This window comes from Arachis ipaensis, chromosome B1 (assembly GCF_059453495.1).
Source record: "Arachis ipaensis isolate K30076 ecotype BB chromosome B1, ASM5945349v1, whole genome shotgun sequence".
NCBI classification, from domain to species: Eukaryota; Viridiplantae; Streptophyta; class Magnoliopsida; order Fabales; family Fabaceae; genus Arachis; species Arachis ipaensis.
Window position 1 is genome coordinate 123,433,216 of NC_142436.1, and position 72,089 is coordinate 123,505,304.

The window sequence follows — 72,089 nt, forward strand, 5'->3', positions numbered from 1 at the left end:
AAAGGTAAATCATAAAAGCAAATGTCTAATCGCCCTAATCAAAGCAAGCTAAGCTAAGTCAGAAGATAAAGGTGATTTATTTCCATTTGCATGCAATTTATTTTCTTCACTCCTTCTTCAAAGTTCTGCAACGTCAATTTGGGATATATAGAGAAAGTGATTTCTGATAATCACTGTTGTAAATTAAAAGCTCAAATATTTTTTTGGGAATAAAGCACTATCTCAAGGGTTTGGATTTGGGTTTACCATTGAATAACTTTTTTGTTGCTCTGAGGTCTTCAGTCAAGCAAAAAGAACCAGCTTTAAAATCCCTAATTTAGGGGTTAAATGAAGAAAGTGATATGACAAGCTAAGAGAGCTCAGAGTTCAAAGAGTTGACTTAAGGAAAAATCTAAACCGTGAATTGGCACAAAGTACAAAAAGAAAATTGCTTCTCTGTTTTGAATAAGGAAAGAGAACCCAAATAGAGAGCTGTGTGTGAAATCTCACTACTAAGTTTTGAAGTCTTGGAAGCATTGCACCTACACTAAAGGGAGCACTCTGCCAAGATGAAGAATGAAGTTTTGAGTTCTGCTGTTGGGTTTTGGTCATAGTGTTTAAGCTGTTATACATCAATCTCCTTCATGTTTTACAATTTTGTATTTCAGTTTCGATGTATATCTTTCTGTAATATCTTTGAGAGGTAAAAGGCTGAAAGAGAGACATTGAGAAAAAGCCTAAGAGTGAAAAAGGCTGAGTGAAACACTTGAGAAAAAAGCTAAGAGTGATTTCAGATTTACTTTGGTTGTAATTTTCTGTCTTGTGTCTTGTACTAGTGAGGTTTCCCTTGCTAAGTTGGGTAAGCACTTAGTGTAAAGAGTTAGGTATTTGCATAACCAAGTCAAGTTTCGGAAGAAATTTATGTGTCTAAATAGGATTGTGAATCCTAGAAAATTGGTGTATGTAATAGTTTGACTATAGTGAAAATTTCACCACTGTTGTGGTGGAGACTGGATATAGGTTGCATAGCACAAAGCAATTGAACCAGAATACATGATTGTGTCAACTTCTTCCCTCTCTCGCTATTCTGTTTTCTTATTTTATGAGACAAAATAAAATTGTCTCTTAAATTTTTCGCTGCACAGTTCAAACAGAAATCAAGTTTAAATTGGGTAACAAAGGATCAGTTTATTAAAGCAAAAGAAGGCCATAGATTCAAACCCCCTTTCTCTAAGCCTTCTGTAAACTTCAGGGGTCAAATACTACAATCATTAAGGACCAATATTTTATCAATCAATTTCAGGCGGAGGCAATGGGGTATCTTTTGTCTTTATCCTCTTCCTACCACAAATAACATAAACACCTAATTATTTTTTAAAGGAAGAAATGAATAGCGATCCCTAGCCAATCTGAGACACCCGAAAAATAGAAATTTAGGTTTGTTAATTAAAATAATATTTTTAAAACATAAAAAAATCTTTCTATGCTTCGGATCAAATAAAGAAAGACCCGATTTGTGGGTAGCTTTGACCAGAAAGAATCAGTAAGCAACAAAATGACAAAAAAACTGAGAAAATTTTGTTGAGATTGAGAAGAGAATTAAAGAAGATGTTAAAATCTCTGGATCAAATATGCCTTGAAACAAAGATAAAGGAAAGATCTATGCAGAACCGTGGTTTTCCTTCTTCAGCCTCTTCGCATTGTTAATAACTATTTGGATTGTAGTTTTCTTGAAGTGGAAATCATAAGGCATTTTATCGATTAATACTAATTTTCAGTCGAATTATTTGACACATATTATTACTTAACAATCGATTAGTGTCAAATTAAATTGATTGGATTAACGACAAACACAATTTTCTCATCATTTAGGCATCGAATTGATCAAAACAACGAAAAAAAATTCTAAACTTAAAAGTTTAGAAATCAAATTAGTAATGAAAATTCTATTTTTGTTGTTGTTTTTACTCGTTAACGATACAGTTATGAAAATATAAATGATGATTAATTAATAATAGAATATTAATTTATAAAATAAAGAGTATATTTTAAAATTAAATAATATATAAAGGATCAACTAATAAATAAAATTAAATAAAAACTATTTGACAATTAATAAAAAATTTTAAAAATATATTTTATTATTAGGACTAGGGTGTCAAAAATTTTCAGGAGGTGGGGATTCCTGCGGGGATCGTCCCGGATGGGGCTCCAATGGTGAGAAATTTTTCTGTGGGGATGGGAATGGAGAGCGAAATTTTTCCGAGATAGGCGCGGGGACCCGAGCGGGGATTCCCGCCCCATTTCCGATAATTCCCCAAATTTTTAAACTTACTTAATAACCCTTATTTTATTTCTAATATAGGGGTTCTTTTAGTAATTTCACTCATTGAAAAATTATAACGCTATTGTTCAAGATTTTATTTTATGGACTATGATTTGCTATGTTATATTTCTAGACTTATAATCTTGAATAAGATATGTTTGTGTGTTTGTAATAATATTTTGTAGTTTGTTTTTTAGTTTTTTTATATTTTTTATTATAATTTTCATACGAATATTAAACATAGAGAGATGGGAAATGAGACCCACGAAAAATGTGGAAAACGCGAAGAACGATGATGGGGACAATTATTTCCCCATAGCAAGAAACAGAACGAGAACGGGAATTAATTCTGGGAGCGGAGACGGAGAATAGGGAGGCATTGTCCGCTCCATTGACATCTCTAATTAGGACTATTTTAATAGTTTAGATGTTTTGCAACCATCAAACCTTTTACCGAGTTAGGTTGATATCCTAATTGTTTTTCTAGACTTTCTCTACAGCAAAACGGTAAACGTATACTGCTGAAGAGTGCTACAACAACGAAGTTCATCATGTGAAGAAAAAATATAGCTTCATCACCATAGTAAGACCCATAATAATAATCTTAAAATCAATTTTATCATATAGTCACCAAAAAAAAAAAAAATCAATTTTATCATATGAGTAATTATCACGTTTGTTAATTATCTATATAGTTCTAGGATTTAATTTTTCTTGCAAAGTTGGGGTATTACGGCTTGAATGAATCCCTAAGTCCTTAACTCAACCTTTTCCAGTTATTGTATGTAAATAATGCAAGACTCCGTGCGATAAAAAATGTGAAATTTATTTCATGTAAATCTCATATTTCAGAAATAAATATTCTCACTCGTATTTTAATAACGTTATTTATTATTTTTTTTATATAAAATTTTGTAAATATACGAGACAAAAAGTCATGTGTGATACATGTGGAATGACATTATAAAAAATAATTGAATAATATATTTCTTTAATAAAAGATTTGCTAATTTGATATACAAATCAATGAATATATAATTTTTTTAAATTATAATTTCTAAAATAATCCTTATGGATTATAACAATAGTATTTGAATAATTTTTAGAGTAATCATGATATATATAGGTCTTGTTTATTTTGTCTCTCTACTGTATTCCTCATTTTGCTATTCAAAAACTACAAATCATTGATGGAATATTCCTTATTTTAGTAGTTCAGCATTATCTTAAATCAACTTGAATCAGTCCATACCATCTTTTTGTTCTGATAAATTGGAAGATTTACAATAAAAGCATCTTAAAACATCCAAAGAAAAACACTAGATTTGTCATTCTATTTTTTTTTTCTTAAACCAAAAATTAAATATTATGGCACATCTTCTATCCAAGGGAATTTTCCTTCAAACACCATTAACACTCCTTTCATATTTTTTAGATACATGATCAAGTTCAATGCTACTACTGTTATCATTGCTACCATCACCAACCCCTTTGTACTTATACCACTTGGCACATACTATAAAGTAACACAAATTAATCACTCCAACACCACCAATTATGAAATAAAAGTAATCTAATCTCCCTTTGTTCAAATCCTGAGGTAACCAATTCCCAGTTGCAGATTTCTCTGTCACTTTATGAATAACTGAAATCAGCAAACTACTCAAATAACTTGATCCAGCAAGGCCACAGAAGAATAGTGATCCTGCAAGGCTTCTCATGTTTTCTGGAAACTGTTTGTAGTAAAATTCAACTTGTCCAACCAATGTGAATGCTTCAGATAACCCTGCTAGTGCTAATTGAGGGATTAGCCATGAACCTGACATTGAAGAAATTGCACCATTTCTTGGCATAATTCCTAGTGGTTTTGTTAGAGCCATTGTTCTTCTTTGCTCTTCAACAATACCAGATACTATCATGCATAGTATTGAGATGAACATTCCAATTCCCATTCTTTGGAGAAGTGTGAATCCACCTTCTTTCTTTGTTACCTGTTACAATAAAGATAAATAGTTATCACTGCTAGGAATAGAAAAGGTTCTAGAATCTTTCTGGCTTGGTTATAATTTTTAACATTTCTTACCCTTTGAAGAAGAGGCACAACTTTCCTGTCATAGATTGGAATCCATATTGTCAAGCTAAGCATGGTGAAGATGGTGTAGGAGGCGGCCGGGATCTGGAAATTGGAGTGGAATACTCGCCGGTCGGATTGAAGGGCTTGGAACACCAGCATCGTGTTCTGTTGGACGAGTGCGACGTAGTAGACGATGCCTGAAAGCCAAATTGGGATCACTCTTAGCAAGCATTTGAGTTCTTCCACCTGCTGTATGCTGCAAAGGTTCCAAGGATCAGATGCAGATCCATCCTGGTTTATATGATCTTGTGGGGTTACAATTGCAGCTTTGTCAAGGAACCTGTTAAAAATCTCAACATTTTCAGAACAAATCACTTTCCATGATATTGAAGTCACATGTTCAAAATTTGTGTATCTTTTAGAAGAATCTCTTACTCTTAGTTACCTGAATTGACATGTGTGAGGAAGCTTGGAATTGATAGAGTGTGGAGGCATATAATCAAAAAGTGAAAGCAATGGATCCTGATCAGGTAAATTCAATCCCCTTTTCTTGAAAGAAACAACCACCACTTGAACAATACTAGTTACAGGGCTACCAGTTGCTTTAACCTTCACATATGACTTGCTTCCCAAGTAATAAACGACACACGAAAACAGCATCAATCCGGCAGGGATTCCGAGTCCCACAGCCCAGCTCACATTGGACTGAATATACACAATCAATGACAGAGACACCATCTGTGCAAATGTGAATGTGAAAAAGTACCAATTGAAGAAGCTATTGATTCCTTTCTTTCCTGACTCTGTGTTTGGGTTGAATTGATCTGCTCCAAATGCTAAGTTACATGGCCTTATCCCTGCGGCTCCAACGATAAGGAGCGCAAATCCAGCCAGTAGGAACGTCATTTGGCCGGCGTTTGGTCCTTCGCATATGGTGCTAGAGTTTCCACATTGTGGTGGATGCATGGTCTTGATTGCCGCTGTTAGTTGTATGGTAAGCAAGCCCTGTTTGGAGATACAAACATGAAGTAAATGCATGTTTCAAAGTGAAATTTGTATAATCTTTATTTTTGATATGGTCTTTTAACATATATCTTGTGGTGATTTCAATTCAATTAATGTAAATATGTAGTTATGTGATTTTGAACAGGATGCGCACACATAGGCCAGGCCCGGCTGTGCATTGGCCTAGCCTTGGTGCACATATGCTAGGCCAAGGTGCACGCGGGCCAGGCCTTCATGCTCGCCGACTAGGCCTTAATAACTAAATTCACATTTAACCAAGTTGGGTTAGTCTAGTAGTTAGCTCACTAGTCCTCTTAAGCAAGTGTCGAGAGTTCGAATCCCACCTTGTGCATACAGCAACTCATTGGCCAACGGCAAACCCTTAAATGGAGTTCGGTACCGCGGCGTATCAGTGCTTGGCCTGCCAGGTTGGGGGATACCGTGGAAAACTAAAAAAAAAAAAAAAAAACTAAATTCACATTTAGTTGTACTTGTACTGCAATCCACCACCATGTGATTTTAGTGATTAACTTGCTATTAGGGTTTTGAATTCCATTTTGTGTAAAATGATATCTTTGGTTTATTTGGATCTTTTTGAGTTAACTACTATCCATCAATGATTAAATTGAATTAGGGAATAAAGTGATTTCCAAAGTAAGATACTTAAAGTATGTATTACATACACTTAAATGAATACAATATTAGATTAAATTAATACCAGAAAGGAGGCAACAGTGCAGAATCCAAGAGTCTTGAAGCGACCAAAATATGTGTCACATAGAAAAGCTCCAAGCAAGGTTGATAAACTTGCACTACCATTGAAGATGTTGATGATGTTTGTAGCTGTGATACTATCCAAGTTGAACACTGTTGTAAGATACACTAGCAGGTTTGCTAAGGTTCCAATTGTTCCCAGCTTCTCAAAGGTTTCATTTCCTGCATGAATTTGATTTAATAATAATGTAACAAAGAAGCTAACCTAAGTTTATTTGACTTGCTTACCAATGATGAAGGGCATTACTTTCCATCCCCTGTATTTAATCTTGTTATTTGACTCATCTTGGTTTGTAATAACAACACTTTTCTCATTGTTTTCTAGGCTTTTCCTCTCATTCTTTTCTTCCATGGTTTCTTTTTTGCTAACAAGGTCCATGAATATGGGAATTGCTGCTTAAGAAAACCAAAGAAGAATGAGGATAGAAAGATTAGAACTTCTCAAGTGATGGAGAGAGATCTAAACTACATGCTATTATAAGTAATTCCTTCCTTTCTTTCTTTCTGTTCTTTTGGACACTAGCAGTGTTTAATTTATTCTCTCGGTAGCTTGTTATGAATTTATAGGTGTGAAGCGCAGTTTTATTTTATTTTATTTTATTTTTTGTTTTGCGTTATATTTTCGATTGAAAAAATGATATCATATACTTTTTTTTTTAATTTAATAGGTTAAAGATTAAATTTAAACTTTATTTAACAATTTATCATTAATCAATATATTACTATATACACAAAGTAGAATATGGGAGACTCTAATTGAAGATTTCGTCCTATCTAATAATAAAAAGAATATGAGTCGATTTAGTATATTATGTAAAATAAATAATTCTATTTTTTCCCTTTAAATTTTGGTGTCAATTTAGCAGCGAAGAAAAAAGAGGGGCATGGAGGATAAAATTTGAGAGGGCCTCACCATGTTCTCATCTTCTCATTGTGGGTCTCACCCTTTAACTACAATAATTTAGATAAATTTACACTTTTTCCTAAAAATGAAATTTTCTTTCTATTAACTAAAAAAAAAAGTCAAAGGGTAATGTTTTACTAACATAAGTTCTCAATACATCCATTGCCAGATTCAGAAATTTAAGTTGAAATCTAAAAATTTGTATGATTAACTATTGTATTATATATTTAGTGTTGTTGGTTTCTTTTATTATTTCTAATAAAATTTTGTTGAGAAAATAATAAATACGTCTTTGACCTTTTGATTCACAGACATTTAAATTTTTAAAAATTTGAAAATATATTTAAGTTTTTGATCTTTTTAAAATTTAAACATATCGATTTCTCATATTCACTTGGGTCAGTCAGACCCAATAAAAAAAAATCAAATGTGACTTCTATTGTACTAATCTAGTTGATAGAGATATACACGTGAGAAAGTTTTTAAAATAGGACAAATTAACCTCAAAGATCGATGTGTCCAAATTTTAAAGAGATTAGGAACTTAAATGTATTTTTAAATCCTCAAAGACTTAAATGTCTGCGGACCAAAAAGTTAGGGATCAATTTATCATTTTCTCAATTTTGTTTAACAAATATTATATCAAATAGAAATTTATAATAAAAATATAATTTTATATTTTAATATTATTGATAACAAAAAGTATTTTTTTTCCTCTAATATTTTCTGTGTAATGCATTTAAAATAAATTAGTAAATACAATATGTAAAATATATTCATATTAAAAAATATTTTACTTAATATGTTTTAATTTATAAAAAAATAAATAAAGTTTAAAATAAATTAACTTTATATATATATTCTTAATATATTCAATTAGAAATTATTATAAAAATTAAAATATTTTTATATGATAATAGATGTAAGAATTTAAAAAACTAAAAAATAAAAGAAATAATAAAAAATTATTGAACAAAATGACTTGACCTATAAAAATATATTGTTATGAGTGGAAAAAAGCTAATGATTTAAAAAGTAAAAAATGAGATTTAAACTTAAGTTTTGCAGTATAAAAGGTTTACTAGAAAATTATTAGAATAGTAAGACTATCATTAATTTTTCTTATACCATCTAATTTATAATGAAAGCTTGAAATTTATTAGAGGGGCTATGGCCACCACTTGCCCTCTTGTCCGCCTATGAATATATCCAAATTAAGATTTGGCAATATCTAAAATAGAGTATATTTTTAATATATATATATATAAGAAAAGATAAAAAAATACATTCTTAAAAGATATATTTTCTCATTTTTTTATAATGAATTCAATCTTTATCGTTAGATGAGATTTGATAAAAAAAATAATAATAAATAAACTTGAATATAAAAACACAATAAATAAAAAAGAATAATCATACGAAGCCGAAAATAACACACATGTATGATGACCCTAGTGCATATTGGACTTGAATCAAACAAAACGAGTGGTTGAAACAATGTAATCTCACACGCTTCTTTTAACCAAAATTATTAGATATTGCTTGTTTAATTTGACAATGATTGAATGAATGCTTATACCACCTTAAACTTTCGTGGAATGAATGACTCAAATCATATACACACTTCACTCACAAGTGCAAACAATAATTGTTCCATCCTTTTCAATATATAGAGAGCCAATAAAATATCTATACAATGTGTACAATGGAATATAGGAATATTCGATTCAGTAGGATATCAGATATTTATTATTTCTGGTATTTAGATAGTTATTCTAGATAGTATAGATGTATTATGTTTGAGAAATTAGTAGTATTTTATCTTAAATATTTATTTTTTAAATTATATTAAACTAAATAAATAATTCATTATACACATTGTACAAATATTCTATTAACTCTCTAGTAAAATTCTTTTAATACATATATGTTCATTTGTCAAAACCACTTCTGACCAAATCTTGAGATCATTGGTAAGAAGATATTTTTTCATGTGAGTTGTTGGCTTGTTGCTTCATGACTACAACATTAACAAACAAAAACGCTATCAGAATGAGTAGTGAGACTCGTGGAAAAAGTTATTACCCTTTTCCCCCTTCATTGAACAAAAAAATAGAAAAAAAGAAAACTTATGTCTTATATTTGAGTTCATACATTCACTTAGGCTCTTTTGTTTGATGTCTATGTCTTGTCAAGATATAGATTTTATTGTTTAGTTTGTAAGACACAAAAATAAGAAGAACACGCTTATACACAAACATACACAAGATACATATATTTCATGTCTCAAGAAAATAGTGAGACACGAATTTTGGATGATGAATACGAATTTGTATATTTTTTTTTTAAATTATTTTATCCTTATTCATTTTCTGAAATTTCAAATATCTCCCTTTTTTATTACAAACCCTAACCAGGGATTTTTCTTCTGTAATTGTTCTCCACCATCGAAGCTGTACCACCGTCGCACATCATCTCCGTTTCTCACTGACTCTCCTCTGTGATTAATGTAGGCTGTGCTCCGGTAGCGGTGAGCTTGTGTTGTTACTCTGCTGCCTTTGCCTCTTCATCCCGCAGCTACATTAGCCTCCTCCTAGATGTGATTTGCGTCGTTGCCGCTAGTATTTTTCTCTTGTGATATTTTTGTTTTAATTTTGATTATTCATAATATGTGTTATTGTTGATTGAGTGCTATTCTAGTGTTTGGGTATGTGGACTATCGAATTATAAGGCAATGAATTCCTGCGTGTACCTACGGCCTAAACAAAAAAAAGAGTGGACTCGTTTGTTTAAGAAAATTGCTTAGGTCTTAAAAAAAAAGAGTTGTAGAAGGAGATTTTGGTGCTGCGATAAATGAAATTCTACTAAAATTTTACTATCAATCTGCTCTTGTTATTAGACCTGATTGTTGATAAAACTAGTGATAAAAATATTGTTCAAATTGCTGATTAATATGTTAATGAAATTGCTTATCAAATTATTAATAGGTTAGCTTTTTAATTATTATCTTTGAGGAATGAGAGGACAATTTATTTGTATTGTGTTTATAAAATTGCTTATTAAATTACTTACTAAATTGTTGATCGAATTGTTTGTATTATGTGTTTGTAGAAATTGAATAAGTTGGATGATAATTCTTTGTAGAGATTGATATATTAATTTACAAATTTGGATCTTGTTTCATTGTGATAGTAGTTAGAATCAATTTTGTTTTAGAAAATTATCAATCACCTATCTTAAAGTATTATTTCCTTTATTTTACTTAATAAAATTACATATTAAAACTCTTAGGAAAAACTACCAAAAGTACCTATAAAGTTTACGAACGCTGACAAAAGTACCCATAAACTAAGGAAATTAACGATGCACCCGTGAAAGATGGGTTCCGTATGACAAAAGTATCCAAATCTTAATTTTTTGTTAATTTTTTAATAAAATTCCTAAACTATCCTACACTCAACCTCAACTCACTTTTTCAACATTTCATAACTCAATTTGCACCAACTCTTGCCATGGAGTCCAAAACTACTCCTACAACAAACCAGACCAAGATCAATGGTAGTGGTGGTGGTGGTAGAAGATCGGACCTCAACCGATTCACTCATAAGTTTATAATCCATACCCAAACCAAATTAATCAAACACCAAAAAATACTCAAAACATAAAAATTTTCAAATCCATTCATCCAATTTCAATTCACTTTAGCAAAACTAGAAATAGAAAAAGCCATCAACCATAAAAAATCAACAAATCCATTCATCAAATTTGAAATTTATTTCAACAAAAATCAGAATTAAAAGTAGCCATCAACTGGATCTTCTGTAAATCAATCTCAACCTTCATAAAAAATAGAAGCAGATTTAAAAAAAATAGAACAGTATCATTTTAGTAGTAACTAAATCAATTTCTGAAAAGAAGAAAAATAAAATAAAAATGTTTTAAAAAAAAGAAATACATTTTTCTTCGCCGGCCGACTGTAACATCGTCAATGGCAGAACCTCCATCCACAGTGCCGCCTCCCTTTTTTCTCTGATTTCTCTTTACTGAACCCGCTTTCTGTATGCAAGAGTACCACGACCCCTCTCTCTTCTCAGGTGTGCGACGACGGTATTCTCCTCGGCTGGGTCAGACACACCACGACGACGTTCTCCTCGGCTACAACAGGTGCGCCACAGCATTCTCCTCAGGTTGGGTCACAGGTGTGCGATGAAGGTGTTGTAGTCACCTTAATAGTGAGAGGGAGAAGCACTGAGAGGGGGAAGAGATTGGCGGTAATGGAGTAGGTGGGTGGCGGACGGCAATGAGGAGGTAGGAGAAGAGTTTCTGTGACTCTATGAGGGTTTTCGAGGGATAAGTGATGAGAGAGGAAGAAGAGAAGAGAGGGAGTGACGGTAGAATGGGGTTAGGGTGGGGTAATTTAGAAATTTTATTAAAAAAATCAACAAAAAATTAGGATTTGGATACTTTTGTCATACGGAACCCATCTTTCATGGGTACAGCGTTAATTTCCTTAGTTTATGGGTACTTTTGTCAGCGTTCGTAAACTTCATGGGTACTTTTGGTAGTTTTTCCAAACTCTTAATTATTTTTCAGCTGATATTTTTATTGATATATATTTAATTAGATTTCAATCATACCTTTTCTATTTTGTTCATTGCATCTAAGCCAGTTGGTTGGTTACTTAATTTTGAAATCTATTAGTATGCTTTGACTTTGATTATGTGAGTATATGCTTATGTAATGTGAATTTTTCCTATTTCTAGTTTAATTGAGTGTTTTTCCTATTCTCTCAAGTTATTAGAGTTCTTCATTTATGTATTTAGTTGTTATTGTTTCTTAGGAAGTGATAATGGATCGTTCTGAACAAATTAAGCTATGTGTTGGATATTACTGGATTATGAGAATGCAGTTTGACACGTTAATGCTGCTTTTTTTAGTTACTTTATATATGTATATTAGGAATAGAAGGCGGGGTCATACTTCGATTGGTCGAAGAGTGAATACATTGCTATTAAGGCGAGATGCATTAGATAATATCATTGGGGAGGGTGGAGATAGAATTGCATATGGGAGTTAAGAATGAGCTTAAATGCATTTGCAACTTTATGTGAATTGCTATAAGTTTAAGGTGGATTAGACGAAGACGGTCATGTTGGCATAGGCGAGCAAGTAGCTACTTTCTTAATCATATTAGCTCACCATACCAAAAATCGCAGCATACAAGTTAGGTTCTATAGGTCTGGTGAAACTATTAGTAGGTATTTTCACAAGGTATTGTGTTCGGTTTTGCGTGTCCAAAGTATCTTATCTGCAAAGGCAGACCTTGTATCGGAAGATTGTGTAGATCCAAGATGGAAATGGTTCAAGGTAGGTCGTGTATGTAGCTCCAATTTTTATTGGTCAAGTTAACTCTGCGGGAAATCTAGAATATCAACCAATGTCTTAGGAGTTTGCAATCGGAATATGAATTTCGTCTATGTCCTTAGCGGTTGGGAAGGATCGGCATCTGATTCAAGGATACTTAGGAATGCTATTACTCGACATAATGGCTTGAAAATACCTGTTGGTATGTCTAAATCAATCTTTTGAAAAGAATAATAACTATTTATTATGAGAATTACAATGTAATTCTTATATTTCTCCATCCTTCTATTTTATGGTGTTATTACTTAGTGGATGCTGGCTATACTAATGGGAGAAGATTTTTATCTCCTTATAGAAATGTCTGCTATCATATGAATGAGTGGGTTCAAGGTCATCGGGCACCACAAAATCGTCTAGAGTTATTTAATAAGAAGCACTCTTCGGCTAGAAACGTGATTGAGCAGTGTTTTGGGTTGCTTAAGAAAAGATGGGCAATTCTATGAAGTCCCTCATTCTATCCTATTAAGGTTCAAAGCCACATTATTATTGCTTGTTGTTTGTTACAAAATTTTATTCGTATGAACATGGATGTTGATCCTGAAGAAGATGCAACTCTTTTACCAGAACATATACTCGTAGGAGATGACACTATAGTTGATGAAGCTAACACAATTGATGTTGTGGAAAGTAGCCATGAGTGGACTCAATGGCGTGAGGACCTAGCAACTGAGATGTGAGAAATATGGAGAGGAGAACGTGGCGTGTAGAGTTTTTATCTTTGCTAGTTTTGTTATGTATGCAATTTTCCTAGATTATAAATTATTGTATTTGAATTCATTTGAGTTTTTTTCTTTGTGCAATATGTATTTGCCGATTTGGATTCATAACTTGTATTCTAATTAAACATATAATTAGACAAGTGTTTATTTTAATTATTTTAATCTGTTGTAAATCTGCTGTCATTAGCATAGCAATTTTGCTGTAATTGTTTACTTTATTTTATTGTGCATAAATATTATCTAGCAGCAAATGGCCTCCATACTCCGCCAATGGACTAAACAAGAAACTGAACAATTTGTGGTGTTCATGGAGGAATTGATTGTTGAAGGCAAGAGGGCAGATGCCGGTCAATTTAAACCAGGACCATTTCAAAACCTGGCGGACAAGATGAATGAAAAGTTTTCTGGATGTGGTCTCACTGTAAAGTACATCAGGAATAAACACAAGCGCCTCAAAGAAAAATATATGTTTGTGGCTGAGATGTTGAGTTGTAGTGGTTTTGGGTGGAATTTTGAAAAGATGTGTGTTGAAGTGGATAGTAAACAAGTACTAGAAGAATGGGGAAAGGTGTGAATTTTTGCACATTTCATCGTTCCTCTTACAAGTACTTTAATTTTCATGTAATTGTACGTATATGCATTTATAATGTACACTTTTTTTATGTTGTATAGGGTCGCAATATTACGCTTTATACTCCAGGCAAGCCATTTTCGTTGTTTGAACGTCTTGGGAACATTTTTGGCAAGGATAAAGCTACTGGTCTTGATGTATGCAGTAGAAAAGATGCTGAAGAAGATGTCACACTGGGCTCTACATTTCTGCGGCCACATCTGGTGGCTTGGGTTTAGGCGGAGATGATGTTGACATGGAAGATTTAGCAGCTGCCAAGGGCGAACTACCCAATACCTTTTCGACCTCATTTGCTTCATCAAGTGAGAAAAATCAAGAACGTCACACTGCAACTAAAAAAAAGCAATGATGCTGCAGTCCTATCACACTTAGCTGAAACTTTTAAAGCTGCAGTTGAGGATCAAGGAAAGCATGTGCAGGTACTAGCCAATGCAATGTCTGGTATTAATGAGCAAGTGGATCTTGGCCGAACGCTGAAGAGTCTTGGTTTCAACACAATGGAGATCGTGCAAATTGCAAAAAAAATTGTGCTGAATCCATAATTGAAGACAACCTTTTGGAGTTTAGACGAGGAAAAGGAAGCATTCGCACGAGATATAAAGGAAGCATTCCAATAAAAGTTGTCCATTATATCTCGTGCGAATGCTTCCTTTTCCTCGTCTAAACTCCAAAAGGTTGCCTTCAATTCTGGATTCTGCACAAATTTTTTTGCAATTTGCACGATCTCCATTGTGTTGAAACCAAGACTCTTCAGCGTTCGGCCAAGATTCACTTGCTCATTAACACCAGACATTGCATTGGCTAGTACCTGCACATGCTTTCCTTGATCCTCAACCACAGCTTTAAAAGTTTCAGCTAAGTTTGATAGGACTGCAGCATCATTACTTTTTTTAGTTGTAGTGTGACGTTCTTGATTTTTCTCACTTGATGAAGCAAATGAGGTCAAAAAGTTATTGGATAGTTCGCCCTCGACAGCTGCTAAATCTTCCATGTCAACATCATCTCCGCCTAAACCCAAGCCACCAGATGTGGCCGCAGAAATGTAAAGCCCGGTGTGACATCTTCTTCAACATCTTTTCCACTGCATGCATCAAGACCAGTAGCTCTATCCTTGCCAAAAATGTTCCTAAGACGTTCAAACAATGGAAATGGCTTGTCTAGAGTGTAAAGCGTAACATTGCGACCCTATACAACATAAAAAAAAGTGTACATTATAAATGCATATACATACAATTACATGAAAATTAAAAAATACTTGTAAGAGGAACGATTAAATGTGCAAACACTCACACCTTTCCCCATGCTTCTAATACTTGTTTACTATCCACTTCAACACACATCTTTTCAAAATTCCAACCAAAACCACTTCAACTCAACATCTTAGCCACAAACATATATTTTTCGTTGAGGCACTTGTGTTTATTCCTGATGTGCTTTACAGTGAGACCACATCCAGGAAACTTTTCATTCATCTTGTCCGCCAGCTTTTGAAATGCTCCTGGTTTAAATTGACCGGCATCTACCCTCTTGCTTTCAACAACCAATTCCTCCATGAACACCACAAATTGTTCAGTTTCTTGTTCAGTCCATTGGCGGGGTATGGAGGCCATTTGCTGCTAGATAATATTTATGCACAATAACAAATAAAGTAAACCATTACAGCAAAACTGCTATGCCAATGACAGCAGATTTACAACAGATTAAAACAATTAAAATAAACACTTGTCTAATTATATGTTTAATTAGAATACAAGTTATGAATCCAAATCGGCAAATACATATTGCACAAAGAAAAAAACTCAAATGAATTCAAATACAATAATTTATAATCTAGGAAAATTGCATACATAACAAAACTAGCAAAGATAAAAACTCTACACGCCACGTTCTCCTCTCCATATTTCTCACATCTCAGTTGCTAGGTCCTCACGCCATTGAGTCCACTCATGGCTACTTTCCACAACATCAATTGTGTTAGCTTCATCAACTATAGTGTCATCTCCTACGAGTATATGTTCTGGTAAAAGAGTTGCATCTTCTTCAGGATCAACATCCATGTTCATACGAATAAAATTTTGTAACAAACAACAAGCAATAATAATGTGGCTTTGAACCTTAATAGGATAGAATGAGGGACTTCATAGAATTGCCCATCTTTTCTTAAGCAACCCAAAACACTGCTCAATCACGTTTCTAGCCGAAAAATGCTTCTTATTAAATAACTCTAGACGATTTTGTGGTGCCCAATGACCTTGAATCCACTTATTTATATGATAGCGGACATTTCTATAAGGAGATAAAAATTCTCTCCCATTAGTATAGCCAGCATCCACTAAGTAATAACACCCTAAAACTGAAGGATGGAGAAATATAAGAAATACATTGTAATTCTCATAATAAATAGTTATTATTCTTTTCAAAAGATTGATTTAGACATACCAACAGGTATTTTCAAGCCATTATGTCGAGTAATAGCATCCCTAAGTATCCTTGAATCAGATGCCGATCCTTCCCAACCGCTAAGGACATAGACGAAATCCATGTTCCGATTATAAACTCCTAAGACATTGGTGGATATTCTAGATTTCCTCGTCCGATATCTAGATTTGTCACTCTTCGGGACTGTGACATCTAAGTAAGTTCCATCTAATGCTCCTAGACAACCCTATCAAAGGTAAAAAAAATAGTTATTACACGCAGACTTAACTTGACCAATAAAAATTGGAGCTCCATACACGACTTACCTTAAACCATTTCCATCTTGGATCTACACAATCTTGCGGTACAGGGTCTGCCTTTGTAAATAAGATACTTTAGACACGCAAAATCAAACACAATACCTTGTAAAAATACCTACTAATAGTTTCACCAGACCTATAGAACAAAACTTGTACGTTGCAATTTTTGGTATGGTGAGCTAATATGATTAAGAAAGTAGCTACTTTCTCGCCTATGCCAACATGACCGTCTTCGTCTAATCCACCTTGAACTTGTAGCAATTCACATAAAGTTGAAAATTCATTTAAACTCATTCTTAACTCCCATATGCAATTTCTATCTCCACCCTCCCCAATGATATTATCTAATGCATCTCGCCTTAATGGCAATGTATTCACTCTTCGACCAATCGAAGTATGACCCCGCCTTCTATTCCTAATATACATATATAAAGTAACTAAAAAAAGCAGCATTAACGTGTCAAACTGTATTCTCATAATCCAGTAATATCCAACACATAACTTAATTTGTTCAGAACGATCCATTATCACTTCCTAAAAAACAATAACAAGTAAATACATAAATGAAGAACTCTAACAACTTGAGAGAATAGGAAAAAACACTCAATTAAACTAAAAATAGTAAAAATTCACATTACATAAGCATATGCTCACATAATCAAAGTCAAAGCATACTAATAGATTTTAAAATTAAGTAATCAACCAACTGGCTTAAATGCAATGAACAAAATAGAAAAGGTATAATTGAAATCTAATTAAATACATATCAATAAAAATATCAGCTGAAAAATAATTAAGAGTTTTAATATGTAATTTTATTAAGTAAAATAAAGGAAATAATACTTTAAGATAAGTGATTGATAACTTTCTAAAATAAAATTGATTCTGACTACTATCACAATTAAACAAGATCCAAATTTGTAAATTAACATATCAATCTCTACAAACAATTATCATCTAACTTATTCAATTTCTACAAACACATAATACAAACAATTTGATCAACAATTTAGTAAGTAGTTTAATAAGCAATTTTATAAACACAATACAAATAAATTGTCCTCTAGTATTCCTCAAAGATAATAATTAAAAAGCTGACCTATTAATAATTTGATAAGCAATTTCATTAACATATTAATCAGCAATTTGAACAATATTTTTATCATTAGTTTTATCAACAATCAGGTCCAATAACAAAAGCAGATTGATAGCAAAATTTCATTTATCATAGCAGCAAAAGCTCCTTCTACAACTCTTTTTTTTTTATGAACTAAGCAATTTTCTTAAACAGACGGGTCCACTCTTTTCTTTGTTTAGGCCGTAGGTACACGCAAGAATTTATTGCCTTACAATTCAATAGTCCACATACCCAAACACTAGAACAGCACTCAATCAACAATAACACATATTATCAATAATCAAAATTAAAACAAAAATATCACAAGAGAAAAATACCAGCGGCAACGACACAAATCACAGCTAGGAGGAGGCTAATGCGGCTGCAAGATGAAGAGGCAAAGGCAGCAGAGCAGCAACACAAGCTCACCGCTACTGGAGCACAGCCCGCAATAATCATAGAGGAAAGTCAGTGGGAAACGGAGACGATGTGCGACGATGGTACAGCTTTGATGGTGGAGAACAATAGCAGAAGAAAAATCCCTGGTTAGGGTTTGTAATAAAAAAAAGGGAGATATTTGGAATTTCAAAAAATGAATAAGGATAAAATAGTCTAAAAAAAAGAATACAGATCCGTGTCCTTCATCCAAAATCCGTGTCTCACCATTTTCCTGAGACATGAAATACATATATCTTGTGTATATTTGTGTATAAGCGTATCCTTCTTATTTTTGTGTCTCACAAACCAAACAATAGACACGTCCCACTGTGTCTATGTCTTGGCAAGACATGAACATCAAACAAACGGAATCTAACTAAACTAAAGCCTTGTAAAGAAGCGAGAATTTCTCTATACTTTTTAGAATAAAATATTATTTTACTTCCTAAAATTTTTGTTAAGTCTTAATTTTATTTTTAATATTTAAAACTTTTTATTTTGCCTCAAATGTCGTATTGTCCTATTTTTGGTTTTTTTGTCAAAATTAATTTTTTTTCCACAAATATTTTTTTTGTCATTATCATCTTCTTTTAGACAATAATTGTATTCTTTTAGACAATAATTGTAGTTATGGTGACTTTAATAATTATAATAATTTGAGAGTGAAATTAATAAATAAATAATTAAAAAAATTGTAATAAAAAACAATATTCTTAAAAAAAATATTTTAACTTTAATAAAATAATAAGACAAAATAAAACTTTGGAAACAAAAGAATAATATTTTAAATATTAAAAAAGAACTTAAAATTTAATCCAAATCTTATTCTGACAACTCAAAGTCAAAACTTGAATGGGCCCTATTTATTTTCACTTGTATTCGCTTTTAAAATAATAAAGATCAACTTTGAGATTATTACAGCAGTTAGGAGAACAAAACTTGATCAATCAATGCCGATGAAATAATTAAGAGTAGGAAAAGTATAGGTAACCAATAATATTTTTAAATAATATGTAAATAATGTAAATTAATAGGGTTAAAAGAGTAAATTTAATTAGTAGCATTAAATTAGAGTGTAGTGTATTTTTATTTGATTGGTGGTTATTTATGTTGTTCAAAATAATCATTGTTTACCTAGCATTTCTCGAGTAGAATAATTCTCCACATTTAAACAATTTTACATTTAAGTTGATTTGAGTTATGCTTTTTTTTTTTTTCGTTTTCTTCCCTTTTTTTTGGGCTTCTTTTTCTCATCCTTTTTTTCCTTCACTCTGAATACTATGTCTTCTCCTTTTTTCATTATTTTTTAATTTTGTGATCGTCGTCACCAATAACACCTCTTTCTCTTCCTCCTCCTCTTATTGGAATTTCGTCTCCTCCTTCTTTTTCATCCTTCTCCTCCATCATCATCATCATCATCCTTATCGTCATGGTCTTTTCTAATACGTGTCGTCGTTATCGTTATTATCGAATTCGAATTTATATAATAGATAATTTTCGGTTTATTTGGTATTATACAATAATTTCGTTTTGAGCTAATTTTCGGTTCATTCGAGACGCAAGTGTTTCTGAATTCGAATTTATATAATTGACAATTTTCGGTTGATTTGGTATTATACAATGGTTTCGTTTTGATAATATTTTCGGTTCATTCGAGACACAGATATTTCTGAATTCGAATTTATATAATGGACCATTTTGGGTTCATTTGGTATTATACAATGATTTCGTTTTGATAATATTTTCGATTCATTCGATCACCATATAGAATCATAATCAATAAAGATGTTAGCAAAATGGTATTGTTGATGACAATAATAATGATGGAGGAGAAAGAAGAAAAGAAAAGAGGAGATCAAAAAAATTCAAATAAAAAAGAAACAAGAAGAGGAGGAAGAGAAGGAGGAGGAGGAGATAGATGTGGTGGTACGTGGGTGATGACCATGACAATAATAAAAAAAAAGAGAGAAGAAGAAGAAAAAGAAAAAGAAAAAAAAAAGACAAATACAAAACTCTACCGCGTAAATGTAAAATTGTTTGAATGTGTAACGGAACTCAACAATCAAATAATACTTATCATAAAGAAAAAGACAAATAAACACGGGTAGTAGAGATGTAGAATATTCATATGTGTAGGAGCATCTGCGGTATCAGTGTGGCAATAAATAAGTATACGTAATTCAACAACAATTTTGATACTAACTTCAATTGTGTGAAGAGACTCAACGTTCAAAGTTGGAGGCTTTGATGTGTCAGTGCACTAACTAGCATTGCTCTAATCAATGATTGATCCATCTCCATGTCTTCTACTGCTACTTGCCTCATGTTATTGATTAGTTATGCTCTCCAAAGTGCAAACGCAACCTTATGTGACCAAAATAACGAAGATAGCGAAATTTTCTCATACTCTCTTAATCAAATGTTCAATTTTGAGGTTAAAACATTTTTATATGATTTGTTGGAAGGCAAAATTTCTCAAAAATGGAGATTATTAGTGATTTACAGAAAATGTAGAGACAAACAAATTTTTTTGAAAAAAGATTATAATTTTTAATTAATTTTCGAAAAGCAAAATGATGAATTACAATATTTTTTATTTTCGAAAAGAGAATTCGCATCTTTTTTTTTTTAAAAATAGAATTTGTCAAAAATCGAATTTATTTCGGAGAGTAAATTGTATTTTTTTTTAAGAATACAATTCGCAAAAGATGAATTATGGGCATCATATCTCAATAAATAACGATATTACATTATTTTTCTGAAAATTATCAAATCTAAAATCACATACAAATTAAAAAGTGCATTTTTATTCTCATTTTAAACCAAGAAATTATTTGTTTCATACATTGAAGTGCTCATAAATTTATAAAAAGAAAAAAAAAAACTAAATTTAATAGTAGATAATTTAATCATAAAACTAAAGAAATAAAAATAAAAATTTGGATTTCTCACTCAATTTTCTTTCTTTCTTGTATTTTTTTTTCTCTGTTTTGTTTTGTTTTGCGGTGTCTCTATAGATAAGTCTGCTCATAAATGACAAAATATGTGCAAAAATGTGTGTGAATATCACATCTATTTGTTTCTTTGTTCACACTGGTCTCAAGTGTGAATCTCATCTAATCTATCTAGTAGTGCATAAAATTAGTCAGTTGGAGAGTGAGTTGGTTTTTGTATAGATATCATCAATTTTTTATATTAGATTTTTGCAAGGAAGTTATTGATTCCAAAACTCTGGAGACACATACTTACGGGTCAGAGTTGAACAGAATTTTTCAGAAACTTAATAATCTTTTCTCTTTAATTTAGAATAATCTCTGCAGTCTGCACTAATGCTCATGCTGATGATATTTAACATATTGCATGTTTTTTTTTTTTATGCACAGAAAAATCTTGATGTTTTATTATTTTAGAGGAAAGAAAGAAAAGGTAGGAAAGAAAGATAGTGAGAATTATATCACTACAGAAGATATGAAACCAGAAAATAAAACCGAGGCATGTGCATAAAAATTCTGTTGGCACAAAAAATTGTCAGTTTTTACCTTGATTTAAACATACAAATTTATGTAATATGAAAATTAGTAAGTGAACAGTTTAAAATTGTGTGTGAGAAAGTAATGTAACCAACTACAATCACTGGTGAAGGCTAGTTCATCAAACTTGATATCTAAATCTAAATTATGATCTGCAATATACCACACCAAATTAGCACAATACAGTGTTCAAGACAAAAAAGATTGTTACAGTCACACCTAAACTAAACAACAATAAAATAAAATGTATCAAATTAGCATGATCATGTTCCCTCTTTCATCTTGGATCAATTGTTATGTCAAATACCTTCTCTTGAGGTGGCTCTCCATTCTGCTGGTTTGGTATTGAATTCTTTGGCTTCACCTTTTTTGTATCATTGCTAGGTTTTTTACCCAAGAAATGGCTAGCAAAGAAATTGAAGTAAACAAAATTCAAAACACCAAGTGCAGCAATTAGATAATAGTAGTAATCAAGCTTATTGTCATTCAAATCATGTCCACCAAGCCATGAATTTCTCCCACCATGTGATGTAGCTTTATGGATAATGTTCACAATCAATGATCCTAAGTAGTTTGCAACTGACAAGCTCAGAAAGAAAACAGCACCAGCCACAGTCCTCATGCTCTCGGGCATCTCCGTGGTGAAGAATTCCATTATGGACACGGCAGCGAAGGCTTCATTGAGACCCGACAGTGCAAACTGTGGCAGCAGCACTGCGAAGCTCATCGGCGAAGCAAACGATTTTGCTCTCAAAGCTGAGTCGCGGCGCTTCTGCTCAACAATCGCGGCCACAAGCATGCACAAAATTGACAAAAGAATCCCAATTCTGATTCTTAGGCTCATGCTTAACCGAGTAGCCTTTTTGTTAATTTTCTTTGTCACTCGAATGTAGATGCATTCATAGATGAAGATCCAAATTGAAAGTGCTACCATTGAGACCAAGTTCATCCAACCTGGTGGAACTTTGAAATGTTTCCCAATTGATCTGTTTGTTTGAATAACTTGAAGAACACCAAATGTGTTCTGCTGATCCATTACAATGAAGCAACAGATTCCTGTCACCCAAACTGGTAGAATTCCCAATAAGCATTTTAATTCTTCAACTTGCTGCAAGCTACAAAGCCTCCAAACATTTTTCGGTTTGAATTGTTCATTCAACTCACTAGGATCAGAAATTATAGCCGCCTTCTCAAGAAATTTGAACCTATCTGTACGAACAAGCCTAACATTGTTGTGGTCCAATTCTGATGGACCAGGATCATAGTAACGTGTTCTATCAGAGGTCTTAAGCTTGCACTTTCGACACACTGCAGTGATCACCTTTGCCATATCAGAGAAGACACTCCCCTGAGGCTTCTTTCGAATGTAAGTGTGCTGACCGATTAAGAAGATTGCTATTGAGAAAGCAAGGCAGAGTGTTGGAATGGTGAATCCTAAGGCCCAGCTAACATTGGTTTGAACGTAGACAACGCCAGTTAGCGCGATCAGAAGTGCAATGGTGAAGGTGAAGTACCACCAATTGAAAAAGCTTTCCAATTGTGCCCTGCCTTTCTCTGTTTGGGTATTGAATTGGTCAACGCCAAATGCAATGTTGCACGGCCTAATTCCACCTGCGCCAACAGATAACATGGCGAGGGCGAAAAAGAGTATACCAAGCTGCCACGGTTGTGGCCACTGGCAATGTGGCCTATCAGTGCAGTTTGCAGGCCTCAATTGATGTATACCTGCTGTTAGGGTCATTGTCAATATACCCTGTAATTCATGTTCTACCCCATGTTAATAACTCAACCAATAAAACATTTAACAATTTCACAATAGAATAAATGATCATTTCTCATCATTAAGAATTTAAGCACAGACGATATAAACTAACATTAATATTCGATAAAACTATATCAAAGTCAAAATTATAAGCAATGGATATTTTTTATGGTCAGAAATGATAATTTATTCCATCAAAATATATCTCTTGGGTTTTAACTTATTTCAACTTAAAGTTCATTTCCTTGACATAAACCCTAATTTGTTAATGTTACACTACCAAAAGGGGGAAATATATTTAATAATGAAATGAAACGTTATCCTGGTAATTGTGACATTGATGTGATGATTGATTTGCTTACCAGAAGTGATGCAATGGAGCCAAATAAGAGGGTGCGAAACCTTCCCAAATAAGTATCAGAAATGAAAGCACCGATTATGGATGCAACATTGGATGATCCATTCCAAATTTGAACCACATTCACCACAAATATCGCACTCAAATTGTACCTCGTTAGCAGGTATATCGTCAGATTCGATATCAAACTCATTGATGCCAATTTTTCGAACGACTCGTTACCTACAAAAACCCAAATTAAGCAACAAAATTATAAAAAAATTAGGGTTTTTGCTAATTAATATTATAGAAAAATCGTTCTTTCTCTTTTGTTTTTTTTACCAATAATGTAGTAGACTGATCTCCATCCTCCTGCTTCTTGTGCCTGTGGTGCAGATGCAAGCTCATCTTGTTTTGGTTCCTCTTCACATGGAGAATTGGTTGTTGCATTCTCCATGTCCTTCCTTGAGTTATGGTTCTAACTCAGTTCATCTCTTTCACAGACACAGTCTATTATGTTATTCTTTGTCTATTTATATGTAGTCTCATAATGCCACGTCAAAATTTTGTGAGCACTTTTAGCTTCCAGTCCTCAAACAAATCCACGAATTTGCCTGCAAAAACGTCAAAGGTGGTTAGGGTTTTTTTGGTGACTAAAGGTGGCTAGGGTTTGAAAAATCAAGATTGTTCATTCACTTGATTTTATTTAGAAACTAATTAAAATATAAAAATACTATGTGCACACTATGAACAGAGACCCATCCAAACCTTAGGTATGTTTTCGGCCCTGACGAATGGCGACGAGGAGGATGAAGGCGGCGACGAAGATGAGCGCCTAGGAAGAGGAAGGTAGGCGTTGTTAATGACCGCCGAGGAAGAGGAAGGCAGCTTCAAGGATGAGAGCCGAGGAGGAAGGTGGCGCAGATGAACGGCGGCGGATGATGACTAACCACGGACAGCGTGCACCTCTGGGTTTATGATGTGCGGTGAATGTGACTGCTCTGCTTAGATCACGGATTTGTATGGTATTAGTTAATAATTAAATGGTTTAAGGTTTATTTTAGAATTTTAAAATCAAAAGTTTGAATTTTAATTAATTTAATTTTTGAATGTGTATTTAAATTGTAATATATTAATAATAATTAAATATATTAAATCTGAAACATAAATTTAAAATTTAAATTTTATTTAGTTTGTATTTTGGATGTGTATTTAATTTTAAAAAAATATTAAATCTATTCATAATTTTTAGATGTATTTGTTTTACTTTTTTTTTTAATTATTGTAATAAAGGCTGAATATTGTATAATTTTTAAAGAATACCTAGTTGAATTGTTAAAATAATAATAAGTATTTTAATTTATATAAATTTTAAATGAATTTAATCTTGATACATAAAATATTTTACATTACTATTTAATATGTCTATTTGTTGATGATAATTCATGCAATCAATTTTTTAAAAAAAATATTATTTAGATGTTTTTTTATATATTAGCTACCAAATATAAAATAAGAATTAATATAAAAAATATATATTACAAAAAAAAAAAATATATATATATATATATATATATATATATATATATCACTAATTTTGCGATATGCATAATATTTTTTATCAAATATTTTAATTGAGATTACTAGAAGTAAATCAATGAAACACTAGGACGAAGATAGATTAGAAATGTCACGTGGCCTTTTATGTTAATTTTGTTTTTAACATGTGATGAATTATAAGCTTGATATTTTGCGCCGGAAAGCACAGTTTGGGATGGGTCAATACTCAATACTCAATACAATAAGAGTGAAGATAGGAGCATCCTTAGCTACTATATCACTGTCAAAAACAAACTTTCTCATGGATCCAAGCAGTGAAAACAGGAACATCCCTAGACCCTAGTACATTACAAATAGCAATTTATCGACAGTTCAACACCGAGTAAACTACTATTTTACTTCAAAAAAAACTTACTTTCTATAAAACAGTCTTAAAAAGTTATTTTAAATTTCTAAAAATGATTTTAATTTGACAGACTAAACTAAATATAAGAAGATATATTCGAAAAAGAATTTTATAAATATCTAGATATCAAAATTTGGTAATATGTTATAATAAATAATCTTTTACACAAATAAAAAAAATAAAAATATTGAAGATATTGAAATAAATATTTTTCATTTTTTATATATTTTTTAAATAACTCTTCAAATGTTTTTAAGAAAAAATGGATCAAATCTAATGGTATATTTGATTGAATTAAGATTAATTTTAAAATATTAAATGTGATTTTTTTTTCCTCCAAAAGATATTTTTATCAAAAATAAAATCTTTTAAAATTAAAATAATTATTTAAAACGCAAAAGAAATAGCAATTATCAAAATATTTCCTTTAATTTAATAATTCAAAACAACCGGGGTAGAAAAATGGAAAATAGAACAATCCCGCCATATGATGAATGAATGAATGGCTCATGGCCTCATGCAATAATGCATAGTTATCAAAACCGAACCGGTAATCAACCCGGTCAAACGACTAGGTCACCGGATTATTGGTTCATCTTGTGGGTTACTAATTCATCCGGTTGGTCCAGTCATAATTAAATAAAGAGAAAAGGACAAATAGGTCCCTGACCTTTTGTCCTGCGGACATTTTAGTTCATGACCATTGAAAAATACTTTTAAGTCCCTGACCTTCACAAAACTTGGACGAATCAGTCCCTCCGTCCAAATGCCTCTGTCAGGGACTGATCCGTCCAAATATTTCCGTCAGGGACTGATCCGTCCAAGTTTTGTGAAGGTCAGAGACTTAACTTTTTCAATGGTCAGGAACGAAAATGTCCGCGGAACAAAAAGTCAGGGACCTATTTATCCTTTTCTCTTAAATAAAATTATAAAAAAATTAAATATTAAATTAATTGAAAGAAAAAGAAAAATGTAGAAGACCAACACATGGTGTTGGTGTAGCAGTAAAGCCATCCTACAGTCTAGGAGGAACATTTTTGTAGAGAACACCAATTGGAAGAGCAAGCCTGACCCACTAACAAATTCAACTTACTGACCATTTTCAACAACAAAAACTTTAGCTCAGCAACAAATTCAACTCGCTGGTAATTTTCAAGAACAAAAAGTATAGCTCAAAAGATGATTTACAGCAACAAATTAAACTCAACAGCAACAATAAATTTAGCTCAATACAGCAACAAATTCACATCAATAAAAGATGGTTCAACAAAATTGATAGGGACGAGAAAAGGAAAAATTGAAAAGGATAGAAGAGGGGAGTGCAGAGACTCACCAGCTACCACGATTGACGGCGACTTAGCGACGAAACCAGCGAGGAGCCTGTAATGAGGAAAATATAGGCCAAGGCCCAATTAGGATAGTTTCATTAGTATTTGATTTATTATAAATAGATATAGTAGAAATGTAATAGAGGAACCATGAATTGAGTAATGAATATATTTCCTTTTCTGAAATTCCTTCCATGGAATTATCTCTCTCCCTCATGATTCTTCCTAATTTCTCTCTTCCTATTCTAATTTCTTTCCTCCTTACAATGGTGCTTTCATTGGCCACCATTCTCCATTTTTATGGTGGTTTGCCGGACTCAATTAGAAATCAATCCGGTACTGTTAGTGAATATTATGAGGATTTTCTGACTTATGCTAACAGTGTTGCTGTGAAGGATTCTGAAATTTTAATTCCTTATTTTATCAATGGTTTGAAAATTTATATTCATAGAGAAATTTTTGGAAAAAATTACAATTCTCTTTAGATGTTTGGCTGAAGCTTGCAAGGATCCGTGAAATCAAGTTTGAAGAGGAAGGGCATCCAAATCCAGAATTTCAAGCTCACATTCAAACAAAAATGCATCAACAGAGCCCTACTGTTTCATATTCAGCAACAAAATCAAGGCATCCAAGGAAACCAGATCAAGAAATTGCAAAACATTCAAAAACAGATTGTGATACATCAGAAATTCCAGCACCAGAATCACCAAGAAAATTTTCAGAAAATTCAAAATTAGATTTCTCGAACACCCCCAGAACAGAAAATAATTTTCATACTAAATCCATTGCTCACAGATCCAGATTTATTACCTCCAAAGCGTTCTCAATTTACAAAACCAGCAACACACCCACAAAACAAGACATAGACATTCTATATCTGCAATTGGAGGAAGCCGATGACGTCCATGGAGGCAGAATCAGTCCACGCGACGGTGGCGCGCGACGCACAACCAACAGCGGCGCCGAGGGCGGCGCCGTCGCGAAGAGGAAGGTGCAGGACGCAGATCAGAGCAGAGGTAACGGCGCCGGAGATCTTCGAACAAGTGGCGGAGGTTTACGTCGCGTCTGCCCGATCGTGGCCAAGCCACCACCACTCATAGCGGCAGTCTTACCTTGGGACGGCAAGGATGAGATGCGAACAGAGAAGGTGGCGCTCACGTACGTCATGGCGGAGGAGGTCTTAATACGGCGGAGCAGCATAAGGTCACTGCCGATGAAGGAGACCACACATGATTTAGAGAAGAGAGGCAACAGAGTCGTGCATAGATGCCACTGATGTGGACAGAGCCACTAGAAAGAACAGTAGCACTGTAGCAGGTAAGAGAGAGAGAGAGAGGAGAAATGGGGGGTGGCTGGCTGAAGATTCTGGAAAGTGATGGAAGACTGATGACCCCTAATCTTGAGTTGGGCCTTTACTGGTTGGGCTTTCAATACCAAGTCCAGTCAGAAATCATTCATAAAAACAAGCATATGTATTATGTCTTAAGGTTTAGTTATAAACAATAGGATCCTGGAGGAATTTTTTTTAAGTTGGATAGGAGATAATAAAATAGATAAAACATATTATTAATTGTTACTTTTATTATTTGTAACGGGCATTTATATCTTAGGATTTGGATTTTTTTTAAATAAATAAAATAAATATATTAATTACTGAAATATGCATTTACGAAGTTTTTATCAAAAAAAAACATCACATCACTTATCTCGTTACTGTAAACGAAATAAGGTTGAAGGAGACGTGATCGTATCATATTTATACATATGTCATGTAACGAAATAGGATATGATATTAGGTACAAGTTAAATTGGATGTTATTGATTTAGTTATTAATTAAAGTTATTAACTAAGGTTAGGATTTGTTTAAATATATTAATATGATGTTATGTTTAAATTCTAGTATGCTATGTTATTGTTAAGCATATGTCCATTAATGTAGTTATTAATTTAGGGTATTAACAATTTATAATAAACCTAATGATATAGCAAAATATTTATAGTTGTATTTACTAAATATCTAAGTAAATTGTTTGTTCTCGTGTTTTGTTATTACTTAGATTAAGTAATCTATATAGATGTACTTGTTGCTTAGTAAGTAAATGTTTTCACTTAATCTGCCATATATAGGAGTTGTGAAATGAATTTCGTTATTTACTATTTTTTTAAATAATTTTATTTAAATTAATTAAAATAGATGTTTATTAGTGTAGTCATTAATTATCTTAGGAGACATTTTTATTTGCATTATATTACACAGACGTTAAAGCTAATTATTTTTCTAAACATTTTTATTATTCAAGTAAACTTTTTTATGCAAATAAATTCATAATTTAAGTGTTTGTACTCGTTTGCTTGAATAGTTTACTTATAAGCTAAATTAATTCCTAATTCGGTATTCTTATTGTTTACTAGAGATCTCGCCTACTTCTTTTGAGGAGAGTGAGTCACATACATCCAGCACCAGTCGCTATTGTCCCGTACCTGAGGGAGGCCGGGTTCGGTAATGCGTTGCTGCTTAGGGATTTTGTGTTCGACAACTCCTTGATCACGACATTCGTCGAGCGTTGGCGCCTAGAGACTCACACCTTCCACATGCCGTGGGGTGAGTGCACGATCACCCTACAGGATGTCGCATACCACCTCGGACTTCGTGCTAATGGAGAGCCTGTGGGTGGTTGCTTTCGTGACTTTTACATGTGATACGGTACCGGAGCCTGGGAGTTAGTTGAGAGGCTACTCGGAGCTAGGCCTCCTCCAGTCCAGCAGCAAGGAGCACAGAGGAAGAAGTCCTTCTCCCTGAAGCTGACATGGCTTTGGGATCGTGTCCAACAGATGCCGCTCGATACTGATGACCCAGCTACCCTCCGACAGTATGCGAGGTGCTACATATTGTTGATAATCGGAGGTTACCTGATGAGTAATAAGTCCAATAATCAGGTTCATCTCTGGTGGCTCCCACTACTGGACGACTTTGCGAGGTGCCGCATTCAGTCATGGGGATCTGCGGTGTTAGCATGGACATACCACTCACTATTCTTATCGACCCACCGCTCGACCACAGACATTACTGGGTGGAATCCGCTGCTGGTTTCTTGGATATATCAGAGGTTCCTGATGAGCAGATATTTTATACGCTTTTTGACATCATTTTCATATAATTTTTAGTACGTTTTATTTAGTTTTTATTAAGTTTTTATAGGTTTTAGTGTTAAATTTACATTTTTGGATTCTACTAGGAGTTTTTGTATTTTTCTACAATTTCAGGTATTTTCTAGCTGAAATTGAGGAGCTGGAGCAAAAGTCTGATTCAGAGGCAGAGAAAGCACTGCAGATGCTGTCCGGATATGACCTCCTTGCATTTGGAAGAGATTTTTTGGAGTTACAAAAGTTCAAATGGAGCGCTTTCAACGGCTATGGAAAGCTGACTTCTAGATCTTTCCAGAAATATATAATAGTCTATACTTTGCTTCGGATTTGAAGGCCCAAAACTAGCGTCCAACGCCAGCTATCTGCCCCCTTCCAAGCGTCCAGCGCCCACAGAGCAGAGTCTAGCGTCCAAACGCCCAGAGAGAACCCCCTAACCAGCGTTCAACGCCCTAGGATCCTCATAGCACGTGGATCTCATCAAATCTAAGCCCAAACACTCACCAAGTGCGCCCCAGAAGTGAATTTTAGCACTAGATAGACTGTTTTACCTTTACTAGTCATCTGTTTAGCATTTAAGACTTATTTTACATTTCTCTAAGAGAGACACCTATCATTCACCATTATTTCGAGTTTTACCTTGTATTCCTTTCAGTATGAGTTTCTAAACCTCCTAGGTTGAGGGGAGGAGCCTTGCTGAGTCCTATGAATTAATAAAAGTATTACTGTTTCTTCTTCGATCCGTGTTTGATTTATTTCTAAGATGTATACTCGCTCTTCAACATGGTGAATAGGATGATCAGTGACAATCAGCTCTGTTCATCATACTAAGACGAACGTGCCTGACAAACACCTGCGTCTACTTGTGTTCGTGTGAATACGTGACTGGAAAGCGCGAACCAACAGCTATGTTTATACATATCTCAGACGGCTAATCCACAACTTCGTTGGGGACTTCTCGAGACATCAGTTCAGCCAATTTTCGGGGAGATTCGAGTCTCCGTGGTATAGGATAGAATCCAAAGAAGCAGCTTTCTCTGATCTGGAAGATTCGACCTTGTCTGTGGCGTTTCGAGTAGGATCGCCAAGAGAATGAACTGCTAGAGCTTCACCCTTCGTCAGATTGGATGACCATGGCCAATGGCGTTCAATCTGTAGCAGAAGAGATCAATGACCACGGCCCATGGTGTTGATCACATACAGCTTGCCATAGAAGAAGTCACTCACAAGCAGAGAAGACAGCAATACCAGAGTTAATTCAGAAAGACAAAACAACTCCAATCCTCAACTATATTCCTATCACTGATACCCTTTAATTCATAAAGTATTAGAACCCTATTATGTTAGACCTTTTTTGCTCCATATCCAACAACCTTCTGATTCGCCTGACTAAGACCTGCAAGATAACCATACCTTTCTTCAAACCACAATCCTCGTGGAATCAACCCTGACTCGCTCAGGTATTACTTGGACGACCTATTTTCAAAAATTCTTCTTCTATTTCTCTCTCTTCTTTTTCGAATTTCAATAATTAATTTTTAATTCCTTTTAATTAATTAACTTTAATTTTCGAAATTAATTAATAAATAAAATAAAAATAAAAATATTTTAATTCTTATTTATCTCTTCTGCTTCTAATTATTCTCTTCTTTACTTCTATTCGAATTAGTCTCTTCTTTCTTCTTCTCCTTCTTCTATCTTTATTCTTCTTTCCTTTCTTGATCACATCTCAGAGGGAGTTCTCTCTTCTTTGACATAGAGCTTCCATTTTTCTCCTTTCTTGTTTTTTTTTTTTTTTTTTCTGTTTATGTATGCAGGAACACTGAAGTTACTATGGATCCAAAAGAGAATATTCAAATTAGGAGACCTCAAGGTTCTTATTTATTTAATATTCCTATTGACCCATATGACTTTAAGGTCAGCCTATATCAGATCCTGCTATTAAGGCAAAAATTCCAGTTTCATGGACTTCCATAGGAAGATCCAAACAAGTTTCTCTCTGACTTCCTGCAGTTCTGTGGCACTGTAGAGGCCAGTTGAGTGAACCCTAAAGTCCCCAGACTAAAACTCTTCCTATTTAATCTGAATGCTCAAGAAAATGAATGGTGGCACATGGAACTTAAAGAAGTTGTGAACACTTAGGATAAGGTTGTTAACAATTTCCTGAACAAGTTCTCTCCCTCACATAGACTAGCGAAGCTAATAACAGATATTCAGACCTTCGGGCAGAAGGAAAGTGGGTCTCTTCATGATGATTGGGAGAGGTACAAATTGATGTTCAAAAATTGCCCTCCGCATATGTTCTCAGGATGGGGGCAAGATAATGATCTTCTATGAAGCAATCTCTGAGATAGCCAGAAAGATAGTAGATCACTTTGCAAACGGCCCTCTGTTCTTTATAGAGACATATGAAGAGGTAGATAAGCTCATTGAGATAGCTGCTAATAACCAGCACTTATACTCCTGTGAGGAGACTCCAGTTAGGATATGAGTTCTAAATATGGAGACTGCAGTTGCACCCCCTGCTGAGGTTTATAATGCTCCTAGTGATATGAGTGGTAACTACCCTCAAGGAGACATTCTCACCCATGACCGGTGGACACCTGAGCAGGTTAATATTCTTCTTACTGAGTTGTTTGAGGAGGTGCATCCCCAAAAGGCCCTCACAAAAAGCATGATGCTCTCTGGAAAGGAGACCTTGAAAGAAGGTGAGACAGTAGTCTTCACTAAAGAGGCCGAACCTTAGGAGTTTGCTACTGAGGGACTGAAGGCAATCACATACCAGAAGAATCCTGAGACTGTCATTGAGCACGCCCCTACAAACGAGAAGGAACCTCAAGTTGATTCTTCTCTGGGCATGCAAGAGGGGCCTATGATGATCACAGAGCTCGCCCTTGTAGAGGTGAAAGAACTTCAAGAGCCACATTTTCTAGGCATGCAGAAAGAACCGGCAGATGAGCAGTTGGCCCATCTCCCAACAGCCCTTAAGGAGCTACAAGTCAATATCTCTGTTGCAGAGGTATTGGGAAAAAGGACCCCCTATATAGCTTGTCTAAAAGACATTCTTTTTGAAAAGAATGACCTAAGGAGAAATAAATAGAGATACCTACTGAGAAGTACAGTATCATAATTCAGCATGAGCTGCCAAGGAAGATGACAGATCTAGGGAGCTTTTAGATCCTGTAGACTACTGGAAAGATCATTTTTGACAAAGCCCTATATGATCTTGGCTTAAGTTTAAATCTGACACCTTCCACTGAGGCTAAGGCTAAATCTGGAGAAATTGGGAAGGCATTGAATGCCAGTAAAAAAAATTTCACTGGGCGTTCAACGCCCACAATGGCAGCAAGCCTGGCGCTGAACGCCAGTGAGGAACCCCTCACTGGGCGTTCAACGCCCATCCTGGTAGCAGTGCTGGCGTTGAACACCAGCCAGGGAGCACTGGCTGGGCGTTCAACGCCCAAACACCCAGGAACTCTGGAGTCTGGTGCTGAACACCAGTGAGAAATCTCTCACTGGGCGTTCAACGCCCAACCAGCCAGGGAAGCTGGCATTGAACGCCAGCAAGGATATCCCTGCTGGGCGTTCAACACCCAAAATGATAGAGGAACTGGCATTTAATGCCAGTAAGGGTGCACAGCAAGGGCGTTCAACTCCCAAAGAGCTAACAGAGCTGGCGTTGAACACCAGTAAAAGCACACACTCTGAGTGTTTAAATCCCACTCAAGAACCCTCTATCCCTGAACTCAAGGAAGCCCATGCTCATGTAAAAACCATAGAGGTTCCTTTGCATGCACTTTTGCAGTGCATAAGTTTTGATGAACACTCATCCTCAGATGAGGATGAAGACACTAGGAAAGAGCAAGTTGCTCGGTACCAAGGGAGCTCTTATGAAGCTGAATGCCAAATTGTTTGGTACAAAGCCTGTGGAGGAAGAACCTCCATTGCTTTCCAAAGAACTCAATACTTTGCACCATAGGCACCATGACCTTTGAGAAGGCTCTGTGTGACCTAGGGTCAAGTATAAACCTCACGCCACTCTCTGTAATGGAGAAGCTGGGAATCTAAGAGGCACAAGAAACAAGGATTACCTTGCATAAGGAATTGATGGTGTTCAAGGTTCTTGACCCTCCATTACCCCTTAACAAGGGAGGCACTTGCATAAAGGATTCAGCATCCAAGCCTCCTCACTTGGATGAAACCAATTCAATCTCTCCTAAGACCAAACGTAAGTTTGGTGTAGGATGTACACCATCCATAAAGGAGGAAGGCCCCAAAAGGAAGATACCTAGGGGATGGAAAAACAAAAATATTCCTACAGAAGGATTTTTACCATGGAAGATGGTGGTATTCATTTATCTCATCATGGTATTCACCATGGAAGAGAGAAGTGACAAAAAGGGACACCAGCATATTGCTGCAAGCCCAACCCTGCCTCAGGTAGTGAACAAGATCCTATCTCTTGAGCGTATTACGCTATTCTGTGAGAGCACAGGAAGGAAGCTCCCAGTAAGGAGTAAGGATTTATCCTTTTATGACTATCTTCCTCCTTGAAAGGAGTTATCCGTCAAGCTAATGACATTAAAGAAGCGCTTGTTGGTAGGGGTGGCAATATGTACCCTACCCGCAGGTACCCAACCCGACCCCATCCGGTCGGGTAGGGTTGCCAACCCAATCTGCTGTAGGTAGGGTTGGGTGCGGGTAGGGTTCTCATGCGGGTCGGGTAGGGTGCGAGTTGAGCCTCAACCCTACCCGACCAACCCGCACTCTATATATATGTATATGTTATATACTTATATAAAAATATGTTTTAAGTGGATGTTGAATTAAATACCTCTCACTAAATGTAAAATATTCTTAGTCACTAAAAGAAAATTATTAATTGATAATTCAATATTCTTTTTTACATAAAAATTAGTTATATTTTAAATTATCATAAAGTTATATAATCAAATTGTATCTCTTTTACAACCCGCGGGTTAAGAGCAGGTAGGGTTAGGGTTGGAAAATTCTCAACCCGCGGGTAGGGTAGGGTTGAGTTTATATAAAAATCTCAACCCGCGGGTAGGGTTAGGGTTGGATCCAAACCCTACCCTACCTTACCCATTGTCACCCCTACTTGTTAGGAGGCAACCCAACCTTAATTAATTATTTCTATTTCTTAATTTTATTTTTTTCTTTAAAGTTTTGTTTTTAGGTTCATAATCATGTGCAGCAGTCAGAACAGAGACAGAATTCTTCAGTAGTGAAAACAGAACACTCTGAATGGAGTGTTAAAGTTGAATGCCAGCCAGGGTATCCCTGCTAGGCGTTCAACGCCCCTCATGGGCAGCATTGCTGGCGTTGAACGCCAGCCAGGAAGCAGCCCTTGGGCATTCAAACGCCAATACAGAGAAGCAGGGAATTTGGAATTCCCTAGCCTCTTAGGACCTGTGGGTTCCACAGCATCTTCACCTACCCCCACTTACTTACACACTTCCCTATAAACCCTAGCCTAATCACATCCATTCACTTTCCCAAATCCATCATAACTCCCACCAATCCCGGCCCACTTCAAAATTGAATTTTGCATCCCAAACCCACCCTATGGCCAAAGCTACCCATTCTCCACTCCTATAAATACCCCTCTTCATACCCTTCATACACATGCCTCTCATACACTCATAAAACCCACAAGGTCGAGCCCTCTCTCTCCCACTATATCCTTCTATTTTCTTCTTCTTCTACTCCATTCTTCTCTTTTCTTTATTTTTGCTCGAGGACAAGCAATGTTTTAAGTTTGGTGTGGGAAAAGCATAGCTTTTTTTCTTTCCATTAGCATTCATGGCACCCAAAGTTGGAGAATCCTCTAGAAAGAGGAAAGAAAAGACAGTAGCCACTCCCTCTGAATCTTGGGAGATGGAGAGATTCATCACCAAAATCCATCAAGACCACTTCTATGAAGTAGTGGCAGAGAAGAAAGTGATCCCTGAGGTCCCTTTCATGCTCAAGAAGAATGAGTATCCAGAAATTCGAAAAGAGATCCGGAGAAGAGGTTGGGAAGTCCTAACCAATCCCATTCAAGATGTTAGAATTTTAATGGTGCCAAGAGTTCTATGCTAATGCATGGGTTATTAAAAACCATGACACTAGTGTGAACCCAAATCCAAGGAATTGGATCACCATGGTCCGAGAGAGAATCTTAGATTTCAGCCCGGAATGTGTGAGATTAGTATTCAACTTGCCTCTAATGCAAGGAAATCCTCATCCTTACACTAGGAGAGTCAACTTTGATCAGAGATTGGATCAAGTGCTCTCAGATATCTGTATGGAAGGAGCACAGTAGAAAAGGGATTCCCAAGGCAAGCCCATTCAACTAAGAAGGCTTGACCTAAAGCCCATAGCTAGAGAACGGTTGGAATTCATCCAACGTTCCATCATCCCCACTAGCAACCAGTCAGAAGTGACTGTTGACAGAGCCATCATGATCCATTGCATCATGATTGAAAGTGAGGTAGAAGTACATGAGGTGATTCTTCAAGAATTGTACAAGGTAGCTGAGAAGCCTCACACCAATGCAAGGTTGGCATTCCCATACCTCATCTGTCATCTATGCAATTCAACTGAAATTATCATAGAAGGAGATATCTCCATTGGGGAGGATAAGTCCATCACTAAGAAAAGGATGGAGCAAACCAGAGAGTATGCACAAGAGCCTGTGCAGCCACCTCAGTATGAGATTCCTGAGATGCCTCAAGGGATGTATTTTCCTCCCTAAAGCTATTGGGATTAATGGCAAACTTTTCCTGGAGAATTGAGCACTAACATGGAGCAATTGAAGGTGGAGCATCATGAGCACTCCATCACTCTCAATAAAATAAGAGAAGATCAAAGAGCCATAAGAGAAGACCAAAGGGCTATGAGGGAAAAACAACAAAGGCAAAGGAGTGATATTGAAAAGATCAAGCATCACATTGGGTCCTCAAGGAAGAGCATTAGCTGCCACCATTAAAGGTGGACTCGTTCTCTTTTATTTCTTTTCCTTTTCTGTTTTCTGTTATGTTTTGTTTGCTTTCCTGTTCTAGTTGCATGATCATTTGCATTGATGTCTTAAAGTTGTAAAATGTTCCATATATCTCTCACCTTGCTTAAAAGAAAAATTTTTAATTGAAAAGAATTGAGAGATGCATAAATTTTAAGTTTAAAATAAGAATAGTTTAATTATGTTGATGTGGTGGCATTACTTTTATTTTCTGGATGTATGAATAAACAGTGCATATTTGAAGTTGAAATTTTAGAATGTTGGCTCTTGAAAGAATAAGGAAAAAGGAAAAGTATTATTGGTAATTTGAAAAATCAATAAATTGATTTTTGAAGCAAGAAAAAACAGCAAAAAGTAAAAGAAAAAGCTTGCATGTGAAAAAAAAAAAAGAGAAAAAGTGGCAAAAAAAATGAGAAAAGAAAAAGAGAAAAAGAAAGCAGAAAAAGCCAATAGCTCTTTAAACCAAAAGGCAAAAGCAAAAAGCTAATAACCCTTTAAACCAAAAGGGAAGAGTAAAAGGATCCAAGCCTTTGAGCATTAATGGATAGGAGGGTCTAAAGGAATAAAATCCTGGCCTAAGCGGCTCAACCAAGCTGTCCCTAACCATGTGCTTGTGGCATGAAGGTGTCAAGTGAAAAGCTTGAGACTGAGCGGTTAAAGTCGTGGTCCAAAGCAAAAAGAGTGTGCTTAAGAACTTTGGACACCTCTATTTGGGAACTCAAGTAAAGCTGAGTCACAATTTGAAAAGGTTCACCCAGTTAAAGTGTCTGTGGCATTATTATATCCGGTGGTAATACTGGAAAACAATGTGCTTATGAGCACGACCAAGACTCTAAAAGCTGTGTTCAAGAATAAAAAAGAACTGAACTAGGAGAGTCAATAATATCTGGATTCTAAGTTCCTAAAGATGCCAACCATTCTAAGTTTCAATGGATAGTGAAATGCCAAAATTATTCAGAAGCAAAAAGCTATTAAGCCCCGCTCATCTAATTGTAACTAAGCTTCATTGAAAACTTTGAAATTTATTGTATCTTAATTTTCTTTTTATCCTACTGTGTTTTTAGTTGTTTGGGGACAAGCAACAGTTTAAGTTTGGTGTTGTGATGAGCGAATATTTTATAAGCTTTTTGCCATCATTTTCATATAGTTTTTAGTATATTTTATTTAGTTTTTATTAAGTTTTTATAGGTTTTAGTGTTAAATTCACATTTCTGGATTCTACTGAGTTTTTGTATTTTTGTGCAATTTCAGGTATTTTCTGGCTGAAATTGAGGAGTTGGAGCAAAAGTCTGATTCAGAGACAGAGAAAGCACTGCAGATGCTGTCCAAATCTAACCTCCTTGCATTCGGAAGAGCTTTTCTGGAGCTATAGAAGTCTAAATGGAGTGTTCTTAATGGCTATGGAAAGCTGACTTCCAGAGCTTTCCAGAAATATATAATAATTTATACTTTTCTTCGAATTAGAACGTCCAAAACTGGCGTCCAACGCCAGCTACCTGCCCCCTTCCAGGCATCCAACATCCAAACGCCCAGAGAGGACCCCCTAGCCAGCGTTCAACACCCTAGGAACCTCATAGCACGTGGATCTCATCAAAGCTCAGCCCAAACACTCACCAAGTGGGCCCCATAAGTGAATTTTAGCACTAGATAGACTGTTTTACCCTTACTAGTCATCTGTTTAGTATTTAAGAATTATTTTACATCTCTCTAAGAGAGACGCCTATCATTCACCATTATTTAGAGTTTTACCTTGTATTCCTTTCAGTATGAGTTTCTAAACCTCCTAGGTTGAGGGGAAGAGCCCTGCTGAGTCCTATGAATTAATAAAAGTATTACTGTTTCTTCTTCGATCCGTGTTTGATTTATTTCTAAGATGTATACTCGCTGTTCAACATGGTGAATAGGATGATCAGTGACAATCAGCTCTATTTATTATACTAAGACAAACGTGCCTTACAAACACCCGCGTCTACTTGGGTTCGTGTGAATACGTGACTGGAAAGCGCGAACCAACAGCTATGTTTATACATATCTCAGACGGCTAATCCACGACTTCGTTGGGGACTTCTCGAGACATTAGTTCAGCTGATTTTCAAGGAGATTAGGGTCTCCGTAGTATAGGCTAGAATCCAAAGAAGCAGCTTTCTCTGATCCGGAAGATTCGACCTTGTCTGTGGCGTTTTGAGTAGGATCGCCAAGAGAATGAACTACTAGAGCTTCATCCTTTGTCAGATTGGATGACCACGGTCAATGGCGTTTAATCTGTAGCAGAGGAGATCAATGACCACGGCCCATGGCGTTGATCACATACAGACTACCATAGAAGAAGTCACTCACAAGCAGAGAAGACAACAATACCAAAGTTAATTCAGAAAGACAAAACAACTCCAATCCACAACTATATTCCTATCACTGATAGCCTTTAATTCATAAAGTATTAACACCCTATTATATTAGACTTTTTTCACTCCATATCCAACAACCTTCTGATCCGCCTGACTAAGACCTGCAAGATAATCATAGTTTGCTTCAAACCACAATCCTCGTGGGATCGACCCTGACTCGCTCAGGTATTACTTGGATGACCCAGTGCACTTGCTGGTACAACTGTACGAAAGTGTGGGGATTCGTGCACCAGTTCCCTATGTGGCGTTCCCTGAGCGACAGATTCACATGTTCCCTATGGTTGCAAGGTAACTGTTTAAATTGGTTTTACTAGTCTTTATTTTTCGCTTAATATTATTAATACAGATTGACTGCATGGTGGTTAATGTTGCAATTGTTCACAGGTTGATCGGGATGACATAGTAGAGTAGGGACCAGCATAAGCAGAGGGTCTGCAGATAGCGTTGGGAGTTGGATCAGTTACTTTAATTGATCGGACTCCACCACTCGATATTCAGCACTTCTGTGAATGCTGTGATTGTTAACACCCTGTATTACTGCATCTCTACTTTTGAATTTGTGGCCAACCCTAAACTCCACCCCACTATTCAAGTTGTAATCTTCCTCACCCGTGTTAAAAAATGGGTTTTTCTCGTGCATCGCGTCCAGATCCTACGTACCATAGTGACTGGGTACAGATGATAAGGCCGGAATTGGATGCAAGAGAGGCAGAAGATACCTTTGTGATGCCTCAACCGGGGTCTCCGGTACAAACTCTTCCTCATCATCATCCTCGGAGGGACCGCTCTCGCTGCTATCCGCAATATACTCCTCGTCGAAGTTCTCACCGTCGACCTCCATGTCTTTCACTGGACTGGCAACATGAATCGGTGGTGGTGCGAGAGGTGGGTCATCCTAAACGAGGTCCAACGACCTAGATCCACCACCACCAACATCGCCAACCTCTGCAAAAAGCTCCATCACTTGCTCCGCCATAATTTTCTCATGGATGTCAAACATCAGGCGCACATGCTCGTCGCCATAGAGGCAAAATGGATGGAACCGAAAAATTCTATTTTCCATCGGTGCTAGCAACTTATACCCCACCCTTCCGATCTCTTTTTTTTCACTTCCACCGATGCTACCCAATATCAGTCTCTTCAATTCCACCAATGAGCTTACTGACCGGGTACACAACATAATGGGATTTTCACACTCAAATATTATCCCATTATCACTATTTCTCATACGACAATTGGGATACACACTTACAACTAAGAAACCATTACTACTAGACATTTTGGCTTATTTTTGGAAGGAATAGATAGCAAAGAAGTAGTGAAATATTTGTGAAGAATACAAATAGTTGCACATCCTTTTATAGTAGCTGAAAATTTGTCTTAACGTATCTCGTTTACACTATAAACGTTATAATTACCCACTTATCTCGTTTACAATGTAAACGAAATAAAAGTTAACATGTATATCGTTTACATTGTAAACGAAATATACGATGCATTTATTCTTAGTCTTATCTCGTTTACAGTGTAAACAAGATACGTGAAACGAGATAAGTGATGTGAAGCTTTTCGGTAAAAATGCTCGTAGATGCATATTTCGGTAATTAATATATTTATTTAAAAAAATTTCCTTCAGATTTATATTAGAATTTGTTTTTCCACAATCTTGATGGCAAGGATGTCGTTAAGGAAAATAATGTAATGAGAAAAATATAGGCCAAGGTCCAATTAGGATAATTTCATTAGTATTTGATTTATTATTAGAGGAACCATGAATTGAGTAATAGATATATTTCCTTTTCTGAAATTCCTTCCATTAAATCATCTCTCTCCCTCATGATTCTTCCTAATTTCTCTATAATTGATTAATTCTTTCCTATTCTAATTTCTTTCCTCCTTACAAAGCCCAGGGACCAGCTGATGCTAACGTATATTTTTGCTGTCGGCGACGACGAGCTGAGGGAAGGCTGAGAAGCAAAAAGCTGACAAACTGACAAAAAGACGACGACGATGACCACTCGAGGGACTAGATGCTGGTTCAGTCTACCTCTGCCTTTGGCAAAGCGAGCGTAGGGAAGGCTGCGACGAGCTTGAGTCTGCCGAGTATGAGACAGTGACGACATAAGCCGCGACGAGCTTGAGTTCGCCGGGTCCGAGACGATGACGACGAGCTTGGGTCCGCTGAATTCGAGACGGTGAAAACACAGGCAGTAGCGACGATAGGTTAGACTGTGCATCTGTACGAGGCCAAGAGAGAAGTAAGGCACCATTTGGTTATTGTCCATGTGCATAAGAGACATGGACACAGTGGTACATGTTTATTGTTTGTTTGTTGAGACACAATTTTTTTAAGATACAGTTACACACGATTACCCACAAAATACGTGTATTTTGTGTCTTCCCAAAACATTGAGACACAGATTTTTGACTTGAGACACATATTGAATTATAGTTTTGGACAATTTTATCCTTATTTTTTTTTAAAATTCCATAATTATCCTATACTATTAACACCCTCTCTCTTCTTTTCTGATCCCTTTTTTTTTTCTCTTCCTTCTTTTTGTTCTTCCTTCTTCTTCTACTCTTCATCTTCTTCTACCCTTCATCTTCTTTTCTTCACGCCCCAGATGGTAGATTTAATTATCATCATCATCTTTTTCTCTTCTCTCTTCTGTTTTTCCTTTTTCTTCTACCCATCATCTTCTTCTTCACACCCCAGAGGGCAGATATGATCTTCGTGTCGATGCCTCCCTCGCTTCATCTCCAGATCTGTATGCGCTCTCCTATCTGCCTCTTCTATGTGCTTCCACCGTCGTGTTTTTCAGACCGCGCCACCTCCAGATCTACCTCTTCTCCAATCGTGGCGACAATGAATTTGGATGATGGAAAAAAGTCACACAAAATGAGAGTTTTAAACGATGATGGATGAAGCATTGGTCGAATATTAGTTTATTAAATATTTTCTTATTTAAGAAAAAAACACATGTTCAAAACAAAATCTGAATTTGTTTTTTTAAAGGGAAGCATGACTTGAGTATTTGGGATGTGCCACCATTTTTTTTTAAAAATTTGTATTTCATGATAATGGTAATAGAACACAAGAAAATTAAAACTCCCTGCCTCCTTCTTTTCATTTTTGATTTTCTATCCAATTTTTTTAATTATTCAATTGATTATGAATTAGAGACGTTAGTAATTTGGATGGTAGAAAAATCAATGGTGGTGGTGGAAAACAATGATGGCAGTCGTGGAAGTGATGTAGCGGTGGATAAGTATAGGGATAAAAATGACATTTGATTTTAAATAAGTGTGTCTTGTACACTATGACCAAATATACTAAAAAAATTTGTATATTTTATATTGATGTATCTCTATGTATTTGTGTCTCTGTCTTTATGTCTAAAAGACACTAACCAAACACTGCCTAAGAGACGAGAGGGGAGAGTCTGTGTCTCTCAAAGAACTTGGAGTTGAAGGTAAGGGACAGAGGGAGAACTCGAGAGAGTGACGAGAGAAGAGAACGGCTCAAAGACGTTGAGGTGAGTGGTTGGGCATTGGGTTAAGACAATAAAAAAGAAAGGAGATGTTCTACAAATGAAAACACCATTTTTCCAAAAAAAAAAAAAAAGCAAATCGGTCCAAGTCATATAAATCGACCGGGCCGACAGTTTTGATGAAATCCGACCGGGTCATTTCTGATTCCACCGAATCTGATACATGACCGGTTCAACGAGTAACTCGACCCGACTAAATCACTGGGTGATCAGATTTCCGGTTGGACCAACCGGGTCGAGCCGGTTTGATAACACAGCAATAATGTAATGGCAACGCTGTTTATATTATTAATTACCTCCGTATAGTTCTTCCAAATGTCTCTGTGGTGAATCAGACATGCACCACGCTCCACGCGCCACGCGCCACGCGCCACTTTCACACAAACTCAACCCTCTTCTTATTCTGAAACGCGGCCATCAAGGCATCTTCCCATTGGTTCTTACAGGCGCATGTATTCACGGATCTAGGCTAGAGAGTGGCCTAAAAGATTGTTTCTATTCAAAAGTTTTTTCGCTCTGATCAACGGCTACTCCACACTGCACCACTTTTGGTTCCAGCTTTCAAAAAAGTTGTCCTTTTTCACCTTCTTCATAAAATATAAAATATAAAATATAAAATATATAAATATAAATTTGAGTAAAATCAAAACACAGAGCCACAAAGCACTCTCTTTTTGCTCCTTCCTTCAAATTATTATTATTATTATTTTTTGTTTTCTTTTCAAATAAACTTCAAGGTTTGAATTATGGTAATTTGGTAACCCTTTTTTGGGTCTACATTTTCATCACAAGCATTCCCAACCTCCACTTTACCCACTTGAATGATATCACTTCAAAGTGGCTGGTTCCATTTCAACTCACAAGGAGTGTACAGATCTTCAAAGTTCAAACTTGATTGAGCTCACTCTGGGAAATGCAAATGAAAATGGGTTATGGAGTGTGGGGTTTCTTCGTTTTGACCACATTTTTATTCTGTTCTTCCTCTCTTGCTCTCACCCAAGATGGTAAGAACCATATGAATCCCCCTTTTCTCTTTGTTCTCTCTTTTTCTTGCTATATGCTACGTTGCTGGGTTTAAAGTTTGGAACTTCAAGGCATTTTCATTATTTTGATTGCTGTGTTAGGTTTGGCCTTGTTGGAAATGAAAAGCACATTGAATGACACAAAAAATGTTCTCAGCAACTGGCAAGAGTTTGATGAATCTCCTTGTTCATGGACTGGTATCTCATGTTACCCTGATGCTGAACAAAGAGTTCGCTTCATGTATGCAAAAAAGCATCATACACCCTTCATTTTATTCTTACTCTTTTTTTTTTTACTTTCAAGAACCTCTTACTTTCTGAGCTGAGTATGACTCCTTTGTGTGCTTGTGCTCTTCAGAAATCTTCCATACATGCAACTTGGAGGAATCATATCTCCCAGCATTGGCAAACTCACTAGACTACAGAGATTGTAAGTGGAGCATTTAGGGTTATTGGGTTCATCTTTAAGCTACAAGTACTGAACACAATTTGTTACAATGAATCAGGGCACTTCATGAGAACAGCTTGCATGGGATTATTCCTTATGAAATCAGTAATTGTACTGAGCTAAGAGCGCTGTAAGTGAAATAAATAGTACATTTCCTTGTTCAGTTTGCCATGTTGATTGTTTGAATGATGAATACTACTTGTGTTGATACTCTCCTCTTATATATTATGCTGAGTGATTGATGGGTTTAATCTGATTCTGTTGAAAAGGTACTTAAGGGGTAACTATTTCCAAGGTGGAATACCAGCAGCTATTGGAAATCTATCTTTTCTAAATATACTGTAAAGTCCATCTCTGATGTTTTCAATTCTTTGAATAGGTTTCTAGTCTTCACTAGCTTACGTTTTTCAATTGGTATTGTACAGTGATTTATCAAGCAACTCATTGAAAGGTGCTATACCTTCCTCTATTGGCCGTCTCTCGCATTTGCAAGTTCTGTAAGTTAATTTAACTTTGCAGCATAGTGATATTCATAAATCATGACCTCAAATTTCAGTAAAAGCTGAACCTCTTTATCTTAGGAATTTGTCTACCAACTTCTTTTCTGGAGAAATCCCTGACATTGGAGTTCTAAGCACCTTTGGGAAGAACTCGTATGTACTCCTTGCGGTCTTGCCTCACACTGGTTTTTTATTGTTTGTTTATTAATTCTGGTTAATTTGGTAACATATTTGTCTGGTGCTGTGTAAAAGATTCATTTGGTTTCAAATTCATTTCCATGTGTGTAGGTTTATTGGCAATCTAGATCTTTGTGGGCGACAAGTAGAAAAACCATGCCGAACATCACTTGGTTTCCCTGTGGTGCTACCCCATGCTGAAAGCGAAGAAGCTGCAGGCAAGTCGGCTTCTTGGATTTATAACTCAATTGCACACTGAGAAATCTGGATTTTTTTTATATATAAATAAATTAAATATTTTATTTACCAATATGTATAATTTAGGGCATATTTACATTTTTATATCGTTCTACATATTTCGTTTACAACATAAACGAAATAAGTATACACATATCTCCTTTACGAGATAAGTCAGAACCTTTTTGTATGTATATTGGGTGCAAACAAGATACATGCTTAACTTCTTTTCTTGTCATATCTTGTTTATACCAGATACGTATACATTTATCTCATTTTTTTCTCATGGTAACCGTATAAATATCTTGTTTATAGATAGATATACACATCTTGATATTTCTTTTTTCGTAAATTTTTCATATCTCGTTTGCAAACAAAATCTAGTCAATTAAAATTTTACTTTTCTTGTTTACAGTGTAAATAAGATACGTTCATAATTATTGGTAAATATGATTTAAGAATGTAAAAAATTCCCAAATTAGGTATGTTTGGTAAATAAAATATTTTATTTATTTATTTATAAAAAAATCCGAGAAATCTTGGCTAAACTCTGTATCACAATTAATAACAATAAATATTTAAATTTACATGCAGTCCCTCCCAAAAAATCTTCACATTACATTAAGTGGTTGGTAATTGGGGCAATGTCAACAATGGGAATTGCACTTGTGATAATCCTATCATTACTGTGGGTCCGGTTGCTATCGAAGAAGGAAAGAGCTGCTAGGAGATACACAGAAATGAAGAAACAAGTTGATTCAGAATCAAGTAGGAAGAATGATATTTACACTTTTGACAATATCGACTTTTTCTTGTTTTGCAAACGATGACCTGATCTTGTAACAGGAGCAAAACTTATTACATTCCATGGTGATCTTCCATACGCATCATCCGAGATCATAGAGAAGCTCGAGTCTCTTGATGCAGAGGATGTAGTAGGATCAGGAGGATTCGGGACTGTTTACCGGATGGTGATGAATGATTGTGGCACATTTGCTGTCAAGCGGATTGACAGAACTCGTGAAGGGTGTGATCAAGTGTTTGAGAGGGAACTTGAGATCTTGGGGAGCATCAAGCATATAAATCTGGTAAACCTACGCGGTTACTGCAGGCTCCCTTCTTCAAGGCTCCTTATATACGATTATTTGGCCATGGGAAGCTTAGATGATCTCTTGCATGGTATGCTTCATTTCCTTTGAAATCTTTATTCTTCTCTATAACATGACTTGTAATGAATAACTTATTTTTTATTAGAAAATACTCAACAACCACTGAATTGGAACGATCGCTTAAATATAGCCCTTGGTTCTGCCCGGGGTTTGGCGTACTTGCACCATGAGTGCTGTCCCAAAGTTGTACACCGCGACATCAAATCTAGCAACATTCTCCTTGATGAAAATTTGGAGCCTCGTATTTCTGATTTTGGTCTCGCAAGGCTTTTGGTCGATGAGGAGGCTCATGTCACCACAGTGGTTGCTGGCACATTTGGCTATTTGGCACCAGGTATGTGTACGTCTATTATATAGTCTCAAGTAGTAAAATATTTCAGATTTCAACACTAGAAAATCAGATTTTACAATTTAATGTTGTCCTTGCAAAGTAAAATTCCTTAGATATTAATGTGGAGATAAATAAGAATGTCAGGACAGAATACAAGTGTTATTCATTTGATAATGTTAACATTAACAAAATTAAATTACTAACTTTTAGCTCTTGAAATTTCAATTTTCTCATCAATGCATCAATTATTGAAGCTCTTTCCTGTTTGCATCATATCTAAACTTAATTTTATGGCGCCAAAGCTAATGAAACTCCATTAATTGATTGATGGTTTTGTATTTATATGCGAACCAGAGTACCTACAAAGTGGTAGAGCCACTGAAAAGTCAGATGTGTATAGCTTTGGAGTTCTATTGCTAGAACTTATAACTGGAAAGAGGCCTACTGATCCTTCCTTCGCAAAGCGAGGTTTAAATGTTGTTGGTTGGGTAAGCTCTATAACTCATTCAATGTTGATCACTTTAAGGTCTGCAAAATTTTCAGCCACGATGATGTTTTATGTTTTGGTAATTGTTCGGCGCAGATGAACACATTGCTGAGAGAAAACAGATTGGATGATGTGGTAGACAAAAGATGCACCAATGTGGATGCAGGGACTCTTGAGGGGATTCTTGATATAGCAGCAAGATGCACGGATGGAAATGCGGAAGAACGTCCATCGATGAATGAGGTGTTACAGTTGCTTGAGCAAGAAGTTATGTCTCCTTGTCCTAGCGAATTCTACGAGTCTCAGTCAGATCGCTGAGACGCTGACAAACAAAAATCGAAGTAGTCCTTAATTGTTGGTAGTGCTAGTGCTACTGCTACTGCATAAGTATTCTAGTTTTGTCAGTGCTTCATGCCACTCTTTGTGGCTTTTTGTAGATTTTGTTGTATGTTGCAGTGACAAATGAGAATTGGTGCAACTAAGTGGCTTTGTGAATACATTTGCCTCGTTCTCTTCTTGTAGCATTGAAGAGAGACAATTTGGACATTGCAGTGGGTTTGGTGTTTGGAATTAGCTCCGTTCTTGCTATTATTTTTAAGTATTGAAATTTCATTCATCCCTGATATACAGAAACATGCACCACTCTTTGGTTTGGTTCATGCAACAGTGCAACTATGTGAGTCTGTTGGCATGCAACGAGCAATAAAAATTTCACTTAAACGCGTAATACACTTTTTATTTATTTTAATTAGTGTAATATATTTACATATTGCCTAGTCTTGTATAAAAACCAATTATATAGTCCAATGGTACGTCTCCCGTCTCTTTACCACGTGGTACTCAAAAGAGATTTATGTGTATGATATGATATATTGACAATTATTTGATTTATATAAATAATTCTGTCTAATAGGATAAAAGTTTTGTTGTGTCTCCAATCTCTCTATAATTAGTATATTTTTTGGGCCAAAATTTTTGAGACATGATATCTTTTTTATTTTCGAATTATCTTATAAAAAAATATAAACACCGAATCAAGTCCAAAAAAACACCGAATACAGTTCATTCAAATTATTTTTGGCCCAATCCAATTGATTAACTCGTGATATATCACTTATTTTATACCTCTTGAACTTATACCATGTATATGTTATTCTTTTGAGATATGTATATGATGACAGAATATTTATAGTGATGACTAATTATGTTCCTGTTATTTAAACAGATTCATAATTTTTTTTTGGGGTAAAACAGATTCATAAATTTCAGGCTTAGCTACCTGGTAAAATTTTTTTGGGCTAACCTTATGTTTTACAATTAGGTTTGATTGGTTGTGTGTTGAGTCCAGAATTTAGCTAGACTTGATAGAGTTTATTTAGTGTTTTGTATGTGAAGAAATGATGGTGTGCAAAAGGCCCAAGTAGTAGAGTAGTCCAGTCCCGTCCACAAAGTGAAAGAGAAGGGAAAGCAGTCAAGCACTACTTCCCACTGCTACTGGTGGTGGACAATCCTCGATGGATAAGTTTTTGTTCTCTGTTGACGGGGCGGTGACGATAGATTTTTAGAATATAATTATAAACGAGTAATCATGTTAAATATATTTTTTAAATTCAGTCCTTCATATGAAATATATTTTAGAATATAAATATATGCAGCCAGTGGAGCTTGAAATAAAATTTTGAAGGGATAAAAAATTTAATATTAAAATTTAATAATAATATTTATATTAAAATAAAATTATAAATATAATTATTTTTATAATAAATAAATAATTTTACAAATAAAAATATAAAATAGTTTATAATAGTACTCTTTAAATTTTTAGTGACTTAAAATTTTTAATAATTGAATCAAAATTAAATTTTTTAATAATTTTTTTTTATTATTTTTACTGCTGAAAATAATCACTCTTGAGTAGTAGCTGTAAAAACCAGAAAAGTTAATATCAGTAAATTTGGGTGCTTTAAGTCATAATAAAGTATTTAAATAAATTAAATTATTTTTTATGTACTGCTAATTTTTTTTATAAAAAATTTGGAAGGCCATGGCCCCGTTGTCTCAACTAAGCTCCGTCTATATATAGTATATAGTGATTAATTTTTATTATAATTATAATATTTTTATAAATGAACTACTAAACAATTCCTATAACTAGCTAGAATTTATACCAATAAGTTATAATTCAAATAACATAATCTTTTTATACTTACGTAAGAGGTCGCGGCTTAAGCCAATGAGTAATAGCTCAAATAACATAGTCTCTCCATATTCAATTAAAAGGTTGCGGATTCGAATCTTATATTTTTGGTAAAAAAAATTTGATTAAAAAAAAAAAATCAAACAATCAACAACTCTTTTCAAAATGTCGACAATGCCCCCACCTCTACTCTTATATTTTCTATTTTTGTTTTTCTGTCTCTCCGTTTCTGACCTTTGGCGGTGTTGAAAGGCTAATGTGTTGTGTTACAACGGCTCAACGGTGGTTTCTATTGTTTCAACTATTCCACTGTTTTGAGAGAGAGTTGAGAAATGTCCTCTGCAATTGGAATTGGAATTGGACTCAGGTCTTCACTCTCAAATCATGGTTCATTGTCATTGATTAACCGAAAGGGATTGAGTCTGAATTATTTGGCAAGAAGGAGGAGGCAACCGCATGGGATTGTGGCATCAAGCGACGTGGCTTCGCCTTCCCCCTCCCTATGGGATGACTGGAAACCCCTCAAATCTGCCTCAACTCCTTCCCTCAGCGACATTCTCTGGCCTTCTGCAGGTCAACACAATCAATCTCTCTCTTTCTCTTTCTCTTTCTCTTTCTCTGTTTGTATTCACTTGTTTGGATCACTCAAATGAACAGGGGCATTTGCGGCAATGGCACTGCTGGGAAAGATGGACCAGCTATTGGCACCAAAGGGCCTCTCAATGACTATTGCGCCTTTAGGTGCAGTTTCTGCTGTCCTCTTCACCACACCCTCTGCACCTGCTGCCAGGGTATTATTCCATTCCATTCTCCATATTCTCTTCTTTACCGCGTTGATAAGACTAATGTGGTTCGTTATGCAGAAGTACAACATGTTCATGGCTCAAATAGGTTGTGCAACCATTGGTGTTCTCGCATTCACCATATTCGGACCCGGATGGCTCGCTAGGAGTGCTGCTCTCTCTTCCTGCATTGCCTACATGATCTTCACCGGCACCGTTCACCCACCAGGTATTTTCACTACAAATACAATTCTATTAATATCCGTTGTTAAGCTGCATCGTAAAATCATTTATTCTAAAAGTTTAAGCTGATATGAGTAGAAGGTTTGTGAATAGTTATATCTCCGACACTTATAGTAAGCATTATTTGTCATGAATTAGTTACATCTTTGATAAGCTGAAACAGTTATGCTATTTATTCGACTAATTAACATATGCAGCCGCAAGCTTGCCATTGCTTTTCATCGACGCCGTTAAATTGCATCACTTGAATTTCTGGTATGCTTTGTTTCCTGGTGCTGCTGGATGCATTCTTCTAAGTTTGATTGTAAGTAATCTATTATTATACTCTCAGACTCTTTGATTGTGATTCATTGACTAATTGGAAGACCTGAATTGTTCCTTTTGTTTTGTTTTCTTCAGCAAGAGGTAGTTGTATACTTGAAGCAAAATGTCAAATTCTGAGATCCATTCATTGATCTCTGAAGGCCAGAGTAATCCTTCTTCCAATATAGTAATTTACTTTCTTACTGAAGGACCTGGAGGAAGAACATTATTCATTGATCAGAATTTGTGAAATGTGAAAGTATGTCCACAAAAAATTACGATTGTACATTTTCCTTCACCAAACAGGGCTCCTAGTTGCAAACTTGCAACAATGTATTGCCATTGGGGTTTCTGTGATCATAATATTGAATCCAAAAATTATTTCAAAACATTTTATATCAACATTTGTTGCATTTCATCCTTTGGTTGACACAGGTTGAAACCATATTATAAACGAGGGATTAGAGATCCCAAGTCTTGGCAGAAAAGTAGCCAGTTATATAAAAAACCATAAGCCGCATGTTAAAATGAGAAATTGATATTTGTATTATTTTTCTTCCACTTCTTAGGAATCACTTTTAATATAAAAAATAAAAGTAATTAAAAAAACCCAATCTTGTTACTACTATATCAGCAATATGTTTGAGAACAGGCATCGTATGAAAAACACACTTATGAAATAATTTATGATGTGATTTTGGAATTTGAAGAAAGATGTATAATAATACATTTTCCATTTTTCATTCTTAAAACAAAGCAATAGAAAAGTTCAAAAAGATTAACATTTTCACTTTTTCTATATTTTTCCATATGTATATCTCAATGCCTAAATAAAAAAATAAATGAGAAAAATAAATAATTACAAATATGACCAAAATTTTAGGAAAAATAAAAATCATTGCTATAAAAATTATAAAAAATAAATAAAAAATAATTAAAAATATATTTATACTTTTATAAAAAAAGGTTTAGTCCTCATATATTATAAACATTAATCCTTCTTAATAATTTTAGTATTAACGATCTTTTTTAATAATTAAATCTTTTTAACAGTTTTTTTGCGAAAATCAAAGATAAATATAAAACTTTTCTGTCATGAGAAATGAAAATGAGGATGGAAAGAAGTTTCAAAATGTGAAATAGAAAAATGAAAAATTGTCTCTCTGCTCTTTATTTTCATTCCTACTAGGGCATGTGTAACGACCCAACTTTCAGTGCGTCATGATCGTACCAAAACTCCAAAAGTAAGGCGTTACTAACTCGTTTTCTTTATTAACTATTTAATATTGAGTCTTTAGTTCGATATTGCGTTTGAATTTTTAAGAAAATGCCTGAAAATTTTATTTTTATTAATTAAAATAATATATCAGAGATCACCAAGTAATAGTAATCACATAATTACTACTAATAATAAATGCTATACAAATAAATTCAAAATAAATCTCGAATACAATACCTACCCCTCTAGATAAAATAAAATCCTAATCAATAAAGGCGATGGAACTCTATGAAAACAACTTAACTTATAAACAATTCTAACTATTCGTCCGTAGCTTCATACTGAGTCTTCAAAACTGTGTCAATGAAAGTGTGGAAGATTTTGGGGTGAGAACAAACCACAAGTTCTCAGTAGGGAATAGTAATGACGTAAAAGTAATGAAATAAAATGCAAATAATTAACCTTAATAAAACTATTTTTATCAAATCCCTAAAAATACTTTTAGATAATTAATTACTTTTCTTTAAATTTCTAAACTCAAAACAGATTTTAATTACAAAATTAGTCATATTAACCATCTCTCAACCACATCATTTCTCAACCACAATATTTCACCTCAATACATCCGTGAACTAATAGCACAAGTAAGATATCCAAACCAACATACAAACAAGTCAAACAGCACAATCACAAAGAAATAATACAAGCAAACACAACCAAATGCAAATGTACAAACAACATGATGCATGTCTATCTCTAACGCAGGTAATGAGTTCATTTGTTGGTTCCGACCGGCACCCGATGCAATCCGACTCGCAAGTCAGATAAGGCATTCTAGCGGCATAATCTTTGCAAGTTTTCACTTCTTGCAGGCGCTGATTCTCCAACTAAAGTATGCCGAACATGACCTCTGCAAGTACTTGCAGGCGCTGATTCTCCAGCTGAAGCATGTGACCCATGTTCCTGGAAGCCATTCCATATAAACGGGCATCCCTGCACAATCATTCACATATAAAGTCCACGGCTTACCATTTTCACATCGAAACCACAACTAGTTACTTTCCGTCACCTCTTCATCATTTCATAAACACACGTGCCGTGTTCTCTTTTCTCTTTCTTTCTCTTAATTAACAAATCGAACTCATATCATAACTTAAAACAAAATCTCTTCTCAAAAGATTGAATTTAAAAAATTATACTTTTCTTAATAAATCGAAATAAAATAATATTCATAAATCAGATTTGCTTTTAAACAACGCCTTAAACAAAGTCTTGGAGTTTTATAAAAATTTCGACAGCATTTCCTCTAAAATTCGGACTATGCCACCCTTCCAGGGTCCCAACTAAACAATCTCTCAACCATTTCAAATATCAAATCCTTTTCAATAATCAAACTATTTTCAAATATCAAAGAATTCTGAATAATCAAATCGTTTTCTTTGAAATAAAGCCACGTTCTATTTCAATGAAATTTGGCTCCCTTTCAAATCTTTTGCCCTTGAATCAAACCAATAATTACTAATGAATCAAACCAATATTTTCTCAAACACTTTTCAAAATATAAATGTATAACTCAAATTTTGAATACAAAATCTTTTTCTCAATAGGAGTAAGTGTGTAAACTAGGTCTTTTCCAACATAGAATTATTTCTCAAAATAAGTTTATAAATCGGATTTTCAAAACAAGATCACTTTTTCATATATTTTTATAAAAACTCAGACAGAACCTCCTCTTAAAATTCGTCTTCACCACCCTTATGGGCTCCTTCACTTTTATAATTTCTCAAATCAACAACCCAACCAAGACATTGACATAACCAGAGTTTCCAACATCAATCACAGCCTCAATTCAAACTCAATTCATATTTCCAATTCAACAAGCAATACCAAATCTATCACCATTCACAACTACCACTCAACAAATATTCATTATAACCAGCTAATAATCAGAATTTTTAGCATTCCTAAACAATTAAGAAATAAAACACATATTCATCAAATTCAGTCACAAATACAACTCAAACTCAGCCATTTGAAACGATAATAAATTATTTATAAATACCCACTAGGCTTCCCTGACATTCATAAATTAAAACAGTTAATTTCAAAATAAAATCTCCTACCTCGATTGTCGAAACCCGAAAGCTATGAAACGCATAAAAAATCCCTTTTTCCTTCTGGCCCGCCGCAGTGGCAGCTTCAATCGTGACTCGCAATAACCGAAACACGACCCTACGTTGCCCAAAACCTCAGAATCTCTAGCCAAACATAACAGAATACTAATTTTCAATGGTTTCAGAACAAAATGCTTACCGTAATCAAGGAGGAACGACCACACCAAACGAAAGCTGCTTAAGAAAAGGTTATGGTGACCACTGTAACGTTCTTGGTAGCCAGAGGCTTGGCGACCGCGTCCCCGGCGGCGGCGGCGGAACACGCAAACAGCGGCGACGCATGCAGCGGCAGTAACAAGCTCTTATCTCTTTCTCTTCTTGTTCGGCTCTCTCTTTATAGGTCTGTCTCCCAGCGGTGGCTCAATAGTGGATTGACGGTGACGGGCTTCCTCGCGGCGGCAGAACACGACGGCTCTTCTCCGATGCAGGCTCTCTCCTTGCAACAACGCCTGCAACATGATTCCTTCCTCCATCGCAGTCCTCTCTCTAGCCTCAGTTATGATCTGTGATGGAGACGGCTTTGCGGACAGCAGCGGCGGCGGCGAGCTGCACGCTCTCCCTCTCCCGTCAGCGCTCTGTCTTCTCCGTTCCTCTTCCTCTCTTCTACTTTTGTGTTGAGTGTGTGAACTATTGGTGAGAGTGTAAGGAAAAGGAGGTTCGGGTGTGATGGGTGAAAAAATGCCGCTTAAGAAATTTTAATAAAAGCAGCGTTGTCAGTACAGTCTTAACCGACAAAATTTCCACTACCAATTTAATTTGTGTCACAATTAAGATTAAATAACTGGGAGTAGAATTCCCAGGTAATTTCCCAAAGAGTTGACACAGCAGTGTAATTTATTGATCAGGAGTTTTCTGAGTATTTTTAAGGTTGAGAACAGAAAAATTAAATAAGCAGAAATTAAAGCAATGTATAATGACAAGAGGTGTTATGTATTTGAAATCAAAGGTCTTGGCTAGGAGAAGATTGATTAGAGTTTCTATCCTTATTGATTATCTCAGGTATAATAGTAAAAGGTTGTTGCTTCCACTTAGTTACCCTCTAACTAATAAAGGAAAGTCAAGTGGGTAACACTAACTCTGATTCACAAGTCCTAATCACTTCCCAGGGAAGGATTAGAGTTAGTAAAGATTGAGTCAGCCAGAAATCCCTAATTACAAATTAATACTTGAGTGTTCCAACTCAAGGGTGTCCAATTAATAAACTCCCAAGCCAAGTTGAGAGCTTTAAATCATAACATGAATGCCATTTTCAACAACATGGAATAAGAATAGATAGGAGACATGGTACCTAAAATAAATTAGTAAAATTAAAATTGGCAATGATAATTAATTAAAAGAAACTAAGAAAGTGATGGAATTAAATATCAAAATAATTCATTGCATTAATAGAATTAAAAAAAATGACAAGATCCAAACATGAAGTAAAGTAATCGAATAGATAAGAGTAATGAGGGAATGAGAAAAGAAAACTAGAAAGAAATTGACTTCAATGGAAGGTAGTAGCAGCTCTCTCTATATCCAATTCCAAGCAAAAACTATGAAATCTAAGAACCCTAGGAGAAGTAGTGTTTTCTCTCTAAAATTCAAAACTAAAAACTAAAACTAAGTGAAAGTGAATGTCCCTTGAGTCTCAGCTTGCCCCCTGCCTCTAGTCTGTATTTTTTGGGTTGAAAACTGGGTCCAAAACAGCCCAAAATTGCCCCCTGCGAGTTCTGATCAGTGAAGCACGTGACGCTCTGTCACGCGTATGCGTCGGCCACGCATACGCGTCGCTGTGCGACTTTGCTGGTCACGCGTACGCATCAGTCACGCGTACGCGTCGCTGTACAATGCTCCAAGTCGTGCGCACACATCAGCCATGCGTGCGCGTCGATCCTCGCTGCTCAGCTCCTTGGTTTCTTATGTTCCTTCCACTTTGACATGCCTCCTGTTCATCCTTTAAGCCATTCATGCCCTGTAAACCTGAAAACACTTCGCAAACACATCACGGTATCGAATGGTAATAACGGAGAATTAAAAATTGACAATTTAAAGGTCCAGGAAGAGCAAGTTTTCAACGATATCATAAAAATTAGGAAAGAAATGAAAAACATGCAATTTTCATGAATAAGTGTGAAATTAGTTGACACAAACCCAGTCAATTCAGTACAAAATATATCATAAAATAGTGGTGCATCAGGATGGCGGTGAGGTGGTGCTGATGTCATAAGGGAGTGAGGGTGAGTGTTAGGTTAGGGTTAGTGTCAATTAGGGTTTTGATTTGGGAATTAGGATTGTGTATGAAATTGGAAATTTTGGGTAGTTTAGTAATTTTAATAAGGAAAAACTACTAAAAGTACCTATGAAGTTTATGAACGCTAACAAAAGTACCCATAAACTAAGAAAATTAATGATGTACCCATGAAAGATGGGTTCTGTATGACAAAAGTATCCAAACCCTAATTTTTTGTTAATTTTTTAATAAAATTTCTAAACTACCCCCACCATCAACCTCAACTCACTTTTTCAATCTTCCATAACTCAACATGCACTTTTAAAACCCTTGCCATGGAGTCCAAAACTACTCCTACAACAGACGAAATGAACCTTTATGGTGTGAGTTTTGGATAGTAATGCAACAGAGGATTGCACGCCGAGATTAACAAAAGAATCAATCAATACTGATGAAGAATCAGAGAAAGAATCATAAAGGAATAATTTTTAATCGTTTCAGTTGTTTTCTCCTTTTTTTTTAATCTGGGGACTTTCTTTGTGTGAAGACATGTGGTGAAAAAAAAGGGAAAGAACTCACCATACTAAATTTATTTGCTAGGAACCGGTCGAAGTCCTCTACCACCACCACCACCATTGATTTCGGCCTGGTCTATTATAGAAGTAGTTTTGGACTCCATGACAAAGGTTTTAAAGGTGCAGGTTAGGTTATGCAAGGTTGGAAAAGTGAGTTGAGATTGAGTGGGGGTAGTTTGAGAATTTTATTAAAAAATGAACAAAAAATTAGAGTTTGGATACTTTTGTCATACGAAACCCATCTTCCATGGGTACATCGTTAATTTCCTTAGTTTATGTGTACTTTTGTCAGCGTTCGTAAACTTCATGGGTACTTTTAGTAGTTTTTCCTTTTAATAAAATTAAGGGTAATAGAGTAATTGAAAACCAATTTTAATCCAATAATAATATCTATAAAAATACTATTTAATTATTAATTTACAAAATTTATTTTTAAATAATTACTCTAATTCCATAACTAGAGATAATTAAATTAATTTTCTTTAAATCATAAAATAAAATTCAAAATCTGTTTAATCAAATTAAAGCAGATAAAACTCTCATTCATTTTTTTCCAATCATTAAAGTTTTAAATCAATAATAAGAAAGTACTCAATTAATATAAAAATATCTGAAAATATGTTCTCAAATAAATAAAATAAATCATAAATAATTTATTATTTAATTTTTAAAATCTAGGGTCTTACATCCTACCCCACTTATAAAAATTTTTGTCATCAAAAATTGATATAAAATAGAAAAGATTGATATCAACTTCACTCTTAAACATATCAAAGAAATAGAAAGATTTTACATGTTTAGTTTTTAAACATAAGAAAAATTACCTTGTGTGAAAATTAATAAAAAGTACAGTGTGGTGTAAAAGTCGTATGATAGGTTTAATGCAAATTATACCTTAAAATCCGAAGACTTGAAATTTTAGCAATTAAGCTCAAGTTTGAACAAAAAAAAAAAATCCACAATTTAGAAAGAAAAGGTTGAACATCACGGATAATGGTCATAAGAATTCAGAAAGATGAATAGAATTGCAATCAAACAATGATATACAGATAGTGAAGTGTATCGGAAGGAGAGTTAAACTGTATCTTACAAAAGAAATATGAGGCAAGGAACTTTGATAGAAACAATAAAAGAAAATGTAGCATATTAAGTCAAAGTAAATTCAAGCTGAATTAAAGAAATACAAGGTTCACAAATATAGACAGCCAAAGCTAATGGCAATGTTTTCAAGGAATCAGAGATCATTTGTCGTGCCAAAATAAATTCAAGGTCAAGTCAAGGAGCACAGAATTTATGAACAATGACAAAGCTGAATGTTCCAAAAGATTCAAGCAACAAGTAGGAACATAATCAAGCAAAGATATATATGAACGATACGATATGGTTGAAAAAAGAAAAAAATATTTGAACCATTTTTCAAGAAGTTCGAAACAAAGAATTTTACTGCAAGCAATCAAGGAAGAGATAACACCAAGTCACATTGGCATGAATATAGATTTTGCATCGAAATGAACTAATCCCTAAAACATAACTTCTATTGTTCCCAACCCCGTAATTCGCATTATCTACTACTTCTATTTCATCTATGATAACCCATTAGTGTTCCCATATATATTAATCATTAGTATTATGTTGGCTAGACCTAATACCATGAGGTATGCAATGGTGGACTAACAACGCTAATCATAAGATATTCAAGCATATAAAACATAAACTCTTGTTATCAGAACAAGTCATAAAACATGACAGACTCTCAGAGTATGCAGTGAAGCATAATCAGTCCATTCCCAAGGCTCTAACAGGAACGAACGGCTTTGATAACATATTGTAACGACCCAACATCCACTGCGTCATGATCGTACCAAAACTAAGGCATTACTAACTTGTTTTCCTTATTAACTATTTAATATTGAGCCTTTAGTTTGAAGTTGCGTTTCAATTTTTAAGAAAATGCCTGAAAATTTTGTTTATATTAATTAAAATTATATATCAAAGATCACCAAGTAATAGTAATCACATAATTACTACTAATAATAAATTCTATACAAATAAATTCAAAATAAATCTCAAATACAATACCTACCCCTCTAGATAAAATAAAATCGTAATCAATAAAGGCGAGGGAACTCTATGAAAACAACTTAACTTATAAATAATTCTAACTATTCGTCCGCAGCTTCATACTGAGTCTTCAAACCTGTGTCACTGAAAGAATGGAAGATTTTGGGGTGAGAACAAACCACACGTTCTCAGTAGAGAAGAGAAATGCCATAAAAGTAATGAAATAAAATGCAAATAATTAACTTTACTCAATAAAACTATTTTTATCAAATCCCTGAAAATACTTTTAGATAATTAATTATTTTTTTTTAAATTTATATACTCAAAACAGATTTTAATTACAAAATTAGTCATATTAACCATCTCTCAGCCACATATCATTTCTCAACCACAACATTTCACCTCAATACATCCTTGAACTAATAGCACAAGTAAGAGATCAAAACCAATACACAAACAAGTCAAACAGCACAATCATAGAGAAATAATACAAGCAAACACAACCAAATGCAAATGTACAAATAACATGATGCATGTCTATCACTAACGTAGGTAATGAGCTCATTTTTCGGTTTTGACCTGCACCCGACACAATCCGATTCGCAAGTCAGAAAAGGCATTCCAGCGGCATAACCTCTGCATGTTTCCACTTCTTGCAGGCGCTGATTCTCCAGCTGAAGTATGCTAAACATGACCTCTGCAAGTACTTGCAGGCACTGATTCTCCAGCTGAAGCATGTGACCCATGTTCCTGGAAGCCATTCCATATACACGGGCATCCCCGCACAATCATTCACATATAAAGAACACGGCTTAACATTTTCACATCGACACCACAACTAGTTACTTTCCATCACCCTCTCGTGACCTCTTAATTATTTCATAAACACACGTGCCGTGTTCTCTTTTCTCTTTCTCTCTCTTTCTTAACAAAACAAACTCATATCATAACTTAAAATAAAATCTCTTCTCAAAAGATTAAATTTAAAACATTATACTTTTCTTAATAAATCGAAATCAAATAATATTCATAAATCAGATTTGCTTTTAAACAACGCCTTAAACAAAGTCTTGGAGTTTATAAAAATTTTGACTTCATTTCCTCTAAAATTCGGACTATGCCACCCTTCCAGAGTCCCAACCAAACAATCTCTCAACCATTTCAAATATCAAATCCTTTTCAATAATCAAACTATTTTCAAATATCAAATAATTCTCAATAATCAAATCGTTTTCTTTGGAATAAAGCCACGTTCTATTTCAATGAAATTTGGCTCCCTTTCAAATCTTTTGCTCTTGAATTGGTGCGGAATCTATAACCCACAAACTAACCGGCAAGTACACCGGGTCGTACCAAGTAATACCTTAGGTGAGTGAGGGTCGATCCCACGAGGATTGATGGACCAAGCAATAATGGTTGATTAATCTACTTAGTTAGACAAACAGAAAAGAGTGTTTTGGTAATCAAAAGCATTAAACAATAATTCAGAAATTTAACAAAGCAAGCAGTAAACAGGTTGTGAAGTATGTATGGAGAAACATTTAAGGTTTCAGAGTTATCTATTTTCCGGATTGACTCTTATTAATTTATTTTAATCATGCAATATTTAATTCATGACAAACTATATGTGACTAGACCCTAATTCCTTAGACCTTTCTAGTCTCCTCTAAAATTCATCAACCGCCAATTCCTTGTCACTTAATTCCAATTAGAGGGTGAAATTCAATTCTAGTTTATATGCCACAGAAATCCTAATTACCCAAATATAAGAGGATTATATGTCACGTATCCCGTTAAATCCAGATAATTAGAATTTAGGAGAAATTATTTTCAAGCTGTTGTTCAAGTAAAGAGCTTTTCCAAGTTATACAAGAACTCAATTAGAAAGAGGGTCATACTTCTGTTCCACCCAAATTCATAAGATAAATAATGAAAATAATTCTTAAATTATAAATCAGTACATGAATTAAAATAGAAAAACAAAAAAATCAATCCATACAATAGACAGAGCTCCTAACCTTAACAGTGGAGGTTTAGTTGCTCATAGTTCAGAAAGAAAAATAAGGATTCTGATAAAATGTATTTTGGTTGAGGTGGAATGGAATCCCCAGAAGGGAAGTTTCTTTTCCCTTTTATATCTAATCCCAATTAATTTAAAATCTATTTTCTAAAACTAAAATAATATCTTTTCCTATTTTAAAATAAAAATAAAATTTTTAAATCAGAATTAATTAAAGCAATCAGCATGTCTTCAATTGATGGATGGGGACCACTTGCTTCGTAGGGTCCACGCCTAACTTGGAGTAAGCATAAACATTCTTGTGTGAATCCCCCTTGAGTCTCTGCTATCCCCTGGCTCTAGTCTATTTTTCTGGGCCGAAAACTGAGTCAAAACTCGGCCTGAAATCACTCTTAGCGTTTTCTGCGAATTCTGCATGTGGCGCATGTCACGCGTACGCGTCAGGTACGCGCACGCGTCACTGTACAACTTCGCTTTTCACGCGTACGCATCAGGTACGCGCACGCGTCGCCATGGACAGCTCCAAATCACGCATACGCGTCAGGCACGCGCACGCGTTGCCCCTCGCTAGTCAGCTCCTTGGTTTCTTCTCTTTTTCTGCAGAAACTCCATCAAATCCATCCGAATGCTACCTAAAATAAACAGAATTGTACAAGACTCAAAGTAGCATCCATAGTGGCTAAAAGATAATTAATTCTTGATTAAACTCAACAATTTAAATGCAAATTTACTAGAAAAAGATGGGAAAGATGCTCACGCATCATGAATCAAACCAGTAATTACTAATGAATCAAACCAGTATTTTCTTAAACTCTTTTCAACAGTTTCAAATCCAAGTCACTCCGTAATATAAATGTATAACTCAAATTTTGAATACAAAATCCTTTTCTCAGTAGGAGTAAGTGTACAAACTAGGTCTTTTCCAACATAGAATTATTTCTCAAAATAAGTTTATAAATCGGATTTTCAAAACAAGACCACTTTTTCATATGTTTTTATAAAAACTCGGACAAAAACTCCTCTTAAAATTCATCTTCACCACCCTTACGGGCTCCCTCACTTTTATAATTTCTCAAATCAACAATCCAACGAAGAAATTGACATAACAAGAGTTTCCAGTATCAATCACAGCCTCAATTCAAACTCAGTTCATATTTCCAATTCAACAAGAAATATCAAATCTATCACCATTCACAACCACCACTCAAAAAATATTATAACCAGCTAATAATCAAAATTTTCAGCATTCCTAAACAATCAAGAAATAAAACACATATTCATCAAATTCAGTCACAAATACAACTCAAACCCATCCATTTCAAACGATAATAAATTATTTACAAATACCCACTAGACTTCCCTGGCATTCATAAATTAAAACAGTTAATTTCAAAATCAAATCCCCTACCTTGATTGTCGAAACCCGAAAGCTATGAAACACGTCAAAAATCCCTTTTTCCTTCTGTCCCGCCGCAGTAGCAGCTTCAATCGCGACTCGCAATAACCGGAACACGACCCTACGTTGTCCAAAACCTCAGAATCTCTAGCCAAACATAACAGAATACTAATTTTCAACGGTTTCGGAACAAAATGCTTATCGTAATTAAGGAGGAACGACCACACCAAACCAAAGCAGCTTAAGAAAATGTTCCGGCGACCACAGTACCATTACCGGTAGCCAGAGGCTTGGCAACCGCGTCTTTGGCGGTGGCGGCAGAGCACGCGAATAGCAGCGATGCATGTAGCGGCAGTGATGCGCTCTTCTCTCTTTCTCTTTGTGTTTGGCTCTCTCTTTGTAGGCCTGTCTCCCAGTGGCGCCTCAATGGTGGATTGACAGCGACTGGCTTCCTCGCGGCGGCAAAACACGATGGCTCTTCTCCGACGCATGCTCTCTCCTCGCAACAACGCCGGCGACACGATTCCTTTGTCCATCGCAGTCTTCTCTCTCGCCTCAATTATGATCTATGACGGAGATGGCTTTGCGGACAGCAGTGATGGCCTCCCCTCATCCCAGTGGCGGCGATGCGATGGCCCTGAGCAGTGCAGCGGCGGCGAGCTACGCGGTCTTCCTCTCCTGTCAGCGCTCTCCCTTCTCTGTTCCTCTCCCTCTCTTCTTTGTGTGTGTTGAGTGTGTGAACTATTGGTGAGAGTGTGAGGAAAAGGGGGTTGGGGTGGCGGTGAGGTGGTGCTGATGTGAAAAGGGAGTGAGGGTGAGTGTCAGGTTAGTGTTAGTGTCAATTAGGGGGGTGGTGCACGAAATTGTGATCCCTGGTAATGGCTCCAAAAACTTGGTGCTCTAATCTTAATTCATGATTTGTCACAACTTCGATACAACTAACCAGTAAGTGCACTGGGTCGTCCAAGTAATAAAACCTTACATGAGTAAGGGTCGATCCCACGGAGATTGTCGGCTTGAAGCAAGCTATGGTCACCTTGTAAATCTCAGTCAGGCAAATATCAAATGGTTATGGAGTTTTCGAATAATAATAATAAATAAACAGAAAATAAAGATAGAAATACTTATGTAATTCATTGGTGAGAATTTTAGATAAGTGTATAGAGATGCTTTCGTTCCTCTGAACCTCTGCTTTCCTGCTGTCTTCATCCAATCCTTCCTACTCCTTTCCATGGCAAGCTTTATATAGGGCATCACCGTTGTCAATGGCTACATCTCATCCTCTCTGTGAAAAAGGTCCAAATGCTCTGTCACGGCACGAATAATCATCTGGAGGTTCTCGATCATACTGGAATAGGGTTCACCCTCCTTTTGCGTCTGTCACTACGCCCAGCACTCGCGAGTTTGAAGTTCGTCACAACCATCCTTTCCCAGATCCTACTCGGAATACCACAGACAAGGTTTAGACTTTCCGGATCTCAGGAATGGCCATCCATGGGTTCTAACTTATACCACGAAGATTCTAATATCTCGGACTCGGTCCTCTGTATTAGATATCTAAGAGATACTCATTCTAGCTTGTTTGCATGTAGAACGGAAGTGTTTGTCAGGCGCACGTTCATAAGTGAGAATGATGATGAGCGTCACATAATCATCACATTCATCATGTTCTTGGGTGCGAATGGATATCTTAGAAGCGGAATAAGTTGAACTGAATAGAAAACAGTAGTACTTTGCATTAAATCATGAGGAACAGCAGAGCTCCACACCTTAATCTATAGAGTGCAGAAACTCCACCGTTGAAAATACATAAGTGATAATGGAGTTCATTGGTCTCGGCCTCAGAGGGGAACCGGAGTAACCAAGACTAAAAATGATCCGAAGATCTAAATACAATAGTAAAAAGTCCTATTTATACTAAACTAGTTACTAGGGTTTACAGAAGTAAGTAATTGATGCATAAATCTACTTCCGGGGCCCACTTGGTGTGTGCTTGGGCTGAGCTTGAAGTTTACATGTGCAGAGGCTTCTTTTGGAGTTGAACGCCAGGTTGTAACGTGTTTTTGGCGTTCAACTCTGGTTCGTGACGTGTTTTTGGCGTTTAACTCCAAACTGCAGCGTAGAACTGGCGTTCAACGCCCTTTTGCATCGTCTAAAATCAGGCAAAGTATAGACTATTATATATTGCTGGAAAGCCCTGGATGTCTACTTTCCAACGCCGTTGAGAGCGCGCCATTTGGAGTTCTGTAGCTCCATAAAATCCACTTTAAGTGCAGGGAGGTCAGAATCCAACAGCATCAACAGTCCTTCTTCAACCTCTGAATTTGATTTTTGCTCAAGTCCCTCAATTTCAGCCAGAAAATACCTGAAATCACAGAAAAACACACAAACTCATAGTAAAGTCTAGAAATGTGAATTTAACATAAAAACTAATAAAAACATCTCTAAAAGTAACTAGATCCTACTAAAAACATACTAAAAACAATGCCAAAAAGCGTATAAATTATCCGCTCATCAGGGGGATTTGGGAATTAGGGTTGTGTATGAAATTGGAGATTTTGGGTAGTTTAGTAATTTTAATAAAATTAAGGGCAATAGAGTAATTAAAAACCAATTTTAATCCAATAATAATATCTATAAAAATACTATTTAATTATTAATTTACAAAATTTATTTTCAAATAATTACTCTAATTCCATAACTAGAGATAATTAAATTAATTTTTTTTAAATTATAAAATAAAATTCAAAATCTAATTAATCAAATTAAAGCAGATAAAACTCTCATTCATTTTTTTTCCAATCATTAAAGTTTTAAATCAATAATAAAAAAGTACTCAATTAATATAAAAATCTTTAAAAATATGTTCTTAAATAAATAAAATAAATCATAAATAATTTATTATTTAATTTTTAAAATCTGAGGTCTTACAGCATGACTTGTGCAATGCACAGAGAATAACTAAGTCACCTCTATTGACTAATATAATATAAGTCACACTAAAATTACAATAACACATTCACCATCATCCTTAATTTTTTCATTATGCATATGTCATACATAATTGTACATCACACATTCACACACCAAATGAAATAAATGAAGAGCTCCACTTAGGAAAAAAAACACACCAGATTCTTATGAATAGTATTAAAATCAAGCAACGATTCATAAAAATCAAGTAATTATAATATCAAAATTGACTAATACATAAATCAAAATATTCTAAATACTTGCAAAATGACAATCCCTAGTAACAAAAACTCACTTAAAGCTTCGCATCATATGTTTGAAAAATTTTTCTATACACAACATTTAAAGTAAAAGCATCGCTTAGTGAATTATTGTTCTTTATTAAGACTCTGAACCTCTTTTTAGACTTGACCCTAGGGAATACAATATATAATTGACCATATATAAAAATATGTTTTGTAGATATAGATTCATGATGCTTAGAGTTTGACTTTGTGATTTATTTATGGTCATTGCAAAAGAGAGTATCAAAGGAAATTGTGTATGCTAAAACCTGAATGATAGAATTTCATTGTTAGACACTATTTATCCTTAGAATGAGAACTTCCTCACCACACTTGTCACTTGTAAAAATATTGCATTTAATGACATGATTACCTAGTCTACAAACTTGTAATCGAGTACCATTGTAAAAGTACATTGCTTTTGTTTATATTTCTTAGAAGCATAACAGGTGCACCGACTTTATGTCTTAGGTTTATGTTTGAAATTTCAATTTTAACTAATAATTAATGTTTCATTTTACAACAAACCTGTGTTCTTCCAAAATGTCTTTAAATAAATATAATTGTTGAATAAGAATAACTCGTGCTACGCTTGGAATGCCTAATACATAATATTGTATTGATATAATTGAATAACACAATGACTAAAAAAAAACAAAAAGGATGGGTAAAATTAAATATGTGACATAATTTATTTTTATTTTAAATAACTTCATGAGTTCAAAAATCATACAACATGATAAACACTTATAAATAATAACAAAGACAAACAAAATTGAAAGAAAAACACTTGATATAAATCATAAACATAAAAAAAATTCTAAAATTGATAAATTTTGAACTCTTACATCTCATTCTTCTCAAAATACTAATAAATATTATATAATTATATAATGTTAAATTCAATGTTAATTTATATAATTATATAAATTTTTATTAGTTCTTTGTACCACAGTTTGTTTAAGCCATCCACTATGTCCATTTATTCTCATTGTTTAATTATTTTGTTTTCACTATTTTCTTAGTTTATACTCTCCTTCACATTTGAATTTAACACATATTTTGAAACTCTTATTCTATGATTTCAGTCTTATTTCTTAAAAACTGTTGTTCCTAGCTTGTTGTGCTTATATTATTAATCCAACCCACCATGATTTTATTATCCAAAAATACTTTTAACTCCTCTTCTTGAAACCGCCTCCTCCACCATAAATTGGACTACTCTACTTAATCCAACCAATAATATATCTCTTTTTTCGTGCCTTCAAAGACTAACTCAATGTGTAAAATAATATATTCTAATGAATGAGGTAGTAAAAAAAAAACTATTTTAATACTTTAGGAACAAAGACTTTTAAAAAAATTTAAAAATTCTTTAAATACATGATATAAATCATTTTTAACATTGTCTTTGATACATTGACAAAATTTCAAATAAGGATGTAATTATTTAGCTATAAATATAGGCCAAAAAAAAATAATCCATAATGAAAATCTACAAATTTGACCAAAAGAATATGGTTACCTTAAAATAAATGTACGATTTAAAAAAAAAAAAAATCAAGAAGAATTAAAACGGATAAGCAAAGGAAATTGTTCCAAAAACAAACAAACAATTAAAAAAAATTTTCAATCCCGACCTCACTTGTTTCACATCATGCAAGCCAAACCAATTTAAAAAAAATTTCATGACTCAGATCACAAAATTTAGAACTTTAATGAAGCTGAAAAATAAGCAACAACAAAAAATTTTAAATTTCGAAGAACTTAAATTTACACCATGATTTTTAAATAAATATAATTGTGTTTGAAATTTCACATTTTGGTACTTATTAGGTGAAGAGAAAAATAAATATTGAAATAGAGAATGAATGAAAAATAATTGATAATAAGGAGAATTAATTGAAGGAATGAGTTGTGAGAAGTCATGGAAAATAAGAAGTAAAGTTCAGTTAAGCAAAAATAAATAATTGAATGGGAGACTATAAATAAACTAAACAGGGAGTACCATAAAAAATCCAACTCTCAAACTCTTTTCACGAAGACATGTTAGATTTTCACTACCTAACAATCCTCTATTAATGATTTAGTATTAGATTAGATACAACACCAACTCTAACACCAAGGGCTACATATTTTCCACTGAAAAATTTTTCATTAGCAGATGATGGGTTCGCACCATTCTTAATATGTTTTACCTGATGAAATAGCATATAAATACTTTGATTGAGTTTTGTTTTCAACTTTAAAGGAAATATATGTATATCCAATCAACATTATCATCATGGTACTTACAATTGATATGGATTTCTTATCTGCTCTGGTAATAAACACAAAATATAGACACTACAACAAAGATCATGGGAGAAATTACAGATTCACAAAAGTGTTTTTTGTTCTTTTTAACTTGTTATCACAATAGAGCAACAATGCAAGTTCTAAAAGGGAATAAAATTTAATTACTAAGAGTTGTTTAATTTTAATATTTATAAAAGTAATTTTTAGCTCCTAGTACAATCTTATTATGGTCCCCATGGCCTATTAGACTTATAACTTTGATTAAAGTGAGATTCATTTTGGATTTGACAGAATAATTTAAAATAAAGGAAAAATATTGGAATTTTTATAATATACTTATAAAAACGAATATCAAGAATGATAGTCCAATGTGAATAGTCTACCAATTCCACTGTAAGTAGAAATTAAGAAAGAAATAATTATTTGTGAACTAGTTCGTTATCTAAATATATTGAGACATACATAAATATTGAGGTAATATCTAAAATAGTTCCTAAAATTTTTAACTCGCATCAAATAAGTCTCCTACTTTTTAAAATGATCAAATAAGTCCTCACTATCAGAAACGTGAATATTTGTTAGTCCAAAAGTCACCAAAGTTAAAACGACGCTGATGTGTACGATTAAGTGCGCTGATGTGGACACACAAAGAGTTCAACTCAGATTGGTGTCTAAAATTTGGTTAAAATATCCAAATTGATCCATTCACATTTATAAAAACCCTAACTCCAAAATGTTCATCTTCATCATATATTGTTCTTCACCTCCACTCCTCCTCGCTACTGTTATTCATAGTATCCTTTTGTGAAGCTTTGAAAATTTGTTCTTTTGGGTGAGACATGATGGGCGGTGGTGATAAAAGTCAAGGAAGCTCAAGAGCCCAAAATAACTTTCATAACCATCTTAATCTTCTTTTCAATGTGATTTCGAGATTTTGCCAACAAAAGCCCTTTTTCTCTATCCTCATCAATTGAAGGCACATATGCTCTAGAGTTCTTACCATTAACAAGTTCCTTGTCTAAAGAACTAGTCTGGTTCAAATGATCATTAGGAACAGAAGCAACCTTCTAGCTGCTACTCGTATCATGTACACCATCAGTAACTACCACATTTTTTAAATCAAGAGTTTCTATAGAGTTCTTCAAATCCAACATAAAAGATCCATTGGTGGAATTTGCTCATCTTTCCCATATTTATAATCAACAAAATAGTACAACAATGAATCATCTTGCATAAAAGGTTTTAAATATCTATCATCATCCCACTTAATCTTTATATTACTTAAGTCAATTGCATCATGCAGATGATTCTGTGAGCCTTGGTTAGACTGACATGTCGATCCACAGCTCTAACATTTGTTATTTGCCACTTGAGAGCATATATAGTTAATAAGCTTGAAGGCAGAAAAGAAATCCAAGGTAAGAGCTTTTCAAGTGGCATGGAAATCGAAGTGGCTATGGTGAATGGAAGCGCAATGTGCAAAAAGGGAATCACAAGAAGCGTAGCGAGAATTACAGAAGAGGCAGAGCAATTCCGATTGTGGATCACCCTCGTCTCCTTCCCAGTTGCCCCATCCTTCTTCGCCATCTTCTTCTTCATAATCTTCTTCTTCTTTGTCTTCGATTCGTTTAGAAAGCTATTCTTTTTGTTCGTGTTGCTTACCGTTGGAAGCCATGAGTGTTGTAAAAAGCTTAAACCCTTAAAACCCTAAAAATCGATTATGAAAAAGCGGCGAAGAGGCGATAAAGGTGACGAGAACTCTTTGGAATTTTTGGTGGAAAAGTAACTTTAGTTAATGAGGGACCATTTGAGAGTTTTTTAATTGAAAAAGATAGATTGTGGGGTACAAACGGCATCGATTCTGCTGTAATTAGGGAAGATAGATTATAGGGTACTAAACGACGTCATTTAGTTAAGTGCCAACTTGGCACTTAACTGTACACATCAGTGTCATTTTAATATTTGGTGACTTTTGGACTAACGGGAATTCACGTTTCTGAGAGTAGGGAACTTATTTGGTCATTTTAAAAAGTGAGAGACTTATTTGATGCGAGTTAAAAATTTCAGGGATAATTTTGGGCATTACCTCCATAAATATTAAATATAAAGAAGATAAAAATATACCCATGTTGCACCTTACTCTAAACCAAGCTCATTATAGAAACAATATCGATGTTTTTGGTGAAGTTCTTTATGCCAAGTAGACCTTTAAGCTGTTGTAGTGCAATAGTAATAAGAGCTCCAATCATGAACTCCATTAAAAAAAAATTCAAGGTAAGGACTAAGAAAATAATGTATGGTTGCTTGATGGCAATCAGTATAAAGATTTATTCAAATATATAAAATAAGCGATTTACATTTAAAAAGAATAAAAATAATTGTAGAAGGAAGGAATATCATTCTTTAATATGATTGAAGAAATACTCAGTTTTATTAGCAATATATTGATATGTTAGTGATGAAAAAATAATCAAGTCACAAAAATAATGTAAATACTAACTCTGACTAAGCATGTTTAATAGCCATATTTACGTATAATTACAGATAAATACTAAGAGTGAATGCAAGCCTTGGAAAAGGGAAATTAAATTTAATCTTTTCTCTAAGCCTTAACTAACTTGATCTGTATTCCTCTCACTTATATCCCATTATAATCATCATCAATGACCTCCATTATATTTGTGCATGCACGTAATGGGCTGAACCTGAAAAAAGAAAATAATGCACAATAAGAACATCTAAAAAAGAAAAATTGCAGAATCCTAACCCACAAATAACCTTTATTTGCTAACACAATGACTCATACAACACTGAAGTTTCACCTTCAACAATTAATGAACATGCCAACATCACCAAAATTAATGTCGTACTACACACTTTTTTGAGCTTCTTTGTCCCCATAATAAATCAATGCTATCAAATTTTTTCAATACATTTATGCGAAAAATTGAATCACCGCATATAAATACAATAAGAATTGATATATCTGAATTAATCCAAGACTCACATGAACATTTTAATGTTGTCTTTGTAACATGATAAGGTTAGAATAAAAATCAAAATATAGAATAAAATATGTTGTACAGAGAAAAAAAGAGAGAGATAATTAAGTCATGCAATAGCTAGAACTGAAAAATAAATAAATAAATAAATAATAATAATGAATAAATTGAGAAAAAAATGATGAAGAGAAAATAAAAGAAATAAAAACATACTTTATAAGTTTTGCAATATATTATCACCTGAGATTTGGCATACTATTACTGCCAAAGTTGTCATTGACTTTACTTGAGTAATACCAAAACAGGGAAAATACTAAAAGCATGAAAATAGCAAAATAGGGAAAATATTAGTGTAAGTGCAAATTGTGCATCTACTTGATAGAATTTCAATTGTATCTTATCATAGTTTAGGAACCACAGTGATGGGGCAAAAAATAGATCTTCAAAATAGTTAAAAGACAACTAAAAACAAAATTTTTTTCAACTCAGTGTTCATCTTCCCTCTCGTAATTCGTTAAACATGACTTACAGTATATGTTGACCTCGACTTTTGAAGTCATAGATTTCACTTCTGCGATTTACCTTAAAAATTAGGGTTAAGTACGATTTTAGTCCCTAAAGTAGGGGTTGAAATTTTTTTCGTCCTCAACTTTTTTTTACTTACAAAATTGTCCCTGAGGTTTAACTTATTTTTAAAACTGTCCTATGGACCAAAATATCCTTCCTCTTCTTCACCAAAATACCCTATTTTTATTCTTCTTTTTTGTTCTTCTCCATCAATAGCAACAACAACAATAAAATC

General features: G+C 34.6%; 4 protein-coding genes and 1 long non-coding RNA gene across 9 annotated transcripts; 2 read left to right on the forward strand and 3 right to left on the reverse strand.

Moving 5' to 3' along the window:
• Positions 1-3,686: 3,686 nt before the first annotated feature.
• On the reverse strand, positions 3,687-6,721 carry LOC107633645 (protein NRT1/ PTR FAMILY 2.9). 2 transcript variants are annotated; one of them, XM_088501678.1, is made up of 6 exons: positions 6,387-6,694; positions 6,103-6,320; positions 5,729-5,833; positions 4,825-5,384; positions 4,389-4,719; positions 3,687-4,296 (listed from the first exon to the last, which is right to left on the reverse strand). In XM_088501678.1, the coding sequence occupies exons 1-6, from the start codon at positions 6,535-6,537 to the stop codon at positions 3,706-3,708; spliced, it is 1,956 nt and encodes a 651-aa protein (XP_088357804.1). In that variant the 5' UTR covers positions 6,538-6,694; the 3' UTR covers positions 3,687-3,705. The 2 variants fall into 2 exon arrangements, with proteins under 2 accessions (XP_088357804.1, XP_016192741.2); XM_016337255.3 differs by lacking the exon at positions 5,729-5,833 and having other exon boundaries at positions 6,387-6,721.
• An 8,818-nt stretch (positions 6,722-15,539) lies between these two features.
• LOC107610827 (uncharacterized) lies at positions 15,540-18,225 on the reverse strand. The gene is made up of 4 exons (XR_015899743.1): positions 18,030-18,225; positions 16,581-17,108; positions 16,276-16,501; positions 15,540-16,183 (listed from the first exon to the last, which is right to left on the reverse strand). It is a non-coding gene; the product is annotated as an uncharacterized LOC107610827 (long non-coding RNA).
• Positions 18,226-21,776: 3,551 nt separating this feature from the next.
• LOC107633624 (protein NRT1/ PTR FAMILY 2.8) lies at positions 21,777-28,534 on the reverse strand. 3 transcript variants are annotated; one of them, XM_016337232.3, is made up of 6 exons: positions 27,863-28,534; positions 27,058-27,104; positions 24,527-24,759; positions 24,101-24,372; positions 23,784-24,001; positions 21,777-23,412 (listed from the first exon to the last, which is right to left on the reverse strand). In XM_016337232.3, exons 4-6 carry the CDS (start codon positions 24,213-24,215, stop codon positions 21,937-21,939), a joined length of 1,809 nt encoding a protein of 602 aa, XP_016192718.1. In that variant the 5' UTR covers positions 24,216-24,372; positions 24,527-24,759; positions 27,058-27,104; positions 27,863-28,534; the 3' UTR covers positions 21,777-21,936. The 3 variants fall into 3 exon arrangements, with proteins under 3 accessions (XP_016192718.1, XP_088357805.1, XP_020979118.1); XM_088501679.1 differs by having other exon boundaries at positions 24,527-24,762; XM_021123459.2 differs by lacking the exon at positions 24,527-24,759.
• Positions 28,535-43,812: 15,278 nt separating this feature from the next.
• LOC107633615 (Leucine-rich repeat protein kinase family protein) lies at positions 43,813-48,118 on the forward strand. Of its 2 annotated transcripts, none has more exons than XM_016337223.3 (13): positions 43,813-44,181; positions 44,302-44,440; positions 44,558-44,629; positions 44,706-44,777; positions 44,917-44,988; positions 45,073-45,144; positions 45,229-45,300; positions 45,436-45,542; positions 46,156-46,329; positions 46,408-46,740; positions 46,816-47,064; positions 47,416-47,549; positions 47,645-48,118. In XM_016337223.3, the coding sequence occupies exons 1-13, from the start codon at positions 44,091-44,093 to the stop codon at positions 47,864-47,866; spliced, it is 1,809 nt and encodes a 602-aa protein (XP_016192709.1). In that variant the 5' UTR covers positions 43,813-44,090; the 3' UTR covers positions 47,867-48,118. The 2 variants fall into 2 exon arrangements, with proteins under 2 accessions (XP_016192709.1, XP_088357806.1); XM_088501680.1 differs by having other exon boundaries at positions 43,856-44,181; positions 45,436-45,536; positions 46,150-46,329.
• Positions 48,119-49,964: 1,846 nt separating this feature from the next.
• On the forward strand, positions 49,965-51,475 carry LOC107633606 (uncharacterized). Its single transcript, XM_016337216.3, has 5 exons — positions 49,965-50,318; positions 50,403-50,536; positions 50,609-50,756; positions 50,968-51,074; positions 51,170-51,475. Exons 1-5 carry the CDS (start codon positions 50,078-50,080, stop codon positions 51,209-51,211), a joined length of 672 nt encoding a protein of 223 aa, XP_016192702.1. The 5' UTR covers positions 49,965-50,077; the 3' UTR covers positions 51,212-51,475.
• The last annotated feature ends 20,614 nt before the right edge of the window (positions 51,476-72,089 follow it).

Bases quoted from the DNA above. Each gene is read 5' to 3' on its own strand.
- LOC107633645 (XM_088501678.1), bottom strand. From the start codon at position 6,537: ATGGACCTTGTTAGCAAAAAAGAAACCATGGAAGAAAAGAATGAGAGG. The intron at 5,385-5,728 runs GTGGGATTCGAA...ATCTCCAAACAG, and splicing joins TGAGTTGCTGTATGCACAAG to GGCTTGCTTACCATACAACT. The intron at 4,720-4,824 runs GTAACTAAGAGT...GATTTTTAACAG, and splicing joins CCTCACACATGTCAATTCAG to GTTCCTTGACAAAGCTGCAA.
- LOC107633606 (XM_016337216.3), top strand. From the start codon at position 50,078: ATGTCCTCTGCAATTGGAATTGGAATTGGACTCAGGTCTTCACTCTCA. The intron at 50,319-50,402 runs GTCAACACAATC...TCAAATGAACAG, and splicing joins CATTCTCTGGCCTTCTGCAG to GGGCATTTGCGGCAATGGCA. The intron at 51,075-51,169 runs GTAAGTAATCTA...TGTTTTCTTCAG, and splicing joins GCATTCTTCTAAGTTTGATT to CAAGAGGTAGTTGTATACTT.
- LOC107633624 (XM_021123459.2), bottom strand. From the start codon at position 24,215: ATGGAGAATGCAACAACCAATTCTCCATGTGAAGAGGAACCAAAACAA. The intron at 24,002-24,100 runs GTAAAAAAAACA...GGGTTTTTGTAG, and splicing joins ATCAGTCTACTACATTATTG to GTAACGAGTCGTTCGAAAAA. The intron at 23,413-23,783 runs GTAAGCAAATCA...CATGAATTACAG, and splicing joins GCTCCATTGCATCACTTCTG to GGTATATTGACAATGACCCT.
- LOC107633615 (XM_016337223.3), top strand. From the start codon at position 44,091: ATGCAAATGAAAATGGGTTATGGAGTGTGGGGTTTCTTCGTTTTGACC. The intron at 44,778-44,916 runs GTAAGTGAAATA...TCTGTTGAAAAG, and splicing joins TGTACTGAGCTAAGAGCGCT to GTACTTAAGGGGTAACTATT. The intron at 47,550-47,644 runs GTAAGCTCTATA...TGTTCGGCGCAG, and splicing joins GTTTAAATGTTGTTGGTTGG to ATGAACACATTGCTGAGAGA.